A 72,089-nucleotide genomic window follows, 5' to 3' on the forward strand; every position below is an offset into this window, starting at 1 on the left:
AAACACAGAGAGCTATGTAAAATTAAGAAACAAAGACATATATTTAGAACAAAGGAACAAGACAAAAACCCAGAAAAAGAACTAAATGAAATGGAGGTATGTAGTCTACAAGATAAAGAATTTAAAGTAATGGTCATAAAGATGCTCACTAAACTTGTGAGAAGAATGGATCAACATAGTGAAAACTTCAATAAATAAATAGAAGATACAAATAAGTACCAATCAAAAGTAAAAATACAATCACTAAAATGAAAATTACTCTAGGAGAAATCAAGAACAGATTAGATGACACCTGTAGTAGACCTTTCTGCATGGTGTGGGCCCAGCTCCTACTCAGATGCACACGACCCACACCCACAGACAGGTTCTCCTGTGGGGAATCAGGCCTGCAACGTACCTAGGTTTCTATGAGTCTTGCTTTTTGCTAAAACTCTTTCACCCTGAATTGGGGACATTTACTGCAAAGCAACTTCCCCAAATCCATGCTAAACTTTCCAAGGATGAGTATAACTGGTCCAACCACTTTTGCTTTTTCATTTTCAAATATCCCTCTTCTGTGATGTGATTAGCAGCATTGGCTCCTTTGTTTTCTGTAAAAGGTAACCACCTAAAGTGAATCTGTGCATAGTAAATGAGGCCCATCATGTAATGGGCAGAGAAACCCAATAAAGGCCCTTCATGGCAGAGGCTGAGGCTTTTGTTCCCCTTGAGAGAAAAGCCATGCTGTCCCTTTTCCTCCACTGGACTCGGTAGTTTGTGTGAATGTCTCATTTCATCCATAATAACATAGACACTGCGAGCTGGTGTCTGCATCAATACAGAAATAGACAAAATAGAGACTGAAAGACAAAATAGGAGGTCAGTAAAACTAAGATCTGGGTCTTTGAAATGATAAACAAGATTGATAAACCTTTAGCCAGGCTCGTCAAGAAAAAATGGAGAGGACAGAAATAAAATTGGAAATTAAAGAAAAGTAACAACTGACAAATTATCATAAGAGAATATTATGAACAATTATAGACAACATATTGGACAACCTAAAAGACAACCTGTATAAATTCTTAGAAACATATTGTCTTCCAAGACTGAATCAGGAAAAATAAGAAAACCTGAATAGACTGATTACAAGTAATGAAACTGAAACAATAATTAGAAAAATACTAACATATAAATATCCCAACAAACAAAAACCCAAGAATTAATACCTATCCTTCTCAAACTATTCCAAAAAATTAAAGGAATACTTCCAAACTCATTTTATGGGACCAGCATTAACCTGCCATCAAAATCAGATAAAGACATAGAAAAAAAGAAAATTGCAGGCCAATAGCCATGATGAACATAGATACAAAAATTCTAAACAAAGTATTAGCAAACCACATGTAATAGATGTTGAGGATATGGATATGAATAACTGAAGTTCCTGCTCTCACAAAATTTCCATTCTAGTTCCAGAAAATAAACACCAAGTTAATTAGGATATACTTTCATGTAGGATGCATGACACTGCACAAGAGAAGATTAAAATACAGTAAATGTATTGTGAGTGACAGGAAGGAGGAATCTGAGAGGGATTCTCTGAAGAGGTGATATTTGAGCAGAGGCCTTAGTGAAGTGAGGACAGGAGCCATAAAGACAGCTAGGGAAGGAACTCTCCCAGTGGAGGGAATTGGAAATACAAAGGACTTGAGGTGGAAGAGGGCTAAATGTGTGTGAGGGTCAGCAGGAAGGCTGGGTGTCTGGGCACAAGGGATATAGTACAGCGTGAGGAGAATAGGATTCTGAACCCTGGAATTGTGGAAAGGACTTGAGAATTTATTCTAAATGAGGGGATTTAAATAATATTTTAAGTCAACTTTACTGAGGTATAATTTTCATACAAATGCTCTCATTTTAAGTATGCAGTCCAATGAGTTTTATAAGTGTATACTCTATCACTACCTCTCAGGTCAAGATATAGAATATTTTTTATCACCCCAAAAGTCCCCTCATGCCATGTTGTAGTCAATCTTCCCTTGACTCCAGGCAATCTGCTTTCTGTAACTTTAGGTTAGTTTGTAGCTTCTAGATCTTCAGATAAATAGGACTATGCAGCACGTAGTCTTTTAGATCCAGCTTCTTTCACTCAGCCTAAGGTTTCTGAGCTTCATCCACGTTGTGTATATCAGATTTCTTTTTTTTTTTTATTTCTAAGGAGTACTTCATTATATGGATATACCATAATTTGTTTTCTATTCACCTGTTAATAGGTATTTGATTGTTTTTAGCTTTGGCCATTATGAATAATGCTGCTATGAACTTTCCATGTATAGGTCTTTTAATGAACATATGTTTTCATTTCTTTTGGGTAAGCACTAGGGATGGAATTGCTGGGCATATGGTAAATGCACATTTAATGTATAAGGTAAATGGCCAAACTGCTTTTTTTCCCAAAGTGCTTTTACCATTGGATATGAGAGTATTGAGCAAGGTGCTAACTTGGGACACAAATATGGTCAGATTCACATTAAAAATATCACTACAGCTACTGTGTGGAGAATGGACTGCACAGGCCAAGAGTGGGTCATTTATAGAACTGACTCGTGGGAGGCTTTTGATTAACACACAGAGACATCAAGAAACTTGCCCAAGGCAGCACAGCTAGTAAGCAGAGAAACCAAGAGGTGAACCCATCTTTATTTGTCTTGAGGGTCTAAGTCATGTACATGATGCAGATTTGTTATCTAAGGCCTTCTGGATGTTTTAATAATCAAATCAGAATATATTATATGTTATATAATATTAGTTATATATATTGACATACATCACCATCATTATCTATCTGTTCTATTTTAAGTACACAAAAAATTTCCCTGTTTTCTAAGAAACAATTTGATTCTTGTGTACCCTAAATTCAGGCATTAGGAAGCCTTTTCCATCCAGAAATACCAATTATTGATGGCATTCTGGGCTCAAGGAAATAGCAGTGAAATAAACATTATCCTGAAGGAAAAAAATTCCTCAGGTTTCACTTGTGTGAATCCCATTTTCACACCAGGTGTGGCACTTGACTCCTGCATACCTGGGGGCCCGTGTTGCTTGCTCCATGGTGGTGGCCTCACCAATGCACTCCATTCAGCCTTTTTATTCCCTAGTTGCTCTCACAGGATCTGAACAGGATCCATGAAGCAGCAAAGATGCTTCTCTGTTCACCTGATTCTTTTTCCTCCTGGGTACACAGTTAGATTTCACTTCTCAGCCTTCTTTATAATTAGTAAGGACCATGAAACTAAAATCTGTCCCAGGAAATATGAACAGAGCAGCGCACACCACCTCTAACTTGCCTTTGTGTCCTTTCATGCCGCTATCCACACTGTCTGGGAAACCACCTGCTGCAGGACAAGGAGGACTGCTTGGGCCCAGAGGATGGTTGAGCAATGTCTGGGAGAGGCCCGAGTGCGTGAATGATGGAGCAGATCCCTCCGCCTACTCACGCTCTATGTGCGAAACAAACAGGTTGTGTTTAATTGCTAAGGTTTGGGATTTGCTTGTTACAGCAGTTAGTCCCCCTCACCAGTAGACCTCATATTATATTTCTTTTTTCTTTACTTTTATTTATTCTTGTTTATTCTATTACAGTTGCCCCATTTCCCCACCCTTGCCCTCTTCTGCGTAGTGTCCCCCACCGCCCCACCATGACACCCCTCCCAAAGTCAACTTGGCCTTTCTCTGCTCAACTTCCATAGACACTACCTCCTTTCACTCTTGTTTACATATTTCATTTGCTTTGAAAGTATTTATTGTTTTAGAAGGACAGAAAGAGTAGTTCACTACAATGAAATAGACAGTAAATAATCAGGAACTCTCCAGGAAGAATGAAAGGGAGATCTACTCTTCATTTTATATCTTTTTGTCTTTTTCAATTTTGGGCCATGGTACTCTTTAAAGAATACATTTTTTTAAAAAAACAAGTATCAATATCAGCCCATTATGCTTTTAATTTCTTTTGGGGCAAGGACCTCCTATCATTCCTAATTGCACCTGAGACTCCCAGCACTGGGAACAGGTAGCATTGTGTAGTGGTTAGAAATGTAGCTCCATAGTTAGACAGACCTGCTGCTACCAGCTCCTGTCAGTATGACCATGCATTTGTTTTGTAATTTGTCCAAGCCTCAGCTTCTTTATTTTAATGTTGCATAATGCTAGGGCCTGTTTCTTAGGATTGTTGGGGGGACTACCTGAGACAGTGGGTGCCAGCATGGCTTAGCATAGCACGTGCCATGGAGCAACTATTCAATAAATGTTAGTTACTGCAATGGGGCATTGAGCAAATGTTTTTGAATTCTGGCTGAATTGAACAGGCAGGACCTGTGCAAAATAAAGCTATATATATCCCACAGACATCTATGCATCATCAACTAGTACTGTCTAAGTTAGTTTTAGTTTTTCTGAATTTATTTTGACTGTAATACAATCAAACAGCCACAAAACATGCGCTGCTGAGGTCTTTTCCTTATGCAGCCCTTCTCATCCTATTTGGCATTTATTGATAGTCTTTTAGAAAGAATGTTTATTTCCTAAGTAATCCCATTTTCAGAAAGAATGAACAAGAAGGGGTAGTATCTGAGGAGAAAATTTTATTAAGAGATTATTTAATGTTATTGGTACTTTGCACCAAAAGTTAAGGAAATGCAAAGATCGATAGATACCCACATTAATGTTTAATCTACTTTTAGCTCACTGCTGGAGTATTTAATTAGCTTGTGATTTGGAAAACTGTATGGAGTACACAAGGCAATGAATGTTCTGGAACTAAAGACAGAAGTAATTATTTTCCTCCCAGCATCTTATGAAAAAGAATGGCTGGAAAACATATTGATGTTGTGCAGAGAACTTAAAACAGATGAGATGGTGGTGAGGACACTCTGGGGGGAAAGTTTGCTCTGGGTCTCATACTTATTCATATATGTTTTGTCTCTGTTAAATCTTACTGTGGGGTGGGTTGCTGATTCCACTTTGTATATGGGAAATAAACACTGGTTTAGGAATGTTAAGGCACCTGCTCTGAGTTTGCTCCTGGTCACCGTCTCCATTGCATCAGCTCCTTCTACTCTGGCAGGCTGGAGTCATTACCTGGATACCTGTAAGTGTTCTGCTGTTTTTCCTTTCAGCACTCAGAGGAAGGTGGAGGGCAGAAGTGCTAACATGACCATTTTGTGGTGTGGGAAAAGTGATAAGCAGAATCCTACTGGCCTCTCAAAGATGTCTGTGTCCTGGTTTCTGGAAACTGTGAATATGTTAGTTTACATGGCAAAGGGGGATACACTGAAAATGGAATTAAGATTGCTAATCAGTTGTCCTGGAAATGAGAGATTTTCTTGGATTTTCCAGGTGGGCCCAACATAATTAGAAGGGTTCTTATAAGTGGAAGAGGGAAGCAAAAGAGAGAGAACCAGACACTTGGCAGCATGAGGAGGACTTGGCCAGAGGTTGATGACTTTGAAGATGGAGGAAGGAGCCCCAAGCCCAGGAATGTAGGTGCTGAAAAAGGTGAGGGAATGGGTTCTTCCCTGGAGCTTCCAGGAGGAACACAGCCCTGATGACACTGATTTTATTAGAGTGAGGCCACATCAGACTTTTGACCTTCAGAACTATAATTAATAAACATGTGGTTTTTCAAGCCACTAAGGTTTTGGTAATCTGTGACAGAAATAGAAGAGTATTACAGACCACCTATTTTGTGCAGTCCTTTATTTGTTTGTGTATTGGAGTTCACTCTTCACACAGCCCTGCCCACAGTCTGTAACAGATAGGCCACTGAGATAAAAAGCAATCTATGAAAATCTTATGCTTGTTTCTGCTTCTCATAGAATGTAAGGCCTCAACTGTAGTCCTACATGGGAGAAGTCCTACCCAGATTTTTTAGTTTCTCTGCATGTATGCACTCACACCCTCAGGTCTGTTGTCCCATATGGATGACCAGCTGGTGGCATCATATGGGCATTATTAGGCTGTAGGGAGTGGGAGGTTCCTGAAGACAACAGCTCTTTACTACATGCTCCAGGTGGTTTACCCACGTGCTACTATCTGACACTTTGGGTTCATGTCCAAGTTACACTGAGGTGGAGCTTGGATTTCCTATCTAATCTTCATGTTCATAATTCCCTTGGTTTCTCAGGGGAGTGGTGTTTGTGTTTGGGGACAGTGTTTATGCATCTGCCTCAATACTGTCTTAGTTTTATTGATTCCACCTTAACTCTAAGACAAATTCACTTCTGATGTCCATTTCCTTCCTGGTCCACCAGGTAAAGAAGGGGGTTGCTTAGTGTCAAAGGGCCTATGGAGGGCTTTACATGCCAATGTAGGTCATACATGCCTTCCCATGAACATATTGACCATAACAGAGACCCTATGGGCTTGAGTTTGGCACAAAGATTATGATTTGCAAAAGGCTCAGATGATGGTTAGAATTTTTTAACACAAATATTTTTTTTATTTAAGGTATGTACATTGTTTTTTAGGCATAATGCTATTGCACACTTAATAACTACAGTGTAGTGTCAATATAACTTTTATATGCACTGGGAATCCAAAAATTGTGTGACTTATTTTATTTTGATATTCACTTTATTGGGTCATCTGGACCCCAGCCTACAGTATCTCTGAGGTCTGCCTGTATTATCTCCCAGTTCCTGTGGGTCAGTCTTAACTAGGTCTTTTGGCTTTGGGATTCTTATAAGACTGTCATCAAAGTGTAGCCAGGGCTATAGTTATTCTTCAGACTCAATTAGTAAAGAATCCTCCTCCAGGCCCACTGGTGCAGTTGTTGGCAGGATTCAGTTTCTTGAGTGCTTTTGCATTGGAGGGGCTCTGCTCCTTGCTGCCAGTCAGCTGTTGGTAACCTCAGTTCCTTGTTATGTAAGTGTCTCCATAGGGTAGCTCACAGCATGGCAGGTTGGCTCATCAAATGAAGCCTAAATGAATGCAGACAAGATGGAAGCCATAGTCTTGGGACTTCTAGATCTTGGAAATGATATGCCATCATTTTTGGATCATTCTACTCATTAAAAACACATTGCTCAGCACAACTGCACTCAGGGTGGGGCATTACACAAGCAGGGGTGGGGCCCTGGAGCCACCTTGGAAGCTGCCTACCACTTTACCACACCCACTGTGTTAGTCAGGGTTCTCCAGAGAAACAGTACCAATGGGAGATAGAGATATAGGTACAGAAATGCATTTCAAAATAAATGTGGATATATAAAGAAGTTTATTATAAGAAATTGGCTTACATGGTGACAGAGGCTGAGATGTCTTGTGATTTTCCATCTGCATGCTAGAGACCCAGAAAAGCTGGTGTTATAATTCTAGTTTAAGACTGAAAGCCTGAGAACCAGAGGATCCAGCATTTTAAGTCCCATTCATGGGAAGGAGAGGATGAGATGAGATGTCCCAGCTCAACAATGAGGCAGGGAAAAAAGGGCTGAAGTTTTTCCTCCACCTTTTGTTTTTTTCAGGCCTCAACAGATGAGATGATGCCTATTCATACTGGGGAAGGACATCTACTTTACTGAGTCCTCTGATTTAAAGGTTAATCTCATCCATAAACACTCTTAAAGACACACCTAGAAATAATGTTCAATTTGGGCAGCCCTTGGCTAGTCAAGTTGACACATAAAATTAACCATCACACTCAGGTACTTGGAGGGTGGTCGAAGTGACAATGACATGTCCCGTGATGTTCACATACTTGGCAGGATGGCAATGTAACTTCTACCACCATGTGTTCAAGTATCACCTGTCCTTCAAGATTAAAATGAAGTGTCACCTCCTCTAGGAAGCTTTCTTGATTGGTCCTAGCCTGATGTGTCCTTTCTCCTGTGAAGCACCCTCTCTACCCCTAGTACTTCATGCACCTGATGCCATATGCAATAGCCACATTGCCTGGGGTTGACTTCCAACCCTATCACTTACTGGCTGTATGTTCTTGGAAAAGTTAACTAATGTCTCTAAGTGTCCATGTTTCCTCATCTGTAAAAGAAGGATAAAATGAGAACAAAATGATATGAAGCATAGACAGCTGAGTAACCAGCCTATAGACGATGCTTAATTGTTGGCAGTCATTACAGCAAGTATAATAATTTAAACAACTTGAAAATAGAGTCTAAATCCTACTATATTTTTCTTCCTACCCTCAGTGCTCAGCAGATATTTAGCACCAAACAAAACATTTTTAAATGAACAAATGGACATGCCCAATGTTATTTCCATGTTTGCACCTGGGTCTTTGTGGAGTGTTTCTGCCTGCCTGTGGGGTGCTCACCCAGGCTCCTTCTGTCTCCATTGGTTCCTGGCATGACCATCATTCCCCAACATCTTTTCAGTTCTCAGGTGCCCCTCCTGCTGCCTGTGGTGGGGTATATGATCTCTGATACAATGAGTTCCATCACTGGCCAATTACCTGGTTCCCGTGCTGTTTGTCAGGGAGAAGGATTTATGGGAAGGATACAACTCTTTTCAGATATTTTCATCTTCCCTTTGCACACACATTCTGTACTCCGTCCTCCCTTTTCTCATCTATCAGCTGCCTTGAGTGTGTGTGTGTGTGTGTGTGTGTGTGTGTGTGTAATCTTTCCTGCTTCCTCTGTTACCTCTGCTCCTTGCTTGCTTTCTTTGAGCAGAACACAGGTAGGGGTGGTGGGGAAGAGGCATAGCCTGGTTTGCTTCGGCGGTGGAAATCTCCGAGGCTTTGGGGATAACCTTTCTTCTCACTCATGATTCTTCACAGCTGAAATATGGCTGTGAGGAGCTGAAGAAATAGGCCCCAGCCTCTTTTCCCAAAAGAATTAAGCCATCTTTTTCCTAGTTGCTGCCTGCCACCTGTGCAGAAAGGTTAATCTGTTCCTCTTCTCCACTAGTGCATTTATCATAGGGAAGTGGTCTGTTGTGGAAAATATTGATCAAAGGCCTGCCAGGTCCTCTGCTGGGTTGAAACTGAGAGTTGCATTCAATCAATGGCTTGGCATTTGGCAGCAGGGAGAGAAGGTGGTGGCCTCCCCAGGTGCAGGCTGGTGGATGGAGGAAGGGGCTAAGGAGGGGTGTCCTTCCTAACTGCCTCTCCTGGTTGGCTCAAATGTGCAGGGAGGGATCAACATTGTTGGGCCAGGATTGGAAATGTCTGTGGATGGTTGGTCTCCAGAGCCTCAGCACCCTACACATGGTCCAGGCTCTGTAGGTTGACAGGAGAGAAACTGGTCTCAATCTAATGATCAAAACAAACAACATAGAAACAGACTCATGGATACAGAGAACAGACTGACAGCTGTTGGAGGGGAGGGGTTTAGGGGCCTGAGTGAAAAAGGTGAAGGGATTAAATGAAAAAAAGAAAAGAAACTGGTCTTAACTGCTGAACTGGTCAGTCTCTGGGAATAACTTCTTGATAGAATGATACAACTGACACTCAAAAAAATTAGTTCAACTCAAGTTGTAGACATGGGTTATCCTCCCTACCAGTAAATTTTTGTTCCCAGAAATCATGCCAACCTTCTGGCGCAAATTATGCCATGATTTAGTATTAACTCTGGGCTTCTATCAGTCACTTGAATCTCTCCCTCTCTGATTGCCTGCCTGCCTCAAAGATTTGCCACTAAGTAGGTGCTGCCTGCCAGGCTCTTTTCTAGGCACTAGAAATAGAGAGAAGGGCCAGTGCATTCCTTCCCCCTACTAGTTTTCATTCTTGTTCAGGGAATGACTCTTTAGCAGGAAACCATTTTACAATTCACTCAGCTCTCTGGTTGAAGGAGGGCCAAGGTGACCAAACTGAGGAAGATATGCTCTATTAAGAAAGTAGTATAACAAGGAAGGCTTCAAGGAGGAAATGGCTCTTAAGCAGTGTCTTAAGGAAGAACTAAGAATGCATCAAGAAAGGTGATGTGGACTAGAGTTGGAAGTATGTATGTAAAAGGAAAAACATATGCAAAGAAGCCAAAAAAACAATAGTTCAGTGTTGGCAGATGTAAAAAACACTGGGGCAGAGAGGTAAGCTGAGCCATATTATATAGGCCTGTATGACAAACTAAGGAGGTTATTGTGAAGAGAGTGGGATAATGTAAATGAGGGACTTAACACAATGCTTGCCATAAAATAGGTACTTGAAATATTTTATTTCCCATAATAATTGGGATTGTTGGTTGTAAGTGATAGAAAGCCATCTGTATCAGTCAGGATCGCAGCTGGAAACATATGGAACATTGAATTTGGGTAACATGAGTAGAGTTTAATAAAAGAACTATTTATAAAAGTATGAGGCAGCTGTGAAGGAAACCATACCCCAGGGAATAGTAACAGTGGGGATACCATTACTATACCTGGGCCTGAAGTTGTGAGAGAAAGCTGCTACCAGATCACAGAGATAACAAGGACAGAGGAGTAGTAAGGAGGGACTACCTGGTGCCCTTGGCCAAGGTTATTCAGCCCACCCTCACTGATGAACCTCTGATCTCCTGTTCTTCCTTCCCTTTGGTCCCCTGTAAGGGTGACCTATTGGCCAAATTCTACTGGAATTTGGAAACCTTGAGAGCTGGTGATGAAGTGTATGTAGCCTCCCAGGACAGCAACCAAGTTGGGGCAGGGAGGTCCAGACAGAAAACAGAACACAGGGAGCTGTTAGCTCAAATTGAATTAAGCGAAACAATCATTTCATCAGTTTATGGGAGAAGAGCTAGCTTCAGTCATTGCTGATACCAAAGCACCTCTGACCTCTGTTTTCCTAGGTGATAGCTAAATTGTTAGAGTATATACAATGGTCCAATACCTTGGGATTAACCAACATCCAATTAGCTGAGCTACCTAAATACAGAAAGCAGGTATCTTTCCCAGTCATTTCAACAAATAATCCAGGCCTTTGTTCAGCCCTACTTCCACTGACCCTCAATTAAATATTCTGAAGCTCATTTTCCTTATCTTTAAAATGAAAACAGCAATACCAACTTAACTCAGTTGTGGAAAGAGAAAGTACAGAAATAGTGGCCAAAATCATGGACTTTGGAACCACGCTACTGGGACTTAAATCTCAGATCATCTGCCCACAGGCTGATGACCTTGGCTGTCTCTTAATCCCTCTGTGCCTCACTTTCTACATCAATATAGTAGGGATGGTAATAGCAACTACTTCATAAGGTGGTTAAGCAGTAGAACAGATAAAATAATGCATGAAAATTCTTAGCAGAACATCTGAAACCTGTAAGTGTTTGGTAAATGTCCATTGATGTTTTTATTGTTGTCATTCTTACTCATGTTAGACTCTATTCAGGTGGGAAGCATCTTTTCCTCTGAGTTTTCCAAAGAGAATCCTTCCACCTACCCTGCAAGGAGCTCCCCTCTGCTAAGCTAAGAATGTCTGCCAGGTATAAATTTCTAATCTCAGTTATGGGAGAGAACATTGATGCTGATTTGCTTTGCTTCTCACATCCCATTTCTACCTTTTCCCATGAACTTATTTCCTGTTGATTCCAACTCTCCCATGCCCAAGAAGGATCTGTTTGGCCCAAGTGGTTTCTCTTGTGCTGTGGAGAGGTGGCAGTGACCTGCTGGTTTCCTCCACAGTGCCTAGATTTTCCTTGCTGCCTGTCAGGGATGCATCACTGAGAGCGTCTGGCAGGAGCCCTGGAGTATGTGAGCAGCATGCTAATGTCCTCAGGGATGGAGACGGCTCCTGGGCAGGCCTCCCACACTCTGATGGACTTCCTTTCCCTGGCAAATGTGCATGCTGGGAAGAATGGGAAAACACTCATTTTTATTTTCTTTTGCTTTGTGAAAGAACCAATTGTCCATGAAATCAATAAAGGTGAAATACATATTAAAATACTGGGGGTCCGCTAAATTCAGTTAGATGAAAAAACAAAGCTCTGAAGCAATGCCAGTCTGTGCCTCTGAGATTTATAGTCATATTAGGGTACTTGTAGTTTGGTAACAACAACAAAAAATAAACATGTGAGTTTAAAATATGATTCTGGGCAGCATGGTGTGGTAAAAACACTCTCCACCAGAAATTAGGTGGCCAGATTCCAGTCTGCATTCATCCAGCTCCACACAGAAGCCAGATTCCTGGAAGATTCAATTGGATTCTCATCCATGAGACGAAGGGTCTGGGCCAGACACAATCTAGGAACCACCCAGCTTCACATTTTTTGGGGTTATTTCTATTACTGTTTTGTTGTTGAGAAGCTTCAGGAGGACTTTTTCTTTTCAGAATTAAGTGATGGGCAAAACCAGCTGAAAGCTTTGGAAGCCCACCTTTCTTGTATCTTTCAGGTCTCAAAGCCTCTGAGTTACAATGAGGTAGTGGCTCACCTCTGTTCCAGCAGAGGGGACACATTGAGCTGGGCCTGTTTGATCCACTCACACACAGGTAGGGTGGAGGGGTCTTTTCAACCTCTTTCCATCAGGTACCCAAGGTCAGACTTCATTTTCAGAGGTGAAGCATGAAAGCCCCCGCTTTTGGGGAAAGGTGATTATCCAGAAAGGGCCAACTGCAGTGCAGATTGAATAATGGAGCAGGTGTGCACCAACCCTGCTGAATGGAGAATAGATGATTGGATGCTGTCCTGACCAGTACCCCCAATGAAGCCCACACCCATGGACACAGAGTGATGGGCAGGCACTCAGCACTATGTGGCCTCTTGGCATAAACCAGCCCTTCTGAGCATGGAAGTTGGGTACACAGAATGCTGATTCGATTCTCTTGGCAGGTCTTTCCAAGTCTTGCTTTGTTTTCCCCTGAGCTCTACTTATTTCCACCCCTGAGTTAGTGTCTATGGCTTCTGTACTAAATTAGAACATATTCATTGGCCTAAAATAACAGAAATTTATTACCTTACAGTTCTGGAGGTGAGATATCCAAAATGATTCTGACTGCAGCTGTAACAAGATTGACTTCCTTCTGAAGACTTTGGGGAAGAATCTGTTTCCTGGCCTTTTGTAGCTTCTGGAGACCATCTTCTTCCTTGTCATGTCCCCTCCTTCCACGTTCAAAGCCAGCCATCACACCACTGCCCTATGCTTCCATTATCACATCACCTTCTCTGACTCTGACCCTGTCTCCCCCTTATAGGGACCCTTGTGATTGCATTAGGCCCACTGAGATAATCCAGGATAATGTCCCACCTCAAGATCTTTAACTTCGTGACATCTACAAAATCCTTTTCGCCATATAAGGTGACACATTTTTAGGTTCCAAGGTTTAGGACAATGACATCTTTGTGGGGCTGTTTTCTGCCAATGACATATCTGATCCCAATCTTTCCTCTTTATGCTCTTCTCCTCAGTCCTGGAATCTTCCATGCTTGGATGTTTGGGGTAAAAGAGATTACTTAGATCTTGAAGTCTTCCAAAAGCACCTTTCTCTGCTTTAAAGTGTTCTGCTCTAAAATCCTTCCCTATGGCTATTGGTGATTCATGGTGTAAGTTTAAAACAGTGACAGGCCATGGGGTAAGAAATAATTATCAGAAGCAGGAAAGATGTTGATAAACACAGCACCATATTACCCGGATAAGGGGTATCCATCAGTCTGTGACCCTGCAATGGACTCTAGAAGTTCATGGTTCCTGATGGAGTCCAGGGTGCCTAAGTCATAGCCATTTAATCATTCTTTATTTACAGACTTTTTTTTGAATATTTATAAAATGCAGGGCATGGTCTCAGGTCAGGTAGAATGGATACAATTATAGGAACACTGTCACACCCACCAGAGTGACTAAAACAAAGACAGAAAGTATAAGTGTTAGTGAGGATGTGAGACAACCGGGGCTCCCCACACTTCTGGGTGGGAGTGTGTGTTTGCACACCATCAAGAAAAACAACTGTGAGGATCTGCTAAGGAGAACACATACTTTCCTTAGGAGCTGACATTTTCATAGAAATGGGTATATGTAAGCCCCAAACACACACATCAATGTTCATGGTAATACAACTCAATCGCCCCAACACAAAAGGGCCCAAATACCACAGTACAATGGATAGGAGTGTGCAGAATAGTTACACTGTGGAGCATCATACAGCAGTGTTGTCTCAGGCTGATTGGGCATCTGTTACAAAATACTACAGACTCATTAACTTAAACAACAACATTCATTTCTCATAGTTCTAAAGGTTAGGAAGTCCAAGGTTAAGGGACCGGCAGTTTCAGGGTCTGGTGAGAGCTCCTTTCCTGGTTCACAGTCAGCCTTCTTCCCTCACACAGCAGTAAGAGGGCAGGAGAACTTTCCGAAATCTTTTTTTATAAGGACATTAATCCCATCCTTGAGGGCTCCAGACTCATGGCCTAATCACCTCCAAATGCCGTCACACTGGGGATTAGAATTTCCACATATGAATTCAAAGGTGGGGGACACAAACCTTCAGCCTGTAACAAAAGGGAATGAATGAAATACAAATACCCACAATAATACCACTAAATCACATAAATTATCGTTTGATAGAAAAGAGCCACAAAAGAGGACACAATGCTATAGTCCAGTTATATAAAGTTCAAGAGCAGGCAGGAAATATCTTCCTGCACTATGAAGTTGATACCTCTCCACTGACAGGTGAGGTCCTGTTGGCCTTGGAAGCTGGATGAGCCTGAGACTGAGGTGGAAGGGAAGCTGTGTGACTCTTGAAGCTGGTCAAATATGCAAAGTGCCTTCAGCCTGGTGTCCTCATGAGATTCACATATCGGGATCCCAGAACTGCCATGTCTGGGCTGAAGAGACCACACAGAGAGATGGAGAGAGATGTCAGAGGAGCCCGGCCATATTTTGAGAGTTCCCAGTCCAGATGCAGATGCCTGAGTGAGTCTCCAGCTGAGCTCAGCCCCCGGCCTCTGAGCTGCCCCCACTGAGACTGAGCAGAGCACAGACAAGCTCTCCCTGCTCTGCCCAGACTGTGTATCTGTGAGCAAAATAAAACTAACCAACCAACAGCCAACAGGCAAAAATAACTGTTATGTTAAAAGTGGGCAGAGTGGTCACCTTTCAGGGGTGTGACTGAAAGCAGGTATAGAGGGGGTCCTGAGGGCTGGTGACACAAGTGTGTTCAATTTGTGGAAGTTTATTGAGCTGTTCACTGATGACTTGTGCATTCTTCCTCCCTGTACATTTATGGATATATAGATAGGGACCAAATATGTTATTATATTTCAATAAAAGAGAAAGATGCACGAGACTGAGTAGAGTCCTGGTTCAGATCTAGTTTAGCCTCTGATTTAGACAAGACAGTTTTGTTTTACCCTTGTTTCCAAGATACAGGGATTCAACTGCAACTGACTTAAGCTGAAAAGGATTTCTGGGACTCTCACATAAATGAAAAGATCAAGCTCAGGCATAGCTGAATGCAGAGATTCAAACACTGTGCCCAGGACTAGATCCCTTGTATTCTCTTTCTCTGCTGCTTGGCATTGCTCAGTCTGAGTGGTCCTGATTCCAGGCAGACTTTCTCCATGGGGCTTCTGCTCCTATAGCACACACTTGATATACCCAGCAGAAAGAGAGCTCATCTTTTCTACTTGTTTCGTCAAAAGAAATTAAATTGGTTCTCATTAGTTATAAATGGGTTGTGTGTACATTCCTGAACCAATTAAAAAGGTGAGGGAGATGGAATATTCTGGTTGTCCAGGGCAGAGTCCTATATCTAGTCCTGGAAGCAGGGGTGAGGTTATTGACACCCAAATCATATCACTGTGACTGGGGACAATGTTCCCGAGGAAAGTTTAGGCACTGTTCCCAGAACAAGGGCGACTGTCTGCTGGGAAGGCACACAGATAGATATCTGTGGCATGCATTTTGAGCCTCATGTCTCCCTCTGTAGAGATTCCCTCTAACACTAAGATTGCATGATTTTCATCTTCATGCTGACAGACTTCTTGGGGCAAAGCAATGACTGCCAAGGCTATGGTTTGTGGAAATGACCAATTTAGTTCAAATTTACCCAGGCCTTTAACTTCCAGTAGTTTACCTTGATAATTCCATAGAGAAGGACAGACAGACAGAGATTCATATATGTCATCTTTCATATTCTTCACACCTTATATTTTAAAAATAAAGATAAATGAGGCCCAGAAAAGTTTAGTGACTTTCCCAAAATCTCACAGTTGGTGTCAGGCCAGCAAATTTATACTGCTCTTTCTGACCATATCAGGTTTTTCAATCTTGGTTTGGTACAACTGACATTTTGGACCAAATAATTCTGAGGTGGAGGTTGTCCTCTGCACTGCAGAATGTTTAGCAGCAACTGTGGCCCCTACCCACTAGATGAAGGAACATCCCTCACCCCAAGTCTGACAATGAAAAATGCTTCCAAACTTTGTCAAATGTCCCCTGAGGGACAAAGTCACCTGGTTGAGAACCACTACTATAAATGCCATGATGGAAATCTGGCATTTGTCCCTTACCAGCCATGACTGTTGGATGACTATTCATTTCTTTGAGCCCCAGTTTTTCCATCTGAAAAACAGGGATCAGAACCACAGTGACCATTTATAGCACCAGTGTCTGGTACTCAGCCTCTGCCCAGCACTGTAAGTGCTTCATAAATGGGAGTCTAGGTGTCTTTCTCACCAACCTACAGGTTTACAGAGAGGATTTTTTTTGGCAAGTTAAAGACACACTGAATTTCCGAATGAGGACAGACATTTGTGGCCATTCCACTTGCTTAATTAGTATAACTCCATGACAGCCTGGCTCCTTCAAAGCATGCTCTCTGGGATGTGGGCCCTCTGCAGAGCTAGCTGTGAACTTGGAACAGAGTCAAGTGTCTAACATGAAATGTTTCAAAGCTCAGAAATGAGGTGTCTCTATAAACATTGCCCAGCTTATTAAATTCCTGCAGTGGCTGCTGTAATTGGACCTGCCTTCCTCACTTGGCTGATCTTGGCCTGAGAGCCCTGCACTGGTTTGGTTTCCACAGCTGGGTTCTTGCTTCAGTCTTTCTCAGGTCCTCAGGAATGACCCCCAGATGCACTTACACATTCAACCTGTCCCTGAGCCAATCCTAATCAACAGCGTTGGTTCCTGACCACAGGTGCATGGAATAAAGTATCCTTTCCTTGAACTCACATTCATTGTTCCTCCATGTCCCCCACTGCCCAGCACATGGTCTGGCACAGAGTAGCTGATCAATATGTTGAATAAATTAATGACTTTGCCCTTTGGACCTTGTGATGGCCATCAGATGCAGGACCCCAAAGACATAGCCTGGGGACTGAAGTGACCTCCAAATTGCAAGTTTTCCTGCCCTGTGAAACTATCAACCTCATCAAGAGTCACAGTTTGTTGATCAGCACAAGACTATTTTCTCTAGTCAGATTAATGTTTAGGGAAACAGGCCATTGAAATATTTTTGAATAAGGCACATGTTCTCTGGTTTGTCACAGTCTCTGTCACCATATAGCTGTGCCCTCCCTTGCACCTCCAATCATTTGTTTCCTACTTGCATGTTCCATGCATCTAAGCTGGGACCTGTGACAGGACAGGACTCCCTCATCCATATGGAGGTCCTAATAGGACAAATGTCCTAGAGTGAATGCTCAGGTACAAGGTAAATGTAGCAAAAATCCCATTTTAATGAATCTGAAGGAATGCCAGAATTTCTATGTCAATGGCAAGGTATGCCTTTGGAAACAGTCTCATATACATGCATAGCTTGCATGATGCCCAGAAGGCTGGTTTCTTAAGATAATAAAGTAATAGCATTTCATAGCACTTCACTCTGTTCTTCTTATTTTAGAGCCAGGGAGGCTGAGGCAAAAGGAATAGGGAGTCAGCCTGGATATGGAGAGGATCAAGAAATCTGGCTTTGATGTGTTGCTCTATAACCTCAAGCAAATAATGTCCTCTATCTATAACTCAGTTTACCCATCTGCAAAAATGAGAAGGCTGGAATATTTCTAAAGTGGGAATTGGAAATCTGAAATAATTCCTAAAGCCAAATGATCATATATCTATTTAGAAATCCTTGATTGCTACTGACCAGACCCAGTGTGGTATCACTTAAAGATTCAAAACCTGCTCTAGCAGGGCAGTTCAGTTGGTTGGAACACTGTCCATACACCAAAAGAGCAGGTTTGATTCCCCCTCAGGTCACATACCCAGGTTGCAGGTTCAATTCATGGTCAGAGTGCATACAAAAGGCAACCAATGGATCTTTCTTTCTCTCCTCCTCTCTCTAAAAAGAAAAATCAATAAACATATTCTTGGATGAAGATTAAGAAAAAATCAAAGCCCAAGGGGGAGCTTCAGCCTTAGCTCATGTATCTTTCAAATGTTTAATAAAATCTTGTATTGATCTTGCTATGACTCCTATTAACATCTCCTCTCATATACTGGAGTGTGCGGAGAATCCAGTCAATCTCTCACCCAGCTTTTGCTACTCACAGACACCCAGTTACAGTGCTTCAAACAAATTAGGGAAACATTCTTTCACGTAAAAGAAACCCAGATATAAATAATTTAGGGTTGGTTTGATGGTACCCAGAGTCATTAGGGATTTTTTTGTTTTCTATCCTACTATTCTCAAAGTGATGTGGTGGCTGCTAGAGCTCTAGCCTTTATGACAGTTTCCAAAAAAGAAGAGAAAGAGCAAGGGGCAAACATCTATTCCCCTGAGTAATCCTCCTTTAGAGAGATTTCCCAGAAGCCCCACTCAATGATTTCTGCTAATAATCCATTGGCCAAGCCTAGTATTTTTACTGGGCATGTGGTCACCCCAAATAAAATAAGTGTTTATTTTAAAAGGAAGAAGAGAGAATTGATGCTGAATAGGCAAATAGCAGTTTTGACAATGTACTTCTCCATCTCTAACTAACATATCCTTGCCATCCTGGTCTTTCCATGTTCCTACTCCTCTGTGCTAGAACTAGCCCACAGGACCCGCTGAGTAGAGGCTGTGTTTCCTGCAGGAAATACCACTCTTCTGCTCTGATGACCTTTCCCTTGTGCCCCTGTTGCTCCATGGTTTGCTGCTCTTCTTGGACTAACTCAGGCAGGGAGGCTGGCTGCTTGCCATCTAGAACCCAGTTCCCCAACTTTCTCACTTACAAAGAACTTGATTTTCCACTGTTGCCCTTGGTTTTGTCCATGTGTCCTTTATGGTAGTTCCTGAAAAACCCTTAAAGCAAGGGAGGGAGGTGGGTTTGGCTGGGGTGAGAGAGAGTGGTGGGGGGAAAATGCATACAACTGTAATTGAACAACAATAAAGTAATTAGAAAAAGAATTTCTTTTTAACTGAAGTGACAGCTGCTAAAAAAAAGAACTTGATTTTCAAACCATCATTGATTTCAATTCCAGATTAGGGCCCCTGAAATCCTGTTTGGAATATGTATAATCTGAGTCCTACTTTGTTGATAGCTTCTGGTTTGGAATTCTGGTTTCTTTGTTGCCTCTCTGCCTGACTCACCCTGTCTCCCCATCTCTGAACCTTGATTCCTGAGGTCCAGCTCAGAGGATCCCAACACAGGTTCATAGGCCCTTCTTAGCAAACTATGGTTTTACTGTACCCAAGAGGGCTGGGTCTCATAGATGAATGAAGTTCTCTCCTCTGCATAGAAAAATCCATAGTAATGCTTTCAATAATATACATGACTAGTATCCTTGAGATTCTATAGGTTATGAGTGGGGAGGAAACATTGAAAAAATCATCCATCCCCTCGGCAATCATGAAAATGTGAAGTACAACATCAGAGAGACCATTTCAGATGTTAATTGGCAAAGCACTAAAAAGTCCGACAACATCAAGTGTTGGTGAGAATGCTGAGAATCTGATGTTTTATCCACAGCTGATGCAGCTGCAAATTTGAACAATGGCTTTGGGAAAAGTCTAGAAGTATATAGTACAGTTAAAGATGGACATACATGCAATTTCACTCCCAGGTTCATACTTTAACAGAACTCTTACACAAGAGAGCCTGTATGTGGATGTTCCTCACCACAACATTTACAAGGGCTTGCCACAGCTGAGAAGTTGGTTTTCCTAGTGTTTGACACTGAGTGCAGACCCCAGAGAACTCTCTACCCACACTCAACAATGCTCATTAGGCAGTTTCCTAGTGAAAGGGACATGCAACTGGAGCAGAGACTGGAGACGACTCAAAAGAATAGCACTTGCCAATTTCTGTGTGACTCCTGAGAACTGAAGGACAAGTGATACTGGAACTTATCCTTGTGTCTCATCTTGGCTTTGTTAGTAACTTATCAGGAGAACTTGGGTGCCTTTCTATTGGTTGATCAGGCACAATCTTGGCAGATTAGACAAGAAAGTGGTGCCTGGAAGCAAATGATGGGAGTGGAGGCTGTGTAGTGGTTCTCTGAGACACTCTGAGTTGTGGCTGAGACAAAGAAACAGAACCCCATGCTTGGGTGATGCTAACAGGAGCTCAAAAAAATGACAGGTCCTGGATATTAATGGGATAGATGTGGTTCAGGATCAGGCTCCAGTCCCAAGAGGAGCTAGGATTGTACAAAAATTGTAAATTGTTATCATCTTCATAATGGCTAACCTTTGTTAGACATTTATCATGTGTCAAGAAATGTGTAAAGTGAATTTCCTACTATGACAGATACTGCTAATTGCACACTTATAATCATTCTCCCCTATGCCTTATTAACAGTGATTTTGTACAGAACAGCAACATACACAGAAAAAAATATCCAAGGGTTTTCTGGAGCTAAAGTTGGGCCTGTAATATAGTGCTGACCAGTGAGATAAGGATAACTGTTTACTTGATGGTGTTTCTAGAAAAGCTGGCATTTTGTCTTTACTCTCCCCCTCTCTTGGCATAGAATGTGGATATAATGGCCTGGATGAAGCAGTCATATGATCAAGAGGAAAAGAAACTCATGCTAAGGATAGCAGAGCAGGAAAACAAAAGATTTTGGGCTTTGTTGATGGTGACAGCGTTATGTACTGCTTACCTCCGTGTTTCTTGTTTTATGAGAAAAAAATCCACTTATTTTGACTGGGTCAGTGTGTCATTCAGATAAACACAATACTTAAAGATATGCACAATCTCATTTAATCCTTATAGAAAATTTCTCAGGTAGGTACTCTCATATGCCCATTTTACAGATGAAGAAAGTAAAAACCAGAAAGGTCAATCTAGTAGAATCATGTCTATTTTTTTTCTCACCATGTGGCTTATTTCATTTAGCACAAGGCTCTCCAGTTCCATCTATGCTGTTGCAAAGGGTAGGAGCTCCTTTTTTGTCTGCTGCGTAGTATTCCATTGTGTAGATATACCATAATTTTTTGATCCACTCACTTACTGATGGGCACTTAGGTTGCTGCCAGCATATGATCTCACCTTTAAGTGGAACCTAATCAACAAAACAAACAAGCAAGCAAAATATAACCAAAGACATTGAATTTAAGAACAATGTTACCAGAAGGGAAGTGGGAGGGGATAACGGTGGGGGGAAGTGGGAAGGGTTTTCAGGAACATCTATAAAGGACACATGGACAAAACCAAGGGGTGGTGGGATCAGGGGTGGGAGATGGAGATGGCTTGGGTGTGAGGGGGAATGGAGATAACTGTACTTGAACAACAATAAAAAGAGAATCATGGTTATTGCTATATCTATCTCACTCTAAATTTGTCTTATTATCACTATGCTATTCAGCCTATTCACCATCACTGAATAGGGGTTTAGTACAATTCTTGTGGACTGGTTCAACAGATAGCCAATGGCAGGGGATAAGTTAAGGAAAGACTGTACTGATGCCTTGACTTCATTCAGAGAGGCATGAAAGTTGACATTGTAAATATGCTCTATTACTACTTTCTCTGGTCAGTTCCTGCTGGGTAGAGAATGCCCTCAGATACTTCAGGGAGAGGATTGTGTGGGAGCTCCAAGAGAGAAGTATGCTTTCATCCTTGCAGCTGCACAGAATGGGCTGCAGTTACTGAATTCAGGATGAGAGAGGAAAGTGGTTGTCTGGAGCAGGCAGTCAAGCCCAGCCAAGGGGCAGAGGTTTCTTCATTGTACACTAATGCTTATTTTGAAGATTGATTATTAACAAAACCTTGGTAAAAGTGGTGGACAGAACATTTGTTTCTGCCTCTCACCCCATTTACTCCAGTGAAGTGAGGACATCACCCCCACAGGTCCTGGGATGACAGACTCCATGTGGGTGGCAGATGGAGATTAGAGATTTTACAGAAGGATGAAGAGGGAGGCAATGCTCTGAGTTTTGAATGCTGGAACCCCACTTAATAGCTTGGTGATTCAGAAAGGGGTTATTTAACATTAGTGGTTATTGGTGAGTGACCCTCGAGTCCTCGTGAGAATGTGTGACCTTCCTGACACATGTTGGGTGCAGAGTGTAAAGATGCTCTTCCTTCTTCCTGTGTGAGCCAGAAATATGAAAGGGAAAGCTTCCCTCCTCTATTTTTCCCTCTTTCTTGGAACATCCACATGTTCCTCAGGGGATACACCAGGGCCTGCCATTTTTGCCAGGCACTCAGTGTTTTACATTCTGCATGGTTGTAAGTGCTTCCCAAGGCCCTTTGGGGTGGAATTATGGTCTCCTATTATACTTAAAAGACAGGCAAAGTTCAGGAAAGTTTAAAGAATCTGTCCTTTGGCACAAAGCTAGTAGGTGATAGAGATGAATTTTGATCATGATGTTCTTCCTATCAGAACCCAGAAACTGAAGTACCAAATCCAGTTTGGACACTAAGACTTGAGCGCTCCATTGACCAAGAATAGACTGAACGTGCACTGGACTGTGCCCCAGTCTGTGAAGATGGGCCAGGCCATGGCAATGCTGTTCTGTGTCTCCTGGAATCACTTTCTTTCTTTCTACCCCCCACCTTTCCCTACCTCTCGTTCTCTCCCTCTTTCTCCCTCAAACATATTCAAGAGTATGGGACCAAGCTTGGGACCAAGCCTCATTTGTAGTGCTAGAAGGGTCACGGAGATGAATAAGACATTGTTTTTTACATTTTAAAAATTCTTTGATGTGGTATACAATGCACTGACTCTTGGAGAGATGAAAGGCAGAACTCTTTTTACTTACAGCTTCCTGTCTCCAAATGAGACAAGGCTTCAGAGAGAGTCACACTGGGGTGACTGGGGGCAGGGTAACTGCAGGCTGGAGCTTATGGGCAGCTTAAGTGTGTTGAGGGTGGTTGAGTTAGCTAGGTTTTGTGGGTTCTTTATGGATTGACTAATACTTCGAGGGCTTCTGGAACTTGGGAAATGTCCCTAGTTATATGGTGCCTGACTCTGTGGCAATTAGGGTGGGTGCCTAGTATGACAGTGCTATAAGGGGAGTGGTTGGGCTGTGGATATAATTGGCTATTCAAGAATGGACATTGACCTTCCATTGTTTTCTGAAGGGAAAAAGTGATTATACAATAATATTGATTCTTTGAGCAAAAGGATTGACTTCTAAGCAGAACCAGCTTGCTATTCCTTCTGTATACACCTGGTAGCACTCAACTAATCTTGGTGGATATTTTCATGGTTGTTTAAAGTGTGGGCAGCACACTGATCTGCCAGGTTTTCACTCAGATTTTCTGGGACAGTCTTAAGTAGTTTATTTATTAATTCACTGAGTGATCAATTCAGTCAACAAATATCTACAAAAAAACTTGTATGCGATAGGTCCTGGGGATGCCACAATAATCAGAGCCCCATACATAGAAAGCTCTTTGGGAGAGTAGGTGAACATTACACACATAGACATGGGTTGAATCTGGGCAGCAGAAGGTTATCCCAGCTTCAGACCACTTTGATCCAGTGTTGGCCTCATCTTTCTGTGTCTCTCTGTGTTACTGTGTTTTTCTCTGACTTGCTAAATACTTAGTCAGTCTAGTGTCATGCTTCAGGCTTACATGAAACATTGTGGCATTTCCCTGGAATGTCTCCTCCTGTTCTCATAAAAGTCTGAGCTCATTGAGCAGACTCTGTCAGGGATGAGGGCTGGAATTGGCTGAATGGGCAGCTTCACTGCAGCCCAGGAGGAAAGGTGTGGTCAGCCCCACCCATGATGCTAGATTTGGTGTTTGGAGTGGCTCTCCTTGAAAAAAGTGGGATGTATTCCCAGCTTGCCTAGGTGCCAGTCAATCAAAGGCAACTTTGGTCAACAGGTATAGGAAAAGGCTTTTTGGGGACACTTGGAAGGAGTTTGAGGCCACCTAGTGTTTTATGAGTCCTTGGCTCCTGCCTACATTTTTAATACTGGGCTCTCCTTAGTGGTCAGCTCTACATGTGGTTGTTTACTCATCTCTTTCTGACACTGGTCACCTCTAGTTCCAGCATGATACACTCATTAAGACCACTCAAGGTAATGATATGTACCAGAGCCTTGCTCATAAAAGCACCTGTGTGACTGTTCCATTTCAATGCCAAGTGCATCCAGGGTGACACCATGACAATTCCAAAAGGCTGTAAACCAAGTTATTGTTTGATATTGGTTAAGAATCAGTTCATCATACAATGCTACTTGGGGTAAAAGGAACAGGAATATAAAGGTGATTTGAGTTCCAAGTTTTTTAAACAGAAATTCATATATCTGTAGTTGCACCTCAGGAAAAAAAAAAGTGGCATCATTTTATGTACTCTAAATTTATACATAAGAAAATGAGGTTTTCTTGAGCTATTCCTGGGAAAACTGCTGCTGAAGTTGCATACATAGAAAGAATCAAGTGTGTTAAAGAAAAAGTTATTCAAGATACTTGGTAAAGAGCCGTGAGGCACACTTCATTAAGAACCATTATGATAGTCATAGGGACACTGCATGGGGTTTTGCCATGTAGAGAGAGACTGAGCTTAATGACCCCAAACACAACAAGGAAAAGTTGGGATTTATAGCTATGGAGCAGAGTGGGGTCAGTGGATGGAAAAATGACTGGAAGGAAACATTAGGGGTAAGGGAGCATCAGGCTAAACTGACCTAACAGGATTGTTGCTGATGGCAGCCCAGGGGAATCAGACATCACCCAGGGATGGTGGAGGATGAAGAACCTAATAACATATCAAAGGTGGGTGATTTTGGCTAAATTAACTTAGCAGGAGTCTTGCTAAAAGTAGACAATGCAGAGATGAGCGCAGAAGCCCAAAAGTCAGGGCCAGAGGAGCCTGAGAGGAGCCTGGTCAAGGAGAGGCTTGTCATGTGTGTCTCAGGCACCAGTACCTTTTCAAGTAGGTGGTCCTTTGGGGCCCTGTGGAGTAAATCAGACTGGATTGAGTCAGAAATTTAGATAACATTTTCCGTTAACCTTAAGGTTCTTTCACCAAAAGAAAACGAGAAAATTTTGCATGTAACAGTGGCTCACAGATTTTATGAATCTCAGAATTAGAACATCTCCTCCCTGCTCCAACTTCTGCAGAAAAGACTTGTAGAAGCTTCTGATCATTAATTCAGGGCCAGGTGTGGAGAAGGGCTTATTTTTCTGACCTTCCTTGATTTGTACCATAAATGAATGAGCTGGGTCCCTGGGATTCCTAAGACCCAAGTCACTCATCAGGAATCCTATTATGGGTAGACTGCATTCACCAGATACAGGGAGTGATGTTTCTTCCCTATTTTCTGTCCTTGCCCACGTCTGCTGGGGGCTGTAAGCAGCCCAGTGTTACAGAACCTCCAGCAAGTATTCTAAGTCAATTTCCTGGAAACAAAGAAAACAAAAACTGAGCTTGGAAACAAACACAGAGAAAGCAAGTCAGATCCCAGGTGGAGTAGGGCAGTCCTAGCTGTCACCCTCATCTGTCAATGTCCATGGATTATCAGGTTTCTGATGTTCGATACCCCAATTCCTTGATTTTTCACATCAAGATCTATCTAAAAATTGATGTATGTATTTGATGCAATTTGATTTGTGTGTGTGTGTTGATCTGCTGTTTTTTTCCTACCTGAAAAGCATTAATAAATCCATGGGCACAGTATTTCTCGAGTAGGCAGCAGTATACAATCACAACTAGATAAAACTTGTGGTTTTCATCTATGTCATTTCTCATGTACTGTTTCTTCAAACATTCCATCTATTTAACAGAAATTTAGGAACATTCCTTAACCTTTTGGTGTCTTACTTTCTTTACCTTCAAAGTGCAATTATAAAGATTAAATGAAATAATATAGTGTTCATGTACTTAATAGTGCCTGGTACAAAAAGCTAATGTTATTAAATTATTTGTTTAATTAATTCATTCATCCACTCATTCATTCATTCAATGATTTTTACTGATGTCTGGCATCTGCTAGATCATCTGAAGAACAGAGTTTGTCAGATTCTGAAAGGTACCTTCAAGAGAAGTGAAGTCAGTCTGGCCTGTGTCCTCTAAATGAGCACACATGCACAGATGTCATAGAAGGTTCATCCAAACAGCCTCCACCCCCTGTAACTTTCCTAGTTTTCCTTGTAGATTCTACCCCAGCTTCTACATGGGTCCTGGTGCACAGATAACACAGGCAGAGGGAGGGGAACAGAGCACACCTTTCCTGCTGTTATTATTCTGTCACAGGCCCATGTCCACTGCTGCCAACTCCTCAGCATTGCCATCACCCCTGCCTTCCCTCCCTCGCTATTCATTCCTCAGCTCAAACTTCTGTTCCTGTTCAGCTTTCTCTGCCATTATCAGATTGGGTTATTCTACCATGGACATTGGTGTCATGGGAGAGGGTTCCAGGCTTCACATGGTCTCCATTGCCCTTATCTGGCATTGGTGAGGCTTGGTGAGCTGGTGTCAGTTCTTGAAGAGTTAAAGTCCCACTGGCAACACCCATGTTTCTGGAAGTTGAGGTGGCTCTCTGATTCCGCATGCATCTGTTTGGCATCCTAGAGTGTAAATTCCATGAGGGAAAGATTTTTGTATGTTTTATCCACTATCAAATACCCAACACCCATAACTGCCTGGCACTGAGTAAGCATTCAACAGATAATCTGTTCAATGAATGAATAAATATATAGAAAACATCTTGGAGGCACAGATGTGAATGCTACTTTTTTTTCATGATGGTCAGGGATATTTCAGGGCTGGTGGTTCCCTGGGAGATAACTGGTTGGAAAGGGGACAAGGATGGGTCCCCTTCCTTGGGTGCATGGCTGCATGTGTGGGTTTACAACATATGCAAATGCATGTGTTACATACATGTGGGTGCATCCAGCACAAGAATGCATGAGTGTGTGTAAATGCACATGTACACAGATCCACTTGTCTTTCTATAAATGGTTGTACATGTGTGAAGATGTCTATGAGTTTCCCCTTGAATATGTATGTACATACATGGGATCTGTCTGGAAAAATCCAACCATTGTTAATGTAGTGTAAGTGGTTTATGCAACAGCACTATAACCTGGCAACCAAGGAGAGTGGACTGGAATGCACATGCATGATCAATGATGACTTCACTGTACTAGTTAGTGCGGGCGGTAGACACCATTGAGTGAACACATGTACTGTGTGGCTATAATATTCAAAATGACTGAGTAGAGCAAAAAACTTGCATCAACTTTTACATTAAGCTTGAACATTCCTCTACAGAAACTATTCAGATGATTCAGAAGGCTGAAGCTATGGCAACTGGTGATTGGCAGCTTCATCATGACAGTGTGCCTGCTCATGCATCATGTCTCATGTAGAGTTTTTTGACGAAACATCAAATCACCCAGGTGACTCAGCCCCGCTATGACCCAGATTTGGCACCCTGTGACTTCTGGCTTTTCTCCAAACTAAAATCACCTTTGAAAGGGAAAAGATTTCAGACCATTGATGAGATTCAGGAAAATATGATGGGGCAGCTGTTGGCTATTGGGGGAACTGTGTGAGGTCCCAAGGTGCTTACTCTGAAGGAAACTGAGGTATCATTGTTCTATGTACAATGTTTCTTGTATCTTCTTTAATAAATGCCCCTATTATTCATATTCATGGATGGATACTTACTGTACAGACCTCATATGTGTACACCTTGTTGTGTGAACCTGTGTGTGCATTAATGTACAAACTGTCTCAGATATATAACTATCTTTATACATGCATGAATATGGATGTGTGCATATCTATGCATATGTGTGTGCTCACACCTGCATGTACACACTTTTGTGCCCATGTGTTACAATAGGGAGAGGAGTATTCTCAGTTTATGTGTTAGCTAATGTCATTCAGATCAAATGGGGGAAACCATCAGGCAGGGTACAGAGATATCCATCTTGAGGTACACCCTACACACCCTGCCTTGAACTCAGCCAGAAAAGCTGGAATTATGAGGACTTTCTAGGTGATGGGGGAGGTTTTTGAGTTTTACTTTTCTGGGATGGATCAGTGGCTCACACTGTTGACATAAAGAGAGGTAAACCTGCAGGACAGGAAACTCTGGATATTGGAATCTGTGTCCAGCAGACCTGAGGAAGCCCAAGCACAGAGTCTTGCCATGAAGACAAACTGCCTGGTATTGATTCTCAGCTCTGGCTGTTACCAGCTCTGTGGTCTTGGGTTATCTGACTTCACTATGCCTCAGCTTGTGCATCTATAAGTGGGGATAATAAGAGCACCTACAGAACAGTGTACTTGGAGAATTAAAATAGTTAATAATAGGTGCTGGGTAAGTGTTGGCTACTTTTGGTTGGAATATAGAGACCAAGAATTATCTTCTTCTTCCAATAAAAGGTAGCCTTGGTTATTTTTACTTATATAAAACTTATACATGCCCTGGCTGATGTGGCTTAGTGGATTGAATGCCGGCCTGAGAACCAAATGGTCATGGGTTTGATTCCCAGTCAGGGCACAGGCCTGGGTTGTGGGCCAGGTCCCTAGTGGGAGGTGTGCAAGAAGCAACCATAGATTGATTTTTCTCTCCCTCTCTTTCTCTCTCTCTTCCTCTCTCTCTAAAAATAAATAAATAAAATCTTTAAAAAAACTGGTACATATTCACTCTAGACAATTCGGATAATACAACTAGATCAATATGAGAAGAAAAATTCAACTTATGCTTTCTCCCTGTGCCAAGATAAACATTGTTAATATTTTAAAGTATAACCATTAGGCAACTTCTGTAAGTATGTTTTCCCATAACTACAATTCTGTCACCATGTACTGCAGTGAGACTTCACATTGGTAACCCCCAATGCACCATGCTTCGCCTATTCACACCCTTGTTCAGTCTTTTCTCCTTGCATCTGGGCTGGTCCTGTGACTTTCTTTGGCCAGTGCAATATGGACATATAATCTGGGCCTTAAGGAATTTCACCAGCTTTCATGTTAACATTTTTTGGAAACTCTGAGCAGCATGTAAGAAGTATTTCTATGCTTCTGGAAGAGTCCCGTGGGGAAGTAAGGCCCTGAGACTCATGGAAAGGAAAGTCCTGTCCACCTAGCCTCCCACCTGCCCTGCCCTGAGAATGCACCCAACATGAGAGATCACCAGCAAGACCTGAGGAAGAACCACCCAACTGAGCCCAGCCTGGGTTGCAGATTTGCAAAAATGCTCTAAATTGCAATAAAAATGGTTGTTACTTTAAGCCAGTACATTTTGGTGTGGTTTATTCCATACTAGTAAATATCCATGTAATCATACCCTTTTATAACTTGCGATTGTTGATTTAACGTTAGACCATATTCCTATGTTATTATGTTGTGGTTAAAAGTGAGTTCTGAATCAGGTGGCCTGGGCTTTAATTTTAACTTCTCTACATATTAGCTGTAACTTTGGCAAGTTGCTTTACCTCATGTATAAAATTCAGAGGGGAGAGGGGAGGGAATTTCAGGGGAAAAAGGGAAGGGTTTACAAGAACAAGTATAAAGGACACATGGATAAAAAAACTAGGGGTGGGTGGAAATGGGAGGGAGGAGGGGAGAGCTGGGATGGGTAAAAGAAAATTGTACTTCAACAACAATTAAAATAAAATTTAAAAAAAATTATAAAGAAAGAATGCCAAAAATAAATAAAATGGACTTGATAAAACCTCACAGATTTTTTGGGAAAATAATGAGCTGATATGTGTAAAGCAGAGTGTCTGAAAAATAGTTAACAATTAAATAGGTTTGTATTTCACCAAATTATTTCTTAATGGCATTGATATGTACTCGCATGGGTGTGTCATAATTTAGCCAGTCTCCTACTTGGGCATTTATGCGGTTTCCAATTCTTTTACCACTATAGAGCAAAAGTTCTCATTTCCATTTTTCAGACAAGATCAGGTGCATTCAGGGTGGTATAGCCATAGACTCATTTCCATTTTTAAAAGGAAGAAACAGAGTGAAACTGAAAGAGACCAAGCCACTTGCTCATGGTCACACAGGAGAGCTAAGGTTGAAAACCTTGCATTCTCATTCTTAGGGCCATGTTTGTCCATTGCCCAGCTTGAGTATTTAGCAATCCACCTGCATACGGCTGTTGTCTTCTGCCTCTGGCATTGCAATATAACCGTTTCCCTGGAGACTAGAATTCTCATAGGCAAAAAGAGATTTTGACATGATAATTTTTGCAAGAGAGTGAACATTCTCAGCTTCTTAACTCTGTTTGCTTCAGTCTTCTTTGTCAGTGAGCATCATTTCAGACTGTCAAGAGCATCTCCTGGTAGGAGAAACTAGAGGCAGAGATGTGGGATAGTATATTTCAGAGTGAACTTGACTTGACTGTTGGCTTCTAATAGTCCTGCATTTGAATTTTAGGTCTGTATGTTCCAAACTATATAATCAAAGGCAAGTTACTTACCTCTCTGAGCCTTGGTTTCTTTATCTGTGAAATAGTTGTATTTATTCCCTATCTCCTCCCTGCCATAGTCTTGAGTACTAAAGCAGATAATTTATGTAAAGCGCTTGACCCAAGTGCTCAAGAGGGGGTAATTATCAGTGCATTCTTAGTACAGATTAGGGTATCTCTAAGGAAGGCTACAATAATTTTTCATCTTCCTACTTGGAGAAAGTATGGCCCTGGGAATGGAAAAACATTTGGATCTGAAAACTGAATGCCTCTTGGTGTTCTCTGAGGTGTCAAGAAAGATGAAAACAAAAAGTAAAAATTATTTCTACAAATGGGAAGGCTTAGGGAAGATAGTTCATGCCAAGTCACCAGTGGGTGAAGTCCACTGATGATGATGATGGGTGGTAAGAAGGAGCAGGAGGCCATGGCCACAGTGGTTGCCACTGTGGCCCCAGGGGAGTTCCCTCTCCATGACTCTCATCCAGGCTTCTCTAATAGCTTACCCTCTTCATCTCCTTCAGGAGATGTCATTGTCTCAGTCAATATCCAGCCACCAGGAGTAATTCTATCTGTACAAGTTGGAAAGTCTCAAAGATGGTCAAGTGTCCTATTTCCATTCTTTCTGAAATAAACTTAGGTTGATAAATGGTCATTAAGATAACTTTTCATTTCATTTCTTCCTTTCTGAATTTTTTTCTGACAGTTTCCTTGGTATGAACCTAAGTCAATAAATTCATATGCCAATAAAAAGGCAGTTTTAAGGAAGCCTTTTGTGCTTTACTGAGAATACCATCATTCTTTCCTTTCTACCATCTTTCTTCCTCTTTCTCTCACTTCTTCCTTTTTCACTTTCTACTTTCTTCCATCTTCCTTTCTTCAAACATGCACTAGGCATTTTCATTGTGCAAATCATATGATAGATGTGGGGGATATAGATTTATATGTAAGGGACAGTATCTTCCCTTGTTGCTCAGAGCTTCAAAGAGGGGAAAACAAGTGACAAATATTTGTTGCCTATTATCTATTGCCACAGATGCTATATAATAAACCACTGGCTTACAAAAACAAGTATCTGTTCTCATGCTTGCAGGCTGGTTAATGTTGGGCTCAGTTGGTCATCCATACTTTAGGCTGCCCATTAACTGTGTCTGGCTCCAGACTGAAGTTTTTGATTGATGTCTGTCCTCTGTGTTCATTTTGGAGTCAGTCTGAAGGGTCAGCAATTATCCAGGCACTCTCTTCCCCTAATGGATGATAGGAGACAAGAATACAAGACCAACCATGCATAAGGTATGCCTCTGCTTGCATTGTGCCTACTAACATCCCATTGGCCACAGAAGGTCACGTGGTCAAGCCCAGCCTCAATGAAGCAGGAACTTATATCTCTCCCCCTCCAACAGACATACAGTAGGAAGGGAAGATAGTAAATATTTGCTTAAAATGTTTTAAATCATCACAGGAGAGATAAGCAAAGGGATAAAAATTGTTTAGAGCACTGTTGGGGAGCACAGGCAGAGTACCTAAATCAATATAATCAGGGAAGACATCCTGGAGGAGGTGAACCTTCAGCTGAGCATTTAGAGTTTCAAGAAGTGAACTGGATGAAGACATTGGGTTGAATTATATGTTCAAAGGAGAAGGAATTGTCCATTTTAATGTATAAAAGTTAGAGATCCCAGGGCCTATTTGGTAGCTAGTGTTTTGAGTCCCTGTGCATATATGGGAAGAGATGTTCTTGGAAAAAGAAGGACATGCCAGATCCCAAAGCATATCTTATAGGAGAGATATTAAAGGGATATGATCATCAGAAGTGATGGCAAGGCAAAATTGAATGTTAAGCAGAGGAAGAACAGTCACAACTCTATCTTTGAAATTTATGTGAAAGCTGCTGTGACTGCTGAATGGAGGGGTGAGAACCTGGAGGTGGGGACATGAGTCAGGGCCCACTGTTGACCTACAGGTGGGAGACAATAAGGGCTTGGAAGAAAGAGGGGATGATAGAAGGGAATATTTAAGACATAGGATGCCCAGGATGTAAAGGATGGAAAGAAGGAGAGTTGGAGAAAGACTTTGAAGCATCTATAGCTATTACTTACTCAGATAATAGTCACTGTACTGTGTGCCTTGTGAGGAATTGGTACAGGGCCAGCAAACTGAAGATGAATAAATAGGGAACAAAGTAAATTTTATAAGTGGTAGTCTGAGCAATTGATATTGTTCAAGGGCAATGTCCTTGATTGGGTTACAAGAGGAAATGAACACTAGAATGGAAAGCAGTGATTACCATAAGTCACTATAGAAATCACCTACCCTTTTTTTTTTAGCAGAGTTATTAGGTGTGTGGCAAGGAACTAAGGTTTTGGAGGCAGATGTAAAAGGGTCTGAATCTCAGTTTTCACACCTACTGGTTCTGTGACTTTGAATGAATTATTTCCCTCAACTCAGCAGCCCTCATTTCACCACGTGGACTCTGCTTCCTCCTATATAAATTTGAAAAGTCTTCTTAATGTGGTTATCATAAAATTAAATAGGACAGTGAATGTAGAGGCCGAGGCAGGGCCTGACAAGAGCCAATTCTCAACACACAGTTTAAGTGGTTATATGAATTAACTCATTTACTTTGTTTTTTTCCAAAACAAGTCTCTGAGATAGGAACTATTATTATCAGCACCTTTATTTTAGAGTACAAAATGAAGTCAGAGAAGTGATACAACTGACCCAGGATCAGAGAACTCATGTGGTAAAACCAGGATTTTCCCTCAGGGAGTCTGACTCAGAGATGGTGGTTTACCCACCTGCTCCATGGTCATCCTGGGGCATTTCTACCTGCTCTGTTGCTGGTGAGCAAGTAGTCAATAAAGGCAATGTGCCTGGTCAAGTTTCATATCAGAATCAGGGTAGTGAGTACTGTTTCATGCTCTTATTCTCCCCTGCATCGACCTTCACACCCCCTTTTTCTCTATTCCCCATGTGCAGCCCCAGGAGCTGGCAGCACTGAATCAAAGTTGAGCACAGCAGGCTGGCACTGGACAGTATTTGGTGAATGAATGAGATGAGATGGCCAGGGCTCTAATTGTTTCAGAAACTTGTCCTGAATCAGAGTGTTGGAGCAGTGGTTGACTGTCTGCTGCAGAATCCTGGACAGCTCACAGGACAGTCAGGCCATGTGCATACACATGGGAATTACTGGTGTTGCTGTTGTTTGACAAATCATATTTGTAGGAACTTTGTTAGAACTTTTTTTTCTGTAAAAGTTTAATACTTTTTTTTTTAATCATCACAGGGAAAACAAAGAATAAACGGAGAGGAGTAAGAATGCTGCTCTAGAAACACTCACTGCCCCACACTTGACTCATACATAAATGTTCTCCTATTAACAGGCTTCAGTGTTTCTTGGAAAACACTCAACTTACATTCAGGCACAGTATATTTGCACAAAGCACCACTACTCAATGTTTACAGGAGAGCCACTTAGTTTGTTGTAAAGAACATTAGCTCTAAAGTCAGACAGACTCGTGTTTCGATTCTGGATTCATCACTTAGTAGGTGTGGGACCGTGAAAAATATACTTACGTTCTGTGAGCCTCAGTTAACCCACTGGTAAGAAGAAAGTAAACATAAGGTCCATAATGTAGGTAAGCCTGATCCTGACTGCTCTGCAGGGAAAGGTCTGTGCCTGTGTTTAGGCCTGAGTGAGAAGAGGAGAAAGAAGACTCCCTGGGGGTGCGGAGCAGTGGTGACCATCTTGGTCCTTGAGAAGAAGAAGAAACTTAAGGGATAAGGAACTGGACTGGCAGGTCCATCCGCTGCTCCTATTATAGTGATTTTCCTTTTGCTCCCACTTTGAACATTAGGGTATTTGTGTGTGAATGTTCCTCGCATACCTGGGTACAGCCGAGGCACCATTCATTATTTGAATGGGGCAAGAGCAAATAAAAATGCCCCAAATGTTCCTACCATTTTTAAGTCGACTTATTGTTAAGTCAACATTTACTTGGTTGATATAAATTTTTGATGGTTTTCCAGTATTCTGACAAAGCTGGTTCAAACAGCTTCTGCTTGGTTTTTGATGTTTGTGTAGGAGAATAGAGCTTGCTGCCGCCAACTCTGCCCTTTTGTTGATGTCACTGTTCACTCTGAACATGTTAACTCACCTGCCTTCTCTCCCAGCCTTCATTTACCAAGCTCACTCTGAAAGGGTGGACTGGGGTTCAGAGCATAACTCTGGAGCTGTGGCCTGAGTTCCAATCCTATTGCCATTGTTTCCCAGCTGTGATGCCTTAGGCCAGTCACTTAACCTTACTGTGACTGTATTTCCTTCTCTGTAGAAAATGGGATAGTGAAAGTAGCCATTAAAAGAATCAATGGCAGTGATACCTATAAACCACTTGGAAGACTAAGCACTGTATAAAAGTTAGGTTTTCTCTCTGAATATCTGATTTACTCCTGATTTCCAAATTTCCTCTGTCTTCCTAAGCCTGTGGTCACCCCTGTGGGAGAGACTTTGTCAGTCCCCTCACCCAGAGACTGAAACCATGGTCAGGTCCACATGACTTACCCATGGGCTCCCAGTATCAAGTCTTCTTGGGAAATCCTTCTTATGAAGTGAAGCAAAGCTTGCAGGAAATTGAGTGACAACAAAGTTTTAGTTCTACATGTAAGTGAGTCTACCACTGAGCAGCTTTATTATACTCTATTGAGTTCATCCATTCATTCTACAACTGTTTGTTAAATACTTATTATGTGTTTGTCCATATTCTAGATATTGTGGTACAGTAAAGGCCTTATTTGCATAGAAGTAACATTCTGGTTTATAAAGATAGACTAAAAACAAACAGAGCAAAAATCAAATATCCTCAGGACATCCAGGTAATGAGGAGTACTCTGCACAGAAGTAAAATGGAGCTATATGCTGGCAGTGATTCGTTGGTGACTTTAAATAGGATGACCAAAGAAGGCACACAAGAAGTGACATTTAGACAGATTTGAATGATGGGAGGGACCCAGCCATGGAAAGGTCAGAATGGAGAATATTACAGGTGGAGGGAGCAGTTAGAGCAGAAGGTCCAAAATTGAAATGTAGCCTCATGGAAATAATTCCCTGGTACACACTCTGGCATTTGCCCTCATGGACCACATTCCAGGGGATGCAATGGGCAATGGAGAAGTAAATGAACAAAGAGCAAGGCAATGCCAGATTGTGGTGAAGTAGTGGAGTAATAATTAGACAAGGTCTTGTAGAAGAACAAGTGGGCAGCACTGTAGGTAGGACCACAGGCAAAGGTGTCTTTAAGGGGCTGAGAATTTGAGCTGCAGCCTCGCACTCCAGAGAATTAATACTAATTCTGGGGGTTCCTGGCTGGTAATCTGAAGCTGTCAGATGCTCCCATGGCCCAAGCCAGGGTAGTCTTTAGAAGGTCAGGGATGTCAGTGTCCCCTGGAGGAAGAGACTGAGGAAAGTAGGGGAAAGGGATGCATGGACCCTTGCACTGCACACTTCAGGTTTGTTAATGAATCACCCCAAGTGCCCTGGCAGTCCTAGGAGGTAAGCACCACCACTCTTTCACATTTGACAATCCCACACCCCAGCATCTTCTGAGAAGCCCATTTCCCCAGCAGGCAGCTTGCTCATCAGGAGCAGCAACTTCTCTGCTAGACTGTCTAGCCCCCAGCCCAGACATTGGATGTCATGAGCAGGAATTTCTGAGAATACTGAATGTATGCTCATATATCAGCCTGTTTGATTACAGGATAATTCTCAGGTGTGGCTGGCTCTGGTTCTTCCTTTTATTCTCTTACAGACCCCCAGACTTTGCCTGCTTCCTCCCCTTCCCTATTTTATTTATTTTAGGTAATTTAATGTCACTGAGTTCCATCTTCATGACATAGATCCCAGGCCTTTCTGGGGAGCCTTCTCCTTCTTGGGGACATGCCCTCAGCCTAATGAAAAGCAGGCTCTGGCTAGATCCCACTCCCACACTACCCCCACAACCACACAGAAAAGCCCACAAACCCTTTCTCCATAAAGGTTTTACTGTGAACCAGATATTATACTATCAAGGAGGAATAACTTTGCAAAGATGGAACTTTGAAAAAGTTTCCAGAACCTTCCAGATATCTTGGCTGTTACCTATGGCCCTTTACTCCTTCTCTGAGACAGCCATAAAAAATTCCACTGGATTCATATGCCCAACATGAGTTTTTCCTTAAATGTGAGGCTCTAAAAACCTCATTTTCTATGAGGGTGTAAAATCATAAAATGCTGAGAATATAAGTCCCCTTGATGCAGCCAGGGAAGTTATATTTCCCACCATATAATGGGCACAGAATTGCTGTGGGAATCATTTGGTTTTGAGTTCTATCTAAGATGTGTGACCTCAGACATCAAAGAGTAGTGGTGCTTACCTCCTAGGACAGCCAGGGCACTTGGGGTGATTTATTAACAAATCTGAAGTGTGCAGCACATGGGTCTATGTACCCCATCTCCCTACTTTCCTCAGTCTCTTCCTCCAGGAGACACTGACATCCCTGACCTCCCAAGGACTGCTTTGGCTTGGGCCATGGGAGCCTCTAAAAGTAGTGTGTTACCGGCCATAAACACCTGGAATTAGCCTTAATTCTCTGGACACGGTGTCTGGAGTGCCACGTCACAGCTCAAATTCTCAGTCCTTCAAAGATATCTTTGCCTATGGCCCTAACCTCAGGGCCCCCAACTCGTTCTTCCACATGACATCATCTAATTACTCCATAACTTTTACTGCAGTCTGGCATTGCTTTGCTCACTTGTTTGTTTATTCAGCCATTGTCCATTGCATTCACTGGAAGGTGAGGTCCATGAGGACATGAGCTAGGTCATTTCATCCTTGCTGAATACTAGCATTAATGTGTGGTATGTTATAAATGTATGTTGGATGAGTAAATTATAGTTGGGGTGAGGATGGGGAAAACATAAACATATACAGTTCTATTCATTTGTGGATTTTCTAGGATCTTCCACCCACTGAAGTTAGTCCTATGTTTGAATAGCTGCCTTGTTTTCTCCATTTGGCTCCCAACTGTCCACTGAGTCTGTGGCCAGGTCACAGACTGGTTGACTTGGCTGGGGTTCTGATGTACTGCCCAGATCTCACTATGTTCTTCCCTTAGGGAGCTGCTTTCTGAGCTCTGAACCCTCCTCATAGTCTGGGATCCTGAAATAGACAGAGGGACTAATTGGAGCAGTCTAATGCTCTCTTGAGTGTTTACTGCTGTGACTTGTCTGCACTTTGTTCCTTGTGAGACATCATTGGCCAGAAATCACACTCAAGTTTGGACACTAGACATCATGTTTCCCAACTACTTTGATAGGATCAGCCTTAGGAGTAAGTTCATGCTTTCCTTTTTCTCTTTCATTTTCAGCACTATGATCATCATTACTTTTATCACCATCATCACTGTCATTATCATCACCATCACCAACATTTCAATATCATCACCATTGTCACCACCATCATTTGCAGAGCACAGAGGTTAAGAACTTAGTCTTATCTAAATTGGAATCTTGCTCTACTACCAGCTCTGTAAACCTGTACCCACTGATGAGCCCCTCAGAGCCTTATCTCCTTGTCTATAAAGTAGGGATGATAATCATTGGAGCAGAAGATATTGTCATGAAGATCTAGTAAGAAAATGCATGCCAGTCAATGATGTATACTATATATTTAATGTATACCATAAACCACTAACAAAAGTTATTACTAATATTATTATCATCAACATCATTTTACCATCACTTATTACATATGAACTGGAAAGCAGGTATTGAACTCTGCTGAACTGTTTCTGTTCATTAAATCATCCAAAAGTAGAGAATGCCTGCTATGTGCTAGGTGTCAGTCTGGACTCTAGAAGTTTAGTGGAGAGCACAACAGACAAGGCCTCTACTTTCATGAGGCTTATACACCCAGTGAGTAGGATAGGCAGTAAACAACTCCCCAACAATACTTTTACATAGAAAAACCATTCCCTTTTCGCAGATTTAAAAAGTTTGGAGAGGCTGAGTTCAGGTGTCTGGTCCCTATCCCAGCTACTTTTGGCATCTTCCCTCATTCTGCCAAACAAAGAGGTAATGTCCCCAACTCCCTCTCATCTGACGTGACCAAAAGGCCTTTCTGAGTTTGTCTAGAGATGCCTCTCTATCCTGCCCATTCTGTTGTTCAGGAACCCTCCTACCCAGAAATCACTCCAGCTGCTCTGGACACGAAGAATAGCTCCATCTCTGATGAGCATCTTGCTTTTCTGTGAGCTAAAACATGTATAATGCTGGATTATCTGTCTCAGTGGGAACAGAGTGTCTCCTCAGTGAAGGACAATTTTCAGCTAAGTGCATCTTATTTAAGGCTCTAAGAATGGCAGTTAAGCAAATGCAGGAAAAGAAACATACATGAAATGAAAACTATCCATTGAAAGCCAGCAGCTAAATATATGAAGTGCTGTGGGATGGTTTCCAGGTAGGAGTACACAGTCACTGCTCTCCAGGCACGGTGCAGCCAGGGCGGGGGGAAAGGCTTAGGGGCTTCATTTGCTCTCATTGATTTTCTTTATAGATCAGTTTGATACTAGACATTATGAGGTTAATTTCAGATGATTAACTTCTCCGTACCAGGGTATTTGATTTAGTTTTCCTCTCAGACACTTTCTCCCCATTGATTTTCAATATTGCACTTTCCAAGAGGGAGGTAAAGCCCTCAGCAAGAGCCTACCAAGCAAAGACTCCCCATGTGGCTCAGTCTCCTACCCAGATTGACCCATGGGGCAGGAAGAATAATGTGTGGGTAGCTGGGGAACATCCCTGTCCTTTGCCCTTCAAGGAGACTGACAGTGCCTTGGGGACACCTGAGCAGGTCCAGGCAGTGGTGAACAGGAGTGAGTATTTCCCAGTATGTTACACCTAGGTTTATTGTCTTAGGTTTACTTGTTGTTTACTGAATGATCAACCTTGACAGTCATGTAACCTCTGAGCCTCAGTTTCCACCTTAGTAACTGAAAATAGTGGGTACTTATTATGGAGCCCAACACCCAGTTCTTCTTCATCTGGTCCTAGTACCCTTGCCTCTTTAAGGTGTCATACTCCCTCACACCCTGGTCCTTTGCACGTGCTCTTTCCTTTTCTTGTTTCATACACTTCTCCAGGCCCTTTGAGCTTCCCCACCCCATGCCCACTCCTTTGGCTGACTCCTATCCAATGCCAGGATTCTGCTTCTTCTCTCATTGGACCCTAAGTCCCACAAAGTAGACACGATGGTTGTCTTGGTTGACAGTATCTAGCAGAGTGTCTGACACTTTGAGACCCACACTGGATATTTATTCAAGAATGAGTGAGGTCGATAATTTTGGAATAGGACTGGGGAATGTGTGTGTGCAGAGACATTTAAACTCTATAGCATTCTTCCTTATGATTCAGGCATGGATGAAGACTTCCTCTTCTCAGCTCAGCCTGACTTTCCACCCAACTGCCTTTCTTACCTAACAGTCCATTCCAGGTACTCTCCATCTCAGCAGGTTCCTGATTTACAGCTACAGCTCCTGTTCTCCATCCCCTCTGCTTTCTGCCCTGGTGAGCAGACATGAACAAATGGAAACTTCAGGTATTCGCCTCAACCCTATCTTAAAAATCCTGGATCCAGAACCAATCCAATAATGCTAACAGTTATTGATCTCTGACTATGTACCAAACACTTTTAAATGCTTATTTACTCCTTGAGTTTTCATGCATCCCTAAATGTTAGGTTCTGTTATGACATTTATCCCCATTTTAGAGATGGTGACACTAAAACCTAGAGTGGTTACATAACTTGCTGAAGCTCACAAAGCCAACAAGTGGTACAGCTAGCATTCCACACAAATCATCACTACCCCAACAGTGGATACCTTGCCCCCATCTTCCAAATACAAACCTCTTTTCTAGACCTGTATTATCTCAGCTCAGATACTTGATAAGGTCTCTCCAGTGTCTGACCTTGCCCTGTGGCCCAGAGTAGGGAAATCCCAAATTGGTTTTTGTTTTCTGCTTGAACCTGGGCCTGCCACCTGGAGTACAACCCTAGTGATTATCTCACTCTAGGTCATAGCTCCTTCTCTCTGACCCCTTGGATACCAAATCCATCTGCTGTATGCTTTGTCCCTTATAACTGAAAGAATCTACCCAATGGCTCCTCTGCCCCCTGATACTTTGTTCCCTAGACCTCCAGTAGTTTCCCACTAGGACCCCTCAGTTTCTCAGGTGTACAGGGCCTGCCAAGGTATGAGAGTAGAGTCAAAACACCTGAGGAGGCCATCTGTGCCTTAGGTCCTCAGAGGGTGCAAGACAGTGATCAACTGCGACTTGTATACAGGCAGGAAACCCACCTCTGCTACACACTTTCTAGCGATATGAATCAAAAGTTATATTTCACTATGAGAGGGCAAGAACTATCCCACAACTCAGTCATAACCTTCCTTTGAACATAAGACCAAAGTTTGTGCCACTGTGAAAGACAATAAAACCTACTGGTCACCTGGCATCGCCTTGACACTGGAAAAATATAGAATGCCACTGGAGGAGGGATAGAAACCTATCCTCTTCATGCTGCACAAACACTAGACAGAAGCCATCTGCTGCTTTATACAAGGCACCATTTACCTGCCATAAGGTAGAGGTTTGGAGGACAGGATGTTGCATGAAAAAAGATTTGTCATAGGAGGAGGAATAGAATTGCTGACAAAGCCCCACCTGCGAAATTCAGGTGCACTAATGTACTTCAACAAAGGCTGAAGTAGGATATCTGAGGAACTCCATGTCCTACCACAAGCCTGGTATGAGCAACAGAGACCAACTGGTGAGCACAAGGCAATACCAGAGAGAAAGCTTCTTTGGAGCAGGTTCATAGGACCTGCTGAGGGTGTAACAGGAATACTGAAGAAACCCTGCAGAAATTTAGGTCTCAAAGTAAATATGAGGTAGTGACTACTGGAGGAATTTGAAAACTATGTTACACTGAAAGTAGTCATAGCAATGGCAACAACAATAAAGTTAAACCCAGTTAACTTATAGACTAAACTGACCAAACACCCAATTCTGAAGGCCTTTCAGAAGAGACATACCCATTTTCAGATATAAACATAATTCACTTAAATCTCTCTTGTTCTTTTATATACAGTATTTTTGCATTCAATAAAAAGTTATGAAACATAGAAAAAAAGCCAGAAAAAATTATATTATTAAAAGAGAAAACAGTGAACAAAACTAGACTCAGAGATGGGAGATATTGTAACTGATAATCAAGCAAAGACTTTAAAAGTGAAATGAATATACTATAGGATCTAGGTGACAGAGAAGAGATGGAAAGTTTCATCATGAAAACTTTACTTGTTATTCTATATTCTTTCAACAGGCCTATCAGCAGAATGGTCATAGCAGAGGAAATCATTTGTTCACTTGAATATAGGTTAATAGGAATGAATCAAACTGAAAAATATGGGCAAAAGAGTGAAGAAGGAGGGGGGAGGGAATTTGATTTTTCTATGGAAATAAACATTGGCAATCTTCTTTCCTATTCCAAAGATATGTTTTAAGACTTCTCCTGAGGCCCTCACTCCCTCAGCAGGTTTCTGGCCTCTCTAAAATCTGGCCTACAAACTTACTGCTCTCTAACTGACAGGTGGAGCCTGCCATGCTCTTGGTGTGAGCTCGAGTTGTACGAGTTCATGGATTCAAATATTTTAGGTAGAGATCTTAGAAATGTCATCTAGCTATAATAATCAGCTTTTGCTGCTCAGAAAACATCTCAGAATCTCAGTGGCCTACAATTATTAAAGTCAATTGCATAACAGCTCACCTAGACTGTGTTCAGCTGAGTAGCCCTGTTTTAAGCTGCAAGTCAACAAGGTAGGGGTTGAGTTTAGTCTGTTCCATACATCTGGTCTTCTTCGTACAATCAGTCATCAGGGGTTTGTGTTAAAGAAAAATATTATGTGTGACACTTGTTGAAGATGGTAAGATAGACTTTCTCCAAGGGGGACCATTGTGATAGGTGTAGGGACCACTACAGTAGAGTCTCACATGGAGAAGAGGGATTGGACTTAACTCTGAAGACAACCAGAAAAAGTGGGAATTTATAACCAAGGAGCAATGTGAGGGGGTCGGTGGATGGACCGTTACTAAGAGCAAACCTCAGGGGTAAGGTGATATTCTGATTAAACTGATGGCAGGATTTCTGTTAAAGTTAGCCAGTATAGAGACAAACACAGAAATCCAAAAGTTGAGGCCTAGTTGGAAAGTTCAGAGCATCCCGAGTTGAGTCTTGCCACACATTTGCATGGCATGTCAGCAGAGCATCAGAGCCAGGCCAGATCATATGAGCATACCTAAGGACTGTTTTTGTGTCATATGTGAATCCTTTTTGGGGCAAAGCAAGTCATGTAGCCAAGCCCAAAATCAATGATGTGGAGGAAATGTGCTCCTTTTACAATACTAAACAAGAATTCAAACTCTTATACTACCTATGTACATTTAGATTATTTACTTAACCTCTTTGAACCTCAGTTTCCTTCTATAAAAATGTGAATATTATTTCTGACTCAAGAGTGCTTCTGTGAAATTTAAATGAGGTAACAATACAAAGCACTTAGCCTACTGCCTCATAGCAGATTTTCAATATATGCATTTTCTCCATTCTATTTATTCATTTGGCAAATATCTGAAGTAGGATCCATTGACACAGAATTAAAAAAAAACTATTATTATGCAAACCTTTAGCATGTTGGGGAGAAAGTGAGAAATTTGAAGAACAGTTTGTCTTTTACTGAGGAATGATTTTGTAACACTAAAACACTGCTCTTGAAATTCAAATTTAATTAAATTTGAGTTTAAGGTTTAAACCTGTCAAGATGTTCCTCACCAAGGCCAGGTATTGGTAAAAGGCAATGGAACTCGTGATAAAACTGCCTTGGAGATAAAACTTGCAAAACTGTTGTCTAGTCTGAAGACACATGGTGGTTTTGGGTCCCCATGGTGCCATTTACAGCAGCTTGTCTCCACCTGGCTTTCTAGTGCTGACTTCATATCTGGGAAGTATCTTCAAAGCATTTTTGCTGTGGAGAATATTTAGCTGAGATTAGCACTAAGAAAGGGGTTTCCCCGCTTATAATTGAACCAGTGCAGCCTCAGAAGTCCATTCCAAAAGTATGAGTGACTGTACTTCAGAAATGAGCTGCGGCTCTACCTGCTGGTTTGGAGATACTTCAGTGGGTGGCAATTCCAGGCCTCTGATTTTGTCATCAACAGGGTTGTGATGGCAAATTCAGGAAGAACTAGATTTTGATTATTTTCATTAAGACTTTTAGCTTGAAGTTTTAAGGTATATAAGTTAAGTTCCATCTCTAGCAATGTGACAACCAGATCCTTGGAATGCAAATCCACATTTCAGGTCGACTTGCCAGATAAAATAGAAAATATCCAGGTAAATTTGAATTTCTGGTAAATGACAAATAATTTCTCTAGTAACTGGCAATTATCTACTAAAATACTTATTGTTTACATGACATTCAAACTTAACTGGGTATCTTAAACTTTTACTTTGTAAATATAACAATCCTTCTTTTAGGAAGAGGGGACCCTGGTGAGAAGGAAGGCTGAACAGCTACACAGGCCCTAAGCTGGTATACTGGACTTGAAAATCACAGCAGGGCCAACTGAAATGGAGAGTCAGGGGAGGTTCTGAAGGGAGTGACTTTGGAGAGTCACAAACAATGCAGAATTCCAGTGGAAGGTGAGGGTTTGTGTATACTCCTATGCAGAACTGGCTGGTCAAAAACGCAGCAAAAATACCATGTGTATTTTTATAAAAATGAGAGCCAGCTGGGATATTTAAGACATGGGAACAATTTTAATGTGTAGGCAATTAGGTATGAGCAGAACAGGAATTATAGGCCAGTTACAAAATGTCACCAGGGCAGAAAGTCCTGCATACTTGCAATGGGCAAAACTAGAGAAAAAAAAACAAGTATTATAGGTTAGGACCTTAATCTCATGGTAACCTTTCCTCCCCTTAGCATGTCACTACTTATATGATGTAGAACCCCTGAACTTTCATATCACTAGTCATGTGGTAGACCTCCTGAGAAGAGGAACAAGGGAGCCAGAGAATAGTCTCATACAACACCCATACAATCTCTGCACAACCACTCCTTTAAGCATTAAGCCCTCGGGACAAGGAAGTTCTGACCTTAGGAACAGGTCATCCAATAATCTTAGGAACAAAGCCTTGGGTCTTTTGACCACAAAGACAGAGTTGGTTAAACTAGAGATGGCATTTAGGCCTCAGTAGTATTTTAGTTCCAGGCCTAGAAAAACAGCAAAACTAGACAAACCAATGCCATGGGTAATGTCAGGATCAGCTGCAATGACTAATAATGCCCAACTACCCTTGCTCTGACCATTCAGTAGAGACCACCACTCTGAAAGGTCACACCTGGAAAGTTGATGAATATTCTGTTGAGATACTCCCCTGAGACCTTCCCTAAAAAATTTGACTTTGGAACACAGATAAAAACTCTTAGGATAAAGGACCTAGTTTTCTCTCTCTCTCTCTCTCTCTCTCTCTCTCTTTCTCTCTCTCTCTCTCTCTCCTCTCCTCTCTCTCTCTCTCTCTCTCTCTCCTCTCTCTCCCTCTCTCCTCTCTCTCTCTCTCTCTCTCTCTCTGTCTCTCCTCCCCCCCCCCCCCCCCTGCCCTTTCTCCCTCTTCTTGCCTCAGGCATATATTATCCTTCCTTTCTTTCTCCTAGCTCAAGGGCCCTTCTTTTTCCTCTAGAAGTTGTTTCCTGGATCCACACAGCTCATGTAGCTCACTTCTTCCACCTCTGTGACTTTTTTCCTAAATAAACTTCTTTTTGTTAGAGTTCTAGGCTCTAAATTCTTAGCTAAACTCAAAAGCTGATGTTGCTGAACAGAGGTCAAACATTTTCTTCTAACAGATGGATTGTAGGGCTCAGGAGGGGAGTACTGTGAGGTAAATAGATAGCCACCCTTAGCAAAATTAAGGCATGGCTTTTATGAACACAATCAAGTACATTCACAGATGCTACCTCATTGATCCTCACAACTACCTTGGGGAATACAGTGTCATACTTGATGTCATTCATTTGTGTCAGTGCCAAGCAGCCTCAGAGGTACTAGAGTAGAATCAGCCCAGTGGAGATGTTCCACACCAATGGCACCAGCTCAACTCAACCACTTATTCCTTCATGAAATGTAAATGCAGGGAGCACAAGGAAAGGGCAGGCTCTCCAAACTCCCTCACCAACCATCCTTAGTAAGGTTTGGCAATCACCCTGGCTTCTTAGAAAGCCTGCTGTGCATCCAAGAACTGGGGAGGCTGGGAAGCTGTGTGATTCCTTGAGTGATAAATGGTTCCCTCTTGCACTTTATGGCACTGTATATCCTTAAAATTCTCTGATAGCAAGCTAAGTGATTTCTAAATATCTCTTCTTTAAATCCTAAGAGACAGAACTGGTTGGATCATTACTGTCCGTAAGGTTTCTTGGCAGGTCAGCTCTCTGAAATAAGAATGGGCTTTCTTATAGAACAACATTGTAAATTGGAGTTAAACTTACACATACTCCCTTTAACCTATTATGGATTGTTTTATCTAGTTATACTCTACTTTAGATGTTATTCAGGATATTTACTGTTTATGACCCTGATATTCTGATTTCTAATAGCAGTGTGAGCACTGTCTCTTATAGTCTGAACTCCTCACCCCAGTGAATAGGGAGATTATCTGGAATGAATATAAGTAAAGCTTAACTTGATTTGATTTCCTTGATATATTTGACAACAAATTGATGTTTAGGACTAAAGATGACAGGAATTTAAACACAGTGCCCCTACTTGCTAATACAATTAAATCTTTCATTCTTGTTGGCCACCTGCAGAGTAGCTATCTCATACTTCTTTCTCAATCAGGAAGTCTGGAGCCATTGATTTATCCACGTGGGAGGGTATACCTGGCCAGTGTTTCATGCACCATAGGTCCTCTCAAGTACTTTAAATAAATACATGATCATGAATGACTTGGTGACATGGTCTGGCAGGGAATAACAAAACAGGGAAAGGTAAATTTGATCTGAGATAGCTTACCTCTATAATAAACTACTGTCCAAATCACAGTCCAATAGCTTTTGGTGAACTTGACCTCAATGTGAGGTGGAGTTAATATTAGAAAGGAGCAAGAGAAATTGTTTTGGCAGAATCATGGTTTTGTGGCTCCAATAGGAGCAGATCTGCAGTAAACAGCAGTCTCCATTTTCTAACTTGGGACCATGTAAACTTGGGGAAATGAATTAATTATGTACATTGTCTGATCTTTAGCACTCTTATAAGTAAAATGGGGATTATAATATTGTCTTTCCATACAGTTGTTCATTCTACAAATATTTTTTGAGCACTGACTTTGTTTAGTGTGTTTTTTTTTCTGGGCAGTGAAGGCATGACAGAAAGTAAGACAGAATGACTTCCTTCTTCTACCCTCAGCTGATGACATTCTATTACACAACTAAACAATTAAGTAAATTTAACTATGTAATAAACTGCTAAGCACTATTAAAGTAATTTTTGTAATATGATTGTGTCCTAGGCAGGTGGCTCAGTTAGTTGGAACATCATCCTGTGTACCAGAAGGATGTGAGTTTAATCCTTGGTTGGGATGTATATGGGAGGTGACCAATTCATGTTTCTCTCTCACATCAGTGTTTCTTTCTTTCTCTCTCTCAAATCAATAAACATAGCCTCAGGAGATGATTTAAAAAAGAATGTAATATGATTGTGACTAGGATGGATGATATCCCACTAAAATTGGGATCATCAAGGAAGTCTTCTCTGAAGAGATAATATTTAGCTTGAGGCTAGGATAATAAAAATAAGGAAGTTTTTTAAAGAGCCAAGTGAAGCCCATTCTAGGAACTGGTACAAATGCCCCAACAATGGAAGATTAGTATGTATTAGGGTTAAATGAAGTTATTCATGTGCAGAACTTAACACAGTGCTCATGACATGATAAATTAGAAGAATAGTAGCTATGATAATTATGATAATGATAAAGATGATGAAGAAAAGGAGGAGGAGGTTATGAATTGTCACAAGGGTCTGCCATGGCAACAGGAGGCAGTCTCTGGAAAGGCAACAGCAAGAACGAGGCTATGTTTGATGTTGATGGTAATACATTTTGGTGAGGTAGGCAGTAAGACTTCCACTTGTAGGAAAGCTTCCCTTGAGCTCATCAGACCTTATCTCTGCACCACAGGATTGGGGGAAAAAGGTGCTTCTAATAGCTCTTTCCATTATAGTCAGTTCTGCCTCTAAAGCTAGGTGGAGTTGAAGTGACAGATGGAGGTGATGTTTCTGCAATTGAGCAGAACTGAAACAGCAGGAGCTGACCCTTCCTGTGCTCAATTTACAGTCTAATCCACAGCCCAGGGAACCTTCATTCCATATATTTCATAAACTCTGGAAGCCCAGCAGTAGCTCAGAGGGGATTGGGCTGAGTTTATAAACATGTGGGTGCCACCGAGGGGCTGGCAGGGAAGCACCATTGCTGAGCATGTCCTCATCTAAGATCTTTGTTAGAACACTCTGGTACCAGATCTCATTAGCATTCTGAGAAGGTCTTTGCAAAGATTGTCTCTTCTTGACATCTCCTTCTAAGTGAGCTCAGACTTTTGTGGTGTTGGCTTCATCCCCGAAATGCTGGAGCATTTATATTTGATGCTGTTGGGATGAATTATGTACACACTCCACTGAACATAGATTTAATAAGGGGATTTCTTTTTCTGCTTCTTGCTTGGCTTTTAATGGATTCTATCCTTTGAATTAAGCATTGGCTCAGCAACTTGATGCTGCAGGGGATGCAGAGAGAGAAAGCATCCCTCAATGAGAGATACAGAGGTGGGCTGTGACAACCAGCTCCATCTACAGGTTTTCTCCATGTGGATCCTATTTCTGGGTCTTGGATGAGTCCAGTGAGGAAGTCCTCTATTAGGGTTGCAGAACAAAGACCACACTGGGCAAGAGGAGGAGTAAAACTGGAACTCCAAAAACACAGGTGACCCAAAGGTCATGGGTGAGCCATAGCTGGAGAGGTACAGTTCTGAAGGGAAAATATGGAGCTGCAAATAGAAAGTGTGTCATGGGCTCAGGAACTGCCACAGCCACTGCTCCACACTGGTTCACTTTTATTCTGTTATTAATAGCTTGATTTTTCTAATAGGAAAATAACTTCTCTATTTCAAATTGATACGGCATGGGGAGGGGTTGTTGTACCCTCTGCACCAAAGAGTGGATAAGTCAATCACAGCCCTCATCCTTTTGGTTAAATAACTGGTTCAGAGCCCTGGTGGGTGTTGGCTCTGTTGGTTGGAATATTGTTGGTTGGAATATCGTCCCATAAACCAAAATGTCACAGGTTTGATTCCCAGCCAGAGCGCATGCCTAGGTTGTTGGTTTGGTCCCCAGTTGGGGCACATATGAGAGGTAACTGATTAGAGTTTTTCTTCACATCACTGTTCTTTCCTTCCATTCCCCTCTCTCTAAAACCCATGAGCAGGTCCTTGGGTGAGGGGATATATAAAGACACACACACACACACACATACATAATATATATAATATTTAGGTGTGTGAACATATGACCTAAATCTAGAATAAATCGAAGAGAGAGAGAGAGAGAGAGAGAGAGAGAGAGGACAGAGGAGAGAGAGGAGAGAGAGAGAGAGAGAAAGAGAGGAGAGAGAGAGGGAGGAGAGAGAGAGGGAGAAACATCAATGTGCAGTTGCTGGGGGTTATGGCCTGCAACCCAGGAATGTACCCTGGCTGGGAATTGAACCTGCGGCACTTTGGTTCACAGCCCATGCTCAATCCACTGAGCTATGTCAGCCAGGGCAAGATTTTTTTTTGCTTTCTGCAGTTGCTAAGTGGTAGGATATGCATCTATGGAGCTGGTGTGGGCTACCATATGGACAGGACTCTGGCCATAAAGTAAATGATCAAGCTTATGATCAATAAAGCATATACCAGAGAAATAGAAGCCAATACTGAATGTGGTGACAGTCATACCTGAAGCTAGTTATAAACTAATGTATCGAAACTTTATGAAGCTTTTTAAAGTTTGTTTTATTTTTTTTAAAAAAGAAATCATCTTGACTTATATGAAACCCAAGAAGAAATAAAAAAGATCAAGAAAAGAGCATAAAGGAGTTCAAGGAAAAATGGATCAAAGCATAGTAGGGAATGAAGGATTGTTTTTATGGGGTACTGTTTTTTTTTAACATGAAGATAAATCTCTTACTTGTAGATAAAGAACTGGTCTGGTCACATCTCAATTTCTGTGTCATTTTTGTCCCTGAGTCTAGAACTGTAAGAATGAAATATTTGCTGTGAAATTGATACATATGAAGATAATTTCAGTAAAATGAAAATTAAAAAAAAAACAATTGGAAGCACTTTAACTATACTGTACAGAAAATTGATCCAAGAATTAAACAGGTTTGAAAAGATACTTCCAGAAATAGTTTCTCCATGCAAATCAGAAAATTTATTAGAATTTTGATTGAAATTGTTGTCATTTCTTTGTGTTAATACTTATGAGGGATTCAATCACACTTAGAATGAATCCTGAGCTCTTTACTAAATAGAACATAATCTGACTGTTTGACCACATGGTTTACATCTCCTTTCTGTCTAAAAACCTTAAGTCATGATAGCATCATTCTGTTCCTTGAGTCAAGTTTGTTCCTGTTTTTTGCACATGCTATTCCCTCTGCCTAGAATGCTATTCTTCATTCTCATTTTATTCTCAGTGGAAATATCACCTCCTCAGAGAAGTCTTCTTTGAACACCCCCATCTAAAATAGCTCCTAATTCAGTCCTTGTTTCATCAGAATATATTCATAGCATTTTTAGTTATCTGCAATCATCTTGTCTGTTTATTGTATACTTGCTTGTTTCCAACTTTCTCAAAACCTGTGAGATCCAAAAGATCAGGAGCCCTGTATCCTTGTTCACTGCTGAACCAGCAGGTGTTCTAAAAAGGATTTCTGTTTTACACACCAACCAAAGATTGCTCATTGTCCACCAACATCCATTCTCCCTGAGTTTGTTTCTAGGCACATGTCACGTGGGTGGGCACTGAGGTGGGCTTCCTGGATTTGTTTTTAAGAAGGAGCTTGTCCCCCACCCCCTAAAAAACCTGTCAGTAGGTGTTTTTTTAAAAAAATCAGCTCTTTTCAGGTCTTTTTGGCCTTACCTAAGTTTGTGCCCTTCCATTGGGGAGCCTGGATCTGGCAACTTAGTGAGGCAAGCATATAAAGGTCCAGCCATTTCAGCCTATACATGGGGCAATGCAGATGGATGATTCTTACTCTAGAATCTCCCACCAGGTCAGTCAAGCCATCCAAGTTTGACTAATCCTGTTCCATACTTCTTTCCATAGGTGTTGATCTCTAATGACCATCTTGCACTGCAAACACAGTTTCAGCATTGGCTAGTAGGGGTCTCATCTTGTAGCAACACTCAGCTAAAATTTATGTTCCTGTTTATCCTCTGCATTTGGATGTGGTACGTTCTTGCCTATGGAATGTGAATGGAAGTAATCTATGAAACTTATATCTGATTTCTTAGAAGCTAATACCCTGCCTCTTTTCTTTCTTTCTAGAGGGTGCAATATGGCCATGATGGCACAGATCTGGGTGCAATGACAAGGTAGAAGGTCCTGCTCCTTTGGCAACTTCATGGACAGAACACTCTGTCTTGCACCGGACCACCCTCTTACCTCTGGATTGTGGCATGCCAACTAAATAAACTTCTATTTGGTTGGATAAGCTATACTTTGGTCCCCTAGGTTATAGAACCTTAGCATATATCCTAATTAATATGGCTTGGGAGAAAAGTACCCCTTTTGACACAGAGTTTTGGGTACCCAAAGTCTCCCTTTGCACCTAATTAGACCGAGAGCCAACATTCCAGAACTAAGGTCTGTTTTACCTAGAAAATATACATTCCATATTTGTGGTGTATCTAACTTTTTCTTGTATGGATCCATATCTCAGGGTTTGGTTTCTGACCAGTCTCATTCCTCAGATCTGTCAGCATAATGGTGATCACTCACCTGACCCCCAAGACACTGACACCTGTTCCTTATCTCGGTGCTTCACTGACCTGGTTGAACACCCCTGCACAACTATTTCTCTGAACATTAAGAGCAGAGCAGACACTGTGCATGTCCCAAATTCCTCCATAGTTGATCTCTTCAAGGCTTCTTGGACATAGCCACTGTTTCACCCTATATCTGAACTGTTCCTCCTGTCTTGACCTGGGCAGCTCACAATTCTCCAGGCCCAAACGTGTTCTAGCAGCAACATTGTCATCTCTCAGTTTGACCTACTGATATGAAGTGACACACACACAATCATTTACAAATGAATCTGTATCTTAGATCACAGTAATAGAATCATAGTGTTAGACTGAGGAAGGTGATTGTTCCATGGTCAGAATAATTTGGAATATATTGCCTTCAGCCCAAATTATGCTATTGTAATAGTACAGTAGAAAAGTTAGAACATGCTTTTAGGAGGATATCCACTTATTCATTAATTTATTTGAAAAAAATTTATTGAATACCTAGTAGGTGTCAAACATTGCTCAGTGATGATAGAGATGAATATGACATAATTAGGGGGTGGGTTGGAGTGAGAATTCTGGATGTTCTCCACAAAGGAGCCATCAGCGATGCTGTGAACAGGATTCTTTTACTCATTCAACAGGCACTGACATGCAGGCATGATTCTGAACATTAAGAGCAGAGTGGAGAGTTTTGCTGCCTTCATGAAGTTTACTTTCTTGCTCAGTCTGCTGATGTGGGAAGGGTTGAAGCCTCACATGGGATTGGAAAGGCCAGTCCTAAGCTCAACATCAGAACTAGCTCTGTTTCACAAATAGGAAAGCCAGACTTGAGAAAGGCGATTGAATATGTAACACATCTGCTACCTATGGATTTTGTGATTTTTGGACAGGGCAATGAACATCTTTGGCTCACATTCTCCATCAGTAAAATATACTCTTTTAAATTTTTTACTCCAGCATTACCTTTTCCTTAAAGTCTAGTTTACCTAAGATTATGAGAAAACTGTATATTTCTTCCATGCTTACAGCTTTCTTCTAAAGAAGACCCTAGGTGGCTCTTTATAGTATAAATAGTTTGAACAAACAAAACAAAAAGAGACTTATAAAGAGAACAGCATGATGATTGCCAGAGGGAGAGGGTAGGGGGACTGGGTAAAAAACTGAATAATTGAGAAGTACAGATTGGTAGTTATAGAATAGTCACAGAAATGTAACTACAGCTTAGGAAATATAGTCAATAACACTGTAATAACTAATGAGAGACTTACAGCCAACATCATACTCAATGGGCAAAAACTAAAAATTTTTCCACTAAGATCAGGAACAAGACAAGGCTGTTCACTTTCACCACATCTATTCATATAGTATTGAAAGTTTTAGCCACAGCAATCAGCAAAAAAAGGAAATAAAAGGCATCCAAATCAGAAAGGAGAAACAAAACTGTCACTGTTTGCAGATGACATGATAGTGTACATAGAAAATCCTATAGACTCCACCAAAAAACTGCTCGACCTAATAAATCAATTTGGCAAAAACAGTGGGATACAAAGTCAATATCCAGAAATCAAAGGCATTTTTGTATACCTACAATGAAACAGCAGAAGCAGAAATTAAGAAAAAACCCCATTCGGTATGGCAACCAGAAAAATAAAATACCTAGGAATAAATCTAACCAAGGAGGTAAAAGACCTATACTCAGAAACTACACAACACTGAAGAAAGAAATCAAGGGACACATAAACAAATGGAAACATATACTGTGTTCATGGATGGGAAGAATTAACATCATCAAAATGTCCATACTACCCAAAGCAATTTACACATTCAATGCAATACCTATTAAACCACCAATGGAATATTTCACAGACATAGAACAAACACTTCAAAAATTTATATGGGACAATAAATGACCCCGAATAGCTGTTGCAATCTTGAGAATGAAGGGTAAAGTGGGAGGGATCACAGTACCTGATACTAAACTGTATTACAAGGCCACTATAATAAAAAACAGCCTGGTACTGGCATAAAAACAGGCACAGGGACCAATGGAACAGAACAGAGAGCTCAGAAATAAACCAAAGTCTCTATGGTCAATTAATATTTGACAAAGAGGGCAGCAACATAAAATGAAGTTAAAATAGCCTCTTCAACAATGGTGTTGGGAGAACTGGACAGCTACATGCAAAAAAAAAAAAAAGTTAAACTCGGGCACCAACTTACCACCATACACAGAAACAAATTCAAGTGGATAAATGATTTAAATATAAGCCAGGACACTATTAAAGTCCTAGAGGAGAACATAGGCAGGAAAATCTCAGATATTTCAAGCACCAGTATTTTTACTGATATGTCCCCTAAAGCAAGGGACATAAAGGTAAGAATAAACAAATGAGATCTCATCAAAATAAAAAGCTTCTGCATGGCTAAAGAAAACAGTATCAAAATAAAAAGAGAACCAACTGTATGGGAAAACCTATTTGCCAATGATACCTCAGGCAAGGTTTAATCTCCAAAACATACAAAGAACTTACGACTCCACTCTAAGAAGACAAGCAACCCAATAAAAAAAATGGACAAAGGACTTGAACAGACACTTCTCCAAGGAGGACATACAGAGGATCCAGAGACACATAAAAAATACTCAATATCACTGCCTATCAGAGAGATGCAAATTAAATCCACAATGAGATACCACTTCATACCAGTCAGAATGGTCATGATAAACAAAGCAACAAGTGTTGGAGAGGCTGTGGAGAAAAGGGGATCCTAGTGTATTGTTGGTGGGATTGCAGACTGGTACAACTACTATGGAAAGCAGTATGGAACTTCCTCAGGAACTAAAAATGGATCTGCCTTTTGACCCAGCAATTCCACTGCTGGGATTATATCATAAGAACCCTGGAACACCGATCCAAAAGAACCTATGTACCCCAATGTTTATAGCAGCACAATTTACAATAGCCAAGTGTTGGAAGCAACCAAGATACCCCTCAATAAATGAATGGATCAAAAAAACCATGGTACATTTACACAGTGGAATTCTATGCAGAAAAAAAATAAAGGAGCTCTTACCCTTTGCAACAGCATGGGTGGAACTGGAAAGCATTATGCTGAGTGAAATAAGCCAGGTGGCTAAACACAATTACATATGATCTCACCTTTAACAGGACCCTAAACAACAAAACAAAGAAACAAGCAAAACATAACCAAAGACACTGAAATAGAGAACAGGCTGACAATGACCAAAAGGGAGAGGGGAGGGAATTTCAGGGGAATAAGGGAAGGGTTTACAGGACCAAGTATAAAGGACACATGGATAAAACTAGGGGGGTTGGAAATGAGAGGAATGTGGGGAGCACTGGTAGGGTGTACTGAGATGGGAGTAAAAGACAGAAAACTGTACTTGAACAACAATTAAAAATAAAAATAAAAAATAATAATATTGTAATAACTATGTATACTGCCAGGTGGGTACTGGAAATATGAGGGGATCACTTTTTAAAGTATATGATTATTTAACCACTATGCTCTACATATGAAATTAATACAAAATAATATTGAAAGTAAATTATAATTGAAAAACATTTATTTTTTATTGTTGTTCAAGTACAGTTGATTCCATTTTCATCCCACCACAGTCCCCTACCCCACCCATCCCTGCATCCCAACCCTCGATACCTTCCCCCTTTGGCTTTGTCCATGTGTCCTTTATACATGCTCCTTGATGGACCATCTCTTAGTTTCCCCCATTATTCCAATCCCCAACTCCTTTTGGGTATTGTCAGTTTGTTCTTTATTTTAATATCTCTAGGTTATATTTTGCTTGCACTTTATTGTTAAAGATTTAATAATTTATTTGTTTTTAGACAGATGGGAAGGGAGAGAGAAAGAGAGGGAGAAAAACATTAAAGTGGGTTGCCTGTCATGTGGCCCCCAACGTGGGACCTGCCATACAACCCAGGCATGTTACCCCTAGACCTTGAAGCAAACTTGATTGACCCTTTGGTTCTTGGGGGCCGGCACTCAGGTCCAGTGAGCCATGCCAAAACAGAGCTAATTGAAAACATTTTAAATAAAAAAGGTAAAAAAGAAAGGGTTTAGCAATTCCCCTGTTAGAATTATATACTAAGAACCCTGAAACACCTATCCAAAAAGAACCTATGCACCCCAATGTTCATAGCAGCACAATTTTACAATAGCCATTACTGGAAGTAACCTGGGTGTCCATCAGTAAATGATGGATCAAAAAACTATGGTACATTTACACAATGGGATTCTCTGCAGCAGAAAGAAGGAGCTCCTACCCTTTGCAACAGCATGCATGGAACTGAAAAGCATTATGCTGAGTGAAATAAGCCAGGCAGTGAAAAACAAATACCATATGATCTCACCTTTAAAAGGAACCTAAACAACAGAACAAACAAGCAAAATATAACCCAAACACTGAAATAGAGAACAGACTGACAGTGACCAGAGGGGAGGGAGGAGGGAATTTTAGGGGGAAAGGGGAGTGGGTTTGCAGGACCAAGTATAAAGGACACATGGACAATAACAAGGGGGTGGGGGTGGAAACCAGAGGGAGGTGGGGAGAGCTGGGGGGATGGGCTGGGATGGGGGTAAAAGGCAGAAAACTATACTTGAACAACAGTTAAAATAAAAATGAAATAAAAATAAAAAATAAAAAATATTTTTAAGAGAAATAGAAAGTGTTTGTTCCCAGTGTGAGAATTAACTCAGCCTTCCTATGATGGATACAGTTAATTGTTTTAGGTCTTGGCTACTAAGACAAAGGCATCAGTGATAATATAGAGGACAGAAACTATTTCTATAAGGGGACCATTATGGCAACTCTACCAGTAGAATCCACCATATTCAATGGGGACCAACAACTTACCAACTTTATCTAGGTCAGATGCTCCCAGGGAAGGTGGGGTAATTAGAACTGTTGCTTCATCTTCCTGGTCTTCTGAGACTACTACAAACACTGTTTAAATCATCTAGGAGTGCTTAGGTGACCAAAGAGAATGTTCTGCATGTTACTTCCTGGACTGAAACTATTGACTTTCTGTTGCTCTTAGAATAAAAATGAGAATGGTGGATAAGCTAGCTGTGATGTCCCTCACTTCTGATTCTGTCCGTTTTCAGACTTTGTTCACAGTAAACTGGCTCGAATTGTTTTACTCTAGTTTTATTGTCCTTTGGGTTCTTCCAACATGTCACAGAGCCTTAGCAGATCCTATTTGTGATGGCTGGGTTCATGTTACTTTTCTTATTTGCTTTTCCTGTTCACCATTGTATCTACAGTTCTTAGCACAGTTGCTGACATAAAGTCAGCACCAAGAAAATAAATGTTTCATAAAATATTTACCATATCTTCCATCACCAGAAATCATCTGAACATGTAGCTTCCACATGATCTACTTGATATACTAATAATATATATATATATATACACACACACACGGTATTAGTATATATATCTATTCATATATACCACACATATATAGATACACATATTATATATAGTATACTATATACTACAGTGCATATAACTATACTATATCTACTATATACCATAGCACACATACATACACTATAGTATATATACTATATACTAAATACTATAGTATATATATACTATATACTATAGTATATACTATATATACTATATACACACTATATACTATATATACTATATACCATATATAGTACACTGTATACTATACTATATATACTGTAGATACGATATATGGTGTACTATATACTATACTATATATACTATACACTATATATACTATACTATATACTATACTATACATACTATACATACTATACAACCACACTATATATACTATACTATATATACTATAATAACACTATATACTATAGTGTATAGCATACTATATGCACTATGTATAGTATGTATATCTATGTATGTGTGGTATATATGAATAGATATATATTGTAGTGTGTATATAACACAAACAGTATATATTAATGTGTGTATATATATATGGTATATCTAAAATCTCATCTTTCCAGAAGATATCCAGCCGTGTAATATGAAAATAAAGACATTTATTGAAGAATATACAAGATACAAGACATGTCATATATAGGACAATGATATACCTCAGTCTCTTTCAAAGTAGGCACCTTGGGACCTCACACAGTTCTACCAATCACTATCAGCTGTTGTATTTTCTGGAGTCTCATCAATGGTCTGAAATTGTTTGCTTCCCTTTCAAAGGTGATTATAGTTTTGGGAAAACCCAGAAGTTGCAAGTCACCAAATCTGGGCTGTAAGGAGGTTGAGTCACCTGGGTGATTTGATGTTTTACTAAAAAACTCTGCATGAGACATGATGCATGAGTGGGTGCTTTGCCATGAGGAAAGCTGCCAATCACCAGTTGTCCATAGCTGTAGCCTTCTGAATCATTTGAATATTTTCTGTGGAACAATGTTCAAGCTCAGTGCAAAATTTGATGCAGATTTGTTGCTTTGCTTGCTCAGTCACTTTGAATGCAATAGCCACACATTACATATGCTCACTCAATGACATATACCACCCCCATTGACTAATACTGTGAAATCAGCATTGTTTACGCATGTGCATTCCAGTCTACTCTCCTTCGCTGCCACCAGCTTACATTGATGCCGCACAAACCATTCTGGTTATGTTAACAATGGACTTTTTCCAGACATGCCTTGTAAATGGCCTAATAGTATGGTGGTTAGCATTTAGGCTCTGGAGGAAAATTTCTGTTTGGGTTAAATTTTTGTTCCTCTCTTTACTAACTGGGTAAATTGAGGCAGCTTATGTAAACTCCATTTGCATTGGTTCTTTAATCTGTAAATGAAGGATGCTAATACTAACTTCCAGCAGATATGTTTGTTGTGAAGATCCAGTGAGCTTCTAACAGCCATGCCTGGCATACAGAGAGCACTTAACAAATTATAGTTATTATATGTTAGCTTCCAGGTGTACTCAACTACTTTCCCCTTTATTACCTGCTTCCAAACTACTTCATACAATGGAGATTTTAACCATGGGGAATGAAAAGTATGGCACAGCTACATAGTTTGATCACTTCTTTTAATCTCTGCTTTCATGGCATCCCAGGCAGGGTAATATAATCCTGATGGGGGGAAAAGGGGGACTATGGTTCTCTATTCTCTCCCAGGTAAGCTGAGTTGGTAAGAAGATTAGGGCCATAGTTGTATAAATCACTGTGGCAGCACTAACATCTAGAGTGATTTCAGAAGATAACTCATGTGAAAGTGCCACAAATAGGATTTGCTACATAGTCCATGCTCAGGAAATGCTTACAAATCTACATTCAAGTGAAGGGACCTGCTTGCTATCAACTGAGGTGAATTGATAAGGTTAATTCACAACAAATTCACTGCAAGCTCCAGTCATTTCTTTTAAAATATTTTATTTATGTATTTTTAGAGAGAATGGAAGGGAGGGAGAAAGAGAGGGAGAGAAACATCAATGTGTGGTTGCCCCTCGCACGCTCCCAACCGGGACCTAAGCAGCACCTCGGGCAGGTGTCCTGGCTGGGAATGGAACTGGTGACCCTTTACTTCACAGGCTGGCACTCAATCTACTGAGCCACACCAGCCAGGGCTCCAGTCACTGTTAACAGAAGAAATTACATAGTTAACGAGATGTTTGTATTGTATAGATTCTGCAAGTGGTTCATTAATTTACAATTCTGTATTTTATTAAGTTAATTTGAACCTTTTAAATATATTTTATTGATTATAATATTACAGTTGTCCCATTTTTCCCCCTTCACTCCCCTCTGTCTTGCACACCACCTCCCAACCACATTCCCCCTTTTTAGTTCATGTCCATGGGTTGTACATATAAGTTCTTTGCCTTCTGCATTTCCTATACTCTTCTTACCCTCCCCCTGTCTATTTTCTACCTACCATCTATGCTATTTATTCTCTGTACCTTTTCCTCCTCTCTCCCCCTCCCACTCCCTTGTTGATAGCCCTCCATGTGATCCCCATTTTCTGTGGTTCTGTTTCTGTTCTAGTTGTTTGCTTAGTTTGCTTTTGTTTTTGTTTTAGGTGTGGTTGTTAATAACTGTGAGTTTGCTGTCATTTTACTGTTCATATTTTTTTCTTCTTTTTCTTAGATAAGTCCCTTTAACATTTCATATAATAAGGGCTTGGCGGTGATGAACTCCTTCAACTTGAACTTATCTGAGAAGCACTTTATCTGCCCTTCCATTCTAAATGAAAGCTTTGCTGGATAGAGTAATCTTGGATGTAGGTCCTTGCCTTTCACAACTTGGAATACTTCTTTCTAGACTCTTCTTGACTGTAAGGTCTCTTTTGAGAAATCAGCTGACAGTTTTATGGTAACTCCTTTGTAAGCAACTGTCTCCTTTTCTCTTGCTGCTTCTAGGATTCTCTCCTTATTTTTAATCTTGTTTAATATAATTATGATGTGTCTTGGTGTGTTCCTCCTTGGGTCCAACTTCTTTGGGACTCTCTGAGCTTTCTTGGACTTCCTGGAAGTGTATTTCCTTTGGCAGATTGGGGAAGTTCTCCTTCATTATTTGTTCAAATAACTGTCCCACTTGTTGCTCTTCCTCTTCTCCTTCTGGTACCCCTATAATTTGGATGTTGGAATGTTTAAAGATGTCCTGGAGGTTCATAAGCCTCTCCTCATTTTTTTGAATTTTTGTTTCTTCATTCCTTTCTGGTTGGATGTTTCTTTCTTCCTTCTGGTCCACGCTGTTGATTTGAGTCCCAGTTTCCTTCCCATCACTATTGATTCTCTGTACATTTTCCTTTGATTCACTTAGTATTTAGCATTAATTTTTTCATCTAATTTGAGACCAAATTCAACCAATTCTGTGAGCATCTGATTACCAGTGTTTTGAAGTGTGCATCTGATAGGTTGGCTATGCCTTTGTTGCTTAGTTGTATTTTTTCTGGAGCTTTGCTCTGTTCTTTCATCTGGGCCATTGTTTTTTTGTCTCAATATGCCTGTTACATAGTGAGGGGTGGAGACTTATGTATTCACCAGGGCAGGGAAACCCACGTCGTTGAGTTGTGATGCTATGTGTGGGGAAGGGGTCCAAGAGGGAACAATGGCACTTGCTCCACTCTCTGCCAGCTTTCAGTCACTTCCCCCACTTCCCACCTGCAAATTGGGTCCTTCTGGTGCTGATTCCCAGGTGGGTTGGCTTGTATACATTCTAGGACCCTGTCTAGGTCTCTCCAATGAACTCTCCCTTGAGGCTGAGAGTTTCTCTTGCTGCTGCCTCAGCCCCCACAGGTGTTTTCAATCAGTGGTTTGAGGCTTTATTGCCCCACACTAGAGTCCTGGGTTGCACCATCTGTCTTGCCCCCACTTGTTCCTCCCAGTTTATCACGTGCAGATAAATCATGAAGCGGGCAGTCCACCAGCCACTGCTGCAGACTTTCTGGCCAGCTGCAGCCTTGTGCACCCTGCTCCACAATCTGGTGCTGGATCTGCTAGCTGCTGCCTTGCCAGGAGTCCTCTCTGCACACCCTTCTCCACCCCTCCTACCAGTCTGGATGAGTATGTTTTCTTTAACTCTTTGGTTGTCGGACTTCCATACAGTGCAATTTTCTGTCAGTTCTGGTTGTTTTTTTTTGTTTTGTTTTCAAATTGTTGTTGTCCTTCTTTTGGTTGTGTGAGGAGGCACAGTGTGTCTGCCTATGCCTCCATCTTGGCTGGAAGTTTCCAAATTAATTTGAATTTTAATGAAAAACTATACCAAGTGATTCATTTCTTGGGGCGGAAATAGTATTTGTAGATTTGGGGACCAGGAGACCACAAAGGAGATGTTGGCCCTCTAAAATTCCCCACTGACTTACAAAGCAGAAATTGAAATGATTATCTCCTATACAGAAATGATGAACTTGTCGTAAATGATGAAGTTGTCATAAATGAGGAAATGTCACCTAAGAGACACAGTGAGGCATGAGTAAACTGGACTGCTAAGTAGGGGGAGGGAAGCTGGGACTGCGCAGGCCAGGGTTTCAGAAAGAGCCCCCATGAGGGTCTTTAATAGCGTATGTAAGCTCAGGAGTTGGAACTTGTTTGTGAAAAGTGAGCCCATGCAAGAACAGTATGGAGAGAAGGACAGCACTCAGCAATTTAAAGGACAGGTGATGTTTCTTCTTAGATGACTGGATAGTGCTATAGACCACTTAGCCTCCAAAGCTGATTCCAGTGTTAGGGGACTGGGTAATGAAATGTTTTGGTTTCAAGGAGTCAAGCACGGAATCAAATTTCCTTAGGCAGTAAATTATCTGGCTGAATTAACAATGTCCAAACGCAGGATTTTAGGAATAGCTGGATACAGATGCTCAAAAGATCATCAGAAACTGGTGGCCTTTCCTCTCTTGACTCAGTTTTCCCATAACTGAATATAAGCTGGTCACATGTTTTACAGAGCTTCAAGCTTATATCAGCCCAATAACCCCAGCATGAAGAAAGCCAATCTTGGTCAATATTGTAATACTGTATTGACCCAGCTTGAGTCACTTGTCTATTCTGTAATTACTGATCTCAGGGATTGTGGAGGGCTCTGATTGGCCAGTGAGGGTCATGTGTTCACCCCAAGAGTGAGAATCTGTATGTAGCCAATCCCACCAGAAAGACACAGTCATAAAGCGAAGTTAGGGCAGTTTGTCTATCAGAGGATGACAAGGGTGCCAGTACCAGAATAAGGGGAGTGGATTTTGTTATATAAAAACAATGTGGATTCTCTTTACCTAGGTTACAGCTTTCTGGTTGCTGATGCTATGGAAATGGAGCTGGCTTCTGTGAGGAGAGTTTTGATTAGGGATTTCAGTCCATGGGGAAAAGTGAAAATCTGGACTTGAGTAAGAAGACAAATTGTAAACTTTAAAATAACATGGAGACCAAAAGTCCATGCTTACTAGATATACATGAGAATGTCTTTTATTATTTTTTTTACCACTGTCTCTCCAGTATCTCTCACTATGCCTGGCACATAGTAGATATTCAATAAATATTTGTTGTATAATGAGTAAAAGTATATTAGAACAACAACTGCTGCTAATGTGATGATGATAACAACAGTGGTGTATGGACAATAAAATGAGCCAGCTAGTTAAGGAAAGCAGCCTGCTGCAGTATTACTATTAGCTAACATTTATAAGTGATTTTTATGTGCCAGTTACTGTGTTAAGCATTTTATTTTCAGTGTCTTATTTAATCTTCACAACAATGCTACAAAGGCAAGGCTTTTATGAACCCCATTTTACAAATGAAGTTCATTGAGATGAAGTTAATTGCTCAAGTTTGTTTTACTAGTTAAGCTTAGGGGTAAGCAAACCCCTAAATGTCAGGGTGCAGGCATATGGCAATAATTACCTGCTCATGTCAAGTCCAGTATGGGTTGATAGGGCAGGTTCTTCTACAGTCATTCAGGAGGTACCAAGGCTCCTTCCATTATAGCTCCCTCCATGTCCAGGGCCATGTTCTGCTCCATTTCAGCCAGTAAACAGGGAGGAGAATGAAATATGGGGAATGTACCCTGGCTCTCAACCAGCTGAACCAGTAGGGGCACATCTCCCTGCTGCTCACAGTCCACTGCTGTGGCCCCATATACATCCAAGGAGGGCTGGCATTGTGGTTTCTCCATGTGTCAAGGAAAGGGCATATTGTGTCTTTTTTTTTTTTTTTGAGACAGAGAGGTGGGAAGCAAGGGATAAAGAGGGAGAGGAACATCTGTGTGAGAGAGAAACATCAATTTGTTGCCTCTCATACATGCCCCGACTGGACACTGAACCCATAACCCAGGCATGTGCCCTAACCAGGAATTGAACTGGTGACCTTTTGCTTTGAGGGACAACACCCAACCAATTGAGCCACACTGGCCAGGGCACATTTTGTGTCTTTATGATACAACAGTCACCTACACTTGTAAACCCCCTATATACAAGTCACACATGTACCACACACATACAGTTAACACTGTCTTCTAACCTGGACACCTCCATTGTCTTACTATACCTCTGCCCTGACCTCCTCCTGGAGTCCCCCCACAACTCCGGTGGAGGAAATTTTGTGAGAGAGCTCTGGACTAGAGTTAGCACAAGCTGGGAACTTGCATTGTGACCTGGGCTCTTCATCTCAGTTAAATTCCACCCACAGACATTCTCTCTGCTGCAGAAACTCACAGTTGAAATAATTGAGTAATTTGATTCTAAGGAGATTCAGGAATATTACTTGACTGAATATGTAATGTGCCTTCTAAACCATTCCGCTTTCCAGTTTCTTTGATCATGAGATTTGCTCTTAACCTCACACACAGACATTCTGAGATTTTTTCTTTTTGGCAGGTTAATTAAACCTGCCTTTAATTTTTTTCTTTTTCCAATTCTGTCTGACAGCTGGGGAGAAGATCCAGACTCCAATCTCTGGTGGCATTTGTCATGGAATATTTCAGACATTAAGAACCATAAACTGTTATTGTATGGGACCCAATCTTTCAGTGCCTCTGCTCATTTCAGGCTACCAGATTTCATACCTCATTGCTTTAGAAAGTTCAGATTGGGGGAGGGTGGCCCAGTTAACAAGAAAATTGAACAATAAAAATATCAGGAAATTTGATATTTAAACATTCAAAGTAATTGATATTGAAGATGTATGACATACTAGAACTATATCCATATAATCTCCTGCCCACTAGTTAGGACATCCACATAACCCTGATCTAAAATTATGAGGGGGGGTCATTACAGATGCAGTCAGACACAATGGTCTTCATTCCATATATCAAGCAAAAGTCCATATGGTCAAAAACCCCCTTGTCTTTGTGTCCCTATATTCCTAAAGCTAAAGGTAGAGATCTGATTTTTTTTCATATTCAATGACAACTTCTAGGGCATTTTGCCCTAAAAATTCCACATTAAACACAGGACTTAAAAAAATATTAAAAAGGTTGAAATCCCATCCAGACAGCTAGAAGTAAAAATATGAAAAGTGATGCTCTTAAAGGGCCAGGAAAAGGTTATGAAAAGGAAGACAGAAAACCTGTCTATATTTATGGCTGGTGGAAGCTGTTAGAAGGATTGCCCCCCAGCTCGGACTCACACAGCTGCCTCTCCTGATTGCTTAAAAGGTGCTGCTTGCCTAACATCAACATGAACTTCAGGTAATGCACAATCCCATCCCCCTGAAACCAAACCAAATCAAAATAGAACAAGTAAAATACAGAATCTGAGCAGAAGTCCTAGAAGCTTTGATTCACATCACCTTCCCAGACTTAAATGTCTCTTCAATAAACCTGACATCCTGCAGTCTCCCATCCCTGCTTGCTCTAGCCTGAGGGTTTCTCAGCCTCAAGCATCAGAGAAGCACTCTTTGAACTTCACATCCCTCTTCTGGTATATCCCCAGTGTGTTTTCTCTTCACCTTTTGTTCTGGGGGGACCAATGGCTTTTGATTTGAGAACCTCTAGTACCTGGCTCATCTCTATGGAAGTTATCACCGTCCATTGTCACTGCCTGTTAGGGTCTCCCTCTTCCCTGTTGAGAGGTGGTATCAAAGTTAGGGGCTGAGTTTTATAACTGCAATCCTGGTACCTGGTGCACATACTTATACATAGTACTAGAGTAGACAGTAGTCACAGACTGGACTGAATTGATGTCATTCATTCATTGCCCATTACCCAATAGATATTTATAAAGTGTTAAGGCTTTTTCCCTTCCATGTCTAGTTCAATGATTTTCAAAATGTGGATTGCGAAATCATTTTACTAGATTTCAAGTTGCATTAAGAAAAACAATAGAATAGGGCAGTGTGGAAAAATGTTAGGATGGGGTAGGGGAGAGTAGGCTAGACTGGGCTAGACTAGGACAACACTGGGCACAAAATGTCAAAGTGCACTTTACATAGAAGGTGTAATGTCATTTCTTGAAAAATATAGATTGTATCTGTGCATAGGTAAAAATGTAAATATGTGCACACACATACACAACTAAAGCGTGGTGAAGGGAGTGGGTGTGTTCTGGATCATAACCTAAACATTTTTCTTTTTTATTGTATTTTTTTCATGACCATTTAGCCCCCTTATCCCACTCCCCTTTGCAATTACCACCCTGTTGTGGACATCTAATAGTACTTTTTCCTTTTTGTTTAGTCCTTCCACCCCAACCCATTCCCCCTTACCTCTTATCCTGCTCTCTATGTATGGGTCTGTTTCTATTTTCCTTATTAATTCAGTTTGTTCATTAGATTCTGCATTATGAGTGAAATCATCTGGTATTTCTTTTTCTTTGACTGGCTTATTTCACTAAGCATAATGTTCCCCAGATCCATCCATGTTGTTGCAAAAGGTAAAATTTTCTTCTTCTTTTTTTTTTTTTATGGCTAGGTAGTATCTATCCCATTGTGTAAATATCCCATAGTTGTTTTATTCACTCATCTACTGATGGACACTTGGGCTGCTTCCATATTGTAAAAAATGCTGCAATGAACAAAGGGTGATTACAAATAATACTGCAATGGACATAGGGGTGCTTACATTTTGGGTTCCTTCAGATATATTCCCAGAAGTAGGATCTCTGGGTCAAAAGGCATATCCATTTTAATTTTTTGAGATATCACTATACTGCTTTCCACAGTGGTTGCACCACTCTGTATTCCCACCAACAGTGCAAAAGGGTTCCCCTTTCTCTGCATCCTCACCAGCATTTGTTGTTTGTTGATTTATTGATGATAGCCATTCTGACTGATGTGAGGTGGTATCTTACTGTGGTTTTAATTTACATTTCTCTGATGATTAGTGATATTGAGCATCTTTTCATATCTATTGACCATCTGTATGTCCTCTTTGGAGAAGCATCTATTCAGATCCTTTGGCCATTTTTTAACTGGATTGTTTGTTTTTTTGGTGTTGGGTTTTGTAAGTTCTTTATAAATTTTGGATATTAATCCCTTAACAGATGTATCAGTGTATACTTTCTCCCATTCTGTGGGTTGTCATTTTGTTTTGTTGATGACTTCCTTTGCTGTGCAAAACCTTTTGTTTGATGTAGTCCCATTTGTTTGGTTTTACTTTTGTTTCCCTTGCCTGGGGAGATAGATCTGATAAAATATTTCTATGAGCAGTGGGCAATATTTTACTGCTTATGACTTCTTCTATGATTTTTATGGTTTCTGGTCTAATATTTAAGTCTTTAATCCATTTTGAATTTATTCTTGTGTGTGATATAAGAAGATGGACTAGTTTCATTTTTCTGCATATATCTGTCCAATTTTCCCAACACTATTTATTGAATAAATTATCTTTAGCCCATTGTTGTGCTTGCTTCCTCTGTCAAATATTAATAGACTGTAAAGATGTGGGTTTACTTCTGGGATCTCTATTCTGTTCTATTCTCTTTTGTTGATCTTGTCTGTTTTTATGCTAGTACCATGCTGTTTTATTTATTATGGGCTTATAGTATCATTAGAATGTTAGACAGTGTGATTCCTCCAACTTTGTTTTACTTTCCCAAGATCACTGTTGCTATGTGAGGTCTTTTGTGGTTCCATATAAATTTTTGAAATACATGTTCTAGCTTTGTAAATACATCATTGCAATCTTGGTAAGAATTGTATTGATCTATAGATTGCTTTGGGCAGCATGAATATTTTAATGATGTTAATTTTTACTATCCAGGAACACTGTATGTGCTTCCACTTATTTGTATCTTCTTCAATTTCTTTCTTCAGGGTCTTATAATTTTCTGAGTGCAGGTCTTTTACATCCTTGGTTAAATTCATTCCTAGGTATTTTATTCTTTTTGAAGCAATTGTGGATAGGATTGCTTTCTTGATTTCTCTTTCTGATAGTTCATTTTGGCATATAAAATGCAACTGATTCCTTGATGGTAATTTTGTATCCTGCTACTTTGCTGAATTCATTGATCAGTTCTAGTAGTTTTTTGGTGGAATCTTTGGGGCCCTTATGTACAGTACATGTTACTTGCAAATAAAAATAGTTTTATTTCTTCCTTTCCAAAATGAATGCCTTTTATTTATTCTTCTTCACTGATTGTTATGACTAGTGTAGTAGACTGTTCTGAGTGGTGTGGTCCCAGCTCCCACTTGGAGATGAACAGGACCTGCACCCTTGGATAGGTTCTTCTGTGGGGAATCAAGCCTGCAATGTACCTGCTACGAGTCTTGCTTTTTGCTAAAACTCCCTCACCCTGAACTGAGGACATTTATTGCAAAGCAGCTTCCTAAAATCCATGCTAAACCTTCCAAGGATGAGTGTAACCAGTTCAACCACTTTTGCCTTTTCATTTGCAAATATCCCTCTTCTGTGATGTGATTAGCAGCATTGGCTCCTTTGTTTTCTGTAAAAGGTAACCACCTAAAGCGAATCTGTGCATAGTTAATGAGGACCTTCTTGTAATGTGTCCAGTAAGACAATAAAAGCTCATTGGAGCAAGGGCTGAGTCTTTTGCTCCCCTTGAGAGAAAAGCCATGCTGCCCCTTTTCCTCCACTGGACTCCATAGTCCGTGTGAATATCTCACTTCATCCATAATGACGCGGACACTGCAGGCCGTTGTCTGCATCAGAGTAGGACTTCCAGTACTCTGTTGAATAAGAGAGGTAAAAGTGGATATCACTGTCTTGCTCCTGATGTTAAGGGGAATGCTTATAGTTTTTGCCCACTGAGTATGATGCTGGCAGTAGGTTTGTCATATGTGGCCTTTATTATGTTTAGGTATGTTCCCTCTATTCCCACTTTGATGAGCTTTTTTATCAAAAAATGGGTGTTGGATTTTATCAAATGCTTTTTCTGCATCTATTGATATAATCATATGGTTTTTATCTTTCATTTTGTTTATGGGGTGAAACACATTTATTGATATGTGAATTTTGTACCAACCTTGCATTCCAAGAATAAATTCCACTTGAAAATGGTGTATGATCTTTTTGACGTATTGCTGTATTCAGTTTGCTAATATTTTGCTGAGAATTTTAGCATCTGTATTCATCAGGATATTGGCCTATAATTTTCTTTTTTTGTGGTGTCTTTATTTGATTTTGAAATTAGGATAATGCTGGTCTCATAAAATGAACTTGAGAGTCCTCCTTCCTTTTTAATTTTTTTGAAATAGGTTAAGAAGGAGAGGTGTTAGTTCTTCCCAGAATGCTTGGAAAAATTCACCAGTGAAGCCATCTGGTCCAGGGCTTTTGTCGGTAGTTTTAAAATTACTGCTTCAATTTCACTAGGCATAATCTATCTATTCAGATTACTTGATTCTTCCTGCTTTAGTTTTGGAAGACTGTAGATTTCTAGAAATTTACCCATCCAGGTTATCTAATTTTTGGGGACATAGTTCACAATATTTTCTTACTATTCCTTATATTTCTTTGGTGTCAGTTGTTATTTCTCCTCTTTCATTTCTGATTTTATTTATTTGGACTCTCCCTCTTTTTTTCTTGATGAATCTGGTTAAAAGTTTGTCAATCTCATTTATCTTTTCAAAGAAACAGTTTTTTTATCAATTTATCTTTTGTATCATTTTTTAAGACTCTATTTCATTTATTTCTGCTCTGATTTTTATTATTTTCTTTCTTCTACTCACTTAAGGCTCTTTTTGGTGTTCTTTTTCTAGTTCCTTTAAATGTAAAGTTAGGTCATTTATTTGAGCATTTTCTGTTTTTTTTTTGAAATTGGACTGTAATGCTATGAATTTACCTCTTAGAATTGCTTTCCCTGTGTCCCATAGATTTTGGATTGTTGTGTTCTCATCTTTATTTGTTTCAAGGTGTCTTTTGAGTTCTTCCTTGATTTCATTGTTGACCCATTAACTGTTTAATAACATGTTATTTAGCATCCATGTCATTGTGTATTTTTCAATGTTCTTCTTGTAATTGATTTCTAGTTTCACAGCATTGCAGTCAGACAATATGTTGACATGATTTCAATTTTCTTAAATCTAGATTTAGATTTGTTTTATGTCCTAACATACAGAATATCTTAGAAAGTAGTCTATGTGTACTTGAAAAGTATGTATATTTTTCTACTTTGGGGTGAAATGCTCTGAAGATATCAATTAAATCCATTTCATCTAGTATGTTGTTTAAGGCTCGGATCCATAACCCCTGAGCTGTGGACATGTGCTGGTCTATGGCCTGTTAGAAAGTGGGCCACACAGCAGGAGGTGAGCAGCAGGCCAGGGAGGGAAGCTTTGCTTGCATTACTTCCTGAGCTCTGCCTCCTGTCCCCTCCACCCACTGGCCCATGGAAAAATCTTCAATGAAACTGGTCCCTGGGGCCAAAAAAATGGGTACTGCTGGTTTAATGTCATTGTCTCCTTGTTGATTTTTTGTCTGGACAATATATCCATTGGAATCAGTGGGGCATTAAAATCTACTATGACTATATTTCTGTTGATCTCTCCCTTTATGTCCATCAAGATTTGCTTTACATATTTAGGTGTTACTATTTTGGGTGCGTGAATATTTACTAGGATTATATTTTCTTGTTGGATTTTTCCCTTTATCATTATATAATGTCTTTTTTGTCACTTAATATAACCTTGGTTTTAAAGTATATTTTGTTGGGTAACAGTATTGCTACCCCAGCTTTTTTTCCCTTTCCATTTGTATGAAATATTTTTTCCATCCCTTAACTTTTAGTCTTGTGTATCTTTCAGTCTGAGGTGGGTCTCTTTGAGATAGCATAAATATGAGCCTTGTTTTCTTACCCATTCAGCTACCCTATATCTTTTGGTTGGAGCATTCAAGCCATTTATATTTAAGGTGATTATTGATAGATATGTATTTATTGCCATTTTATTTTTAAATTAATTTCTTCCTCCTCCTCCTTCTTCTTGTTCTTGTCCTTGCTCTTTTTCCTCCTCTTTCTTCCTCTCCTCCTTCTTCCTCTCATTCTTCTTCTCCTTCTTCTTCCTCTTTTTCCTCTTCTTCTTCCTTCAATCAAGCCTTTTAATGATTGTTGCAATACTGGTTTTGTGCTAACAAACTCCTTTAGCTTTTTCTTGTCTGGGAAGTTCTTTATTTCTCCTTCCATTTTAAATGATAGCCTTGCTGGTTAAACTAGCCCTGGTTGAAGGTCCTTGTTTTTCATCACCTTGAATATTTCATGCCGATCCCTTCTGGACTGAAAGGTTTCTGTTGAGAAATAAGATGACAGCCTAATTGGAGCTCCCTTGTAGGTAACTACCCACTTTTCTTTTGCAGTTTTTAGGATTCTCTCCTTATCTTTAAGCTTTGACATTTTAATTATAATGTGTTTTGATGTAGGACTATTTGGGTCCATCTTGTTTGGGACTTTATGCACTTCCTAGACTTGTGTATCTTTTTCCTTCACGAGGTTAGTGGAGTTTTCAGTCATTATTTCTTCAAATAGGTTCTCAGCTCCTTGGTCACTCACATCTCCTTCTGGTATTCTCATGATGCAGATGTTGTTATGCTTCATGTTGTCCAAAATATTTCTTAAGCTCTTCTCATTTTATCAAAATTCCTTTGTCTTTAACTTCTCTGCTTGATTGTTTTTTTCTACCTTATCTTCCAAAACACTGATTGGATACTCTGCTTCATCTAATGTACTGTCTATTCCTTCTATTTTATTATTGATTTCAGATATTGCATTCTTTATATCTGACTGGTCCTTTTCTATTGCTTCTAGTGTCCTTTTTTCATGTTCTTGAGTATCTTTATAATCAGTACTCTCAACTATATATCTGACAAGTTGCTTACCTCCATTTCATTTAGTTCTTCTTTTGGAAAATTCCCTTGTTCTTTTATTTAGGGCCTGTTTCTTTGTCTTCCCATTTTGGCTGCTTCTTTGTATTTGTTTCTATGTATTAGGTAGATCTGCACAGACTCTAGTTCAGACCTATGTCAGATGCTGCCTGTGGCTGGCCTTGGGCAATCTGTTTGTGGCTATCAGGGATCCGCAGTTTGTGGCTCCCTCTGCTGGTCCTGAGTGTATACAGAAAGAACCAGCATGCACATCAAGGTGGGGTTTTACCAGTAGCCATCTGGGGAGTGTTAGCTGAAGTCTCAGAGCTCCCAGAAATCTCCTTTGCCTGAAGGCTATCTGTTAGGCTTTGTCTCTGAAATAGCCTGCAGCTATACTCTTCAGCAGCCAGACTTAAGATCCACAGTGGGGCAAGAGTGATTCCAGTGGGCAAGGCTGTTGCTTCCCCTCAGGCTGTGCTGCATGGAGTGAAGTGCTCTGCCTG

This window comes from Phyllostomus discolor, chromosome 3, assembly GCF_004126475.2.
Source record: "Phyllostomus discolor isolate MPI-MPIP mPhyDis1 chromosome 3, mPhyDis1.pri.v3, whole genome shotgun sequence".
Lineage (NCBI taxonomy): Eukaryota > Metazoa > Chordata > Mammalia > Chiroptera > Phyllostomidae > Phyllostomus > Phyllostomus discolor.